At 44.0% G+C, this 71,815-nt stretch overlaps 3 protein-coding genes across 9 annotated transcripts in view; all 3 read right to left on the bottom strand.

The window, feature by feature from the left end:
- The window catches only part of DGUOK (deoxyguanosine kinase), a 43,280-nt gene extending 29,946 nt beyond the window's left edge, over nt 1–13,334 (bottom strand). For 2 of the 3 annotated variants that reach the window (XM_006760026.2, XM_015561517.1), the window contains exons 1-2: nt 13,099–13,334; nt 1,947–2,059 (exon numbers count right to left, since the gene is read on the bottom strand). In XM_006760026.2, coding sequence (XP_006760089.1) covers nt 1,947–2,059; nt 13,099–13,321 — 336 coding nt within the window. In that variant the 5' untranslated portion in view covers nt 13,322–13,334. The remainder of the gene's footprint in view (nt 1–1,946; nt 2,060–13,098) is intronic. The other variant, XM_015561518.1, reaches the window with a different exon arrangement.
- Nucleotides 13,335–19,718: 6,384 nt separating this feature from the next.
- On the bottom strand, nt 19,719–43,626 carry ACTG2 (actin, gamma 2, smooth muscle, enteric). Its single transcript, XM_006760027.1, has 9 exons — nt 43,547–43,626; nt 32,921–33,082; nt 31,390–31,518; nt 27,650–27,760; nt 27,299–27,383; nt 25,297–25,458; nt 24,287–24,478; nt 22,331–22,512; nt 19,719–19,921 (listed from the first exon to the last, which is right to left on the bottom strand). The coding sequence occupies exons 2-9, from the start codon at nt 33,044–33,046 to the stop codon at nt 19,778–19,780; spliced, it is 1,131 nt and encodes a 376-aa protein (XP_006760090.1). The 5' UTR covers nt 33,047–33,082; nt 43,547–43,626; the 3' UTR covers nt 19,719–19,777.
- Nucleotides 43,627–60,632: 17,006 nt separating this feature from the next.
- The window catches only part of STAMBP (STAM binding protein), a 28,325-nt gene continuing 17,142 nt past the window's right edge, over nt 60,633–71,815 (bottom strand). For 4 of the 5 annotated variants that reach the window (XM_006760030.2, XM_006760029.2, XM_006760031.2 and 1 more), the window contains 4 exons: nt 71,105–71,242; nt 64,177–64,289; nt 63,262–63,361; nt 60,633–61,289 (listed from right to left, as the gene is read on the bottom strand). In XM_006760030.2, coding sequence (XP_006760093.1) covers nt 61,233–61,289; nt 63,262–63,361; nt 64,177–64,289; nt 71,105–71,242 — 408 coding nt within the window. In that variant the 3' untranslated portion in view covers nt 60,633–61,232. The remainder of the gene's footprint in view (nt 61,290–63,261; nt 63,362–64,176; nt 64,290–71,104; nt 71,243–71,815) is intronic. The other variant, XR_001513235.1, reaches the window with a different exon arrangement.

The raw sequence follows: 71,815 nt of genomic DNA on the forward strand, positions 1-71,815 counted from the left end.
CATTAAAATGACATTACCATGAAAGGAAGACCTTGTATATAGTGATGTGCAGGTGACAATCACAATTTTTGTTTAAAAAGAATAAATGTGTATGTTTTACATATTTATGTAAGTATATGTAAATATATGCATTTTCTCTGAAGAAAAAAATCTAAAAGGACAAAATGTTAATTTTACCTCTGGATAATGGCATTATATGGGAGTATTAGTTATCTATTGCTGTAACAAATTATGCCAAAATTTAGTGGTTTAAACAAAAACATTCATTATCTCAGTTTCTGTGGGCAAGGAATTTGAGACCCAGCTCAGCTGGGTGGTTCTGCCTTAGGGTTTCTCATGAGGTGTAGAATGGATGCTGGCCGAGGCTATAGTTATCTAAGACCTGACTAGGGCTGAAGGATCTACTTCCAAGAAGGTTCACTCAATAAAGCTGTTGTCAGGATTCAATTCCTTGCTTTGTGGGCCTCTTCACAAGAGGGTGTGTGTCATGACATGGTAGCTGGCTGGATGCATCCCGAGAGCCAAAAGTGATTAAGAGAGAACAAGACTAAAGAGACAATGTCTCTTATGGCCTACTGCAGAAATCATACTCTGTTATTCATGCTACATTCTAGTCATTAGAAACAAGTTATTAAGTCTAGTTCACACTAAGGGAGGGAGGTAAGATTCATGTCTTGAAGGGAAGGGTATCAAACAATGTGTGGACATAGTTTTAAATCCCACAATACGTGACCTGTGGCATACTCAGAAAAAGACACATAATTTATTTTCTAAATGGAAGTTAATTTCACAAACACAAATACACAACACAAAAAGACAATTTAAAAAACAAATATTCTCATTAAGCACGATGTGCCTGCCAAAAAAAAGGTAACAATGCTTGAGTTGGAATAATGGCACCCAGAACAAGTTCTATGATATTGTAGACCATTTAGATTATATCCAGAATGTCCTGTTCAGCTCTGAGTACCACTCTTAGTAAATTCTCAGTGGAAAACTAACAAACTGGAGCTCATCACCTACACAAAGTTACTTCAGAATGAGGAATAGTCTGGAAGAAAATGGTGTTTGGCTTGAAAGAGACAAGAATTGAAGGGGAGAAAGAGCAGGCAAATCATTGCCTTCAACTATATGAAGGGCTGCCACGTAGAAAAGTTAAAAGGACTTAAGAGGCAGAACTTGAACCAATGACTCAGAGTCACAGGTATGCAAAGTGGTTCATACAAGAACTTTCTAACAGTTGTTAAAAACCAGAATGAGCCACTCAGTCGATGTCCCCATTGGCTGCAGGGGTCTGTGGCAACTGAGCATGGTGCTGCCACGCCCTCGCTACCTCTAAGGTTCACGTCCAAACTGCTATTTCCTTACTCACCCTGAGTGAGGTGTGAAACCAACGTCACAGCTTTTCCGAAAGCAGTAGACCTAATACAAAGGTCTAAGCCACGAGGCATCAATGAAATGTACAGTGCTTGGCATAACATAATGGAGCGCCTGGTACACAGTATGTGATTTATACATGTTAGTTATATCTGCATTCATTCAAAATGTGACAAGGTGCTCTCTAAGGTCCTTTCCAATTTTTAAGACTTCATAATTAAGTTAAAATCACTACAATTAGCTATTAATCCTGAAGGTCAGCTTCAGTAATATATTTAAGGGTAGGAATGACAAAATTAATCTTCAAAGCCAGAACAGTTGGACATGCTTTGGGAACCCACACAGAACAGAAGCAGTCACTTATGCAGACATGTAAAAACCACAAAAATCAAAGCTAAACATATTCAAACAAGTCATATCCTCTCTGGCATACGTGGTCTGCTTTCTGGAAGGAAGATATTTTAAATAGGAGACTCAAACTGGGCTACTTCACCTATGCAGAGCAAATTAAGATTATTACGATTAGTTACTCACCCATGCCTGTCACCTATGCACAACTGAAAACTTACTTTTTGCGGGCCAGCTGCCTGGACATTCTGCCATGATGCTACAGGTTCTGTAGCTACGTGCCACTCTGGGTACCTTTTCGTGAGTAACTTCACAAAGCTGGACTTTCCCACAGCTGCAATGCAAACAGCATGTATTGGGACACTTCCCAAACCAGGGCTGAAGGAAAAGGCGGCTATTAAATTCTGCCCAATTTAAGGGAACAATTGCCAGTTTTTCTAATTTCAAAATTCAACAGCAGCCTTACCACTGTCAGACTGACAATGGGTCAAGCCACCCTAACCACAGTCACCACAATGTTTTGTTTTTGTTAATCCCCACCTGAGGATATTTTTCCATTGATTTTTTGGGAAAGTGGAAGAGAGAGGGAAAGACAGAGAAACACATCAATTGGTTACCTCCTACACGAGCCCTAGGCCCAGGCCAGGGAGGAGCCTGCAACCAAGGTACGTGGTACGTGCCCTTGACCGGAATCAAACCTGGGAACCTTTGGTCCACAGGCCAAGGCTCTATCCACTGAGCCAAACCGGCTAGGGCCAGAGTCACATAATGAATGCAGGCAACAGGGAGGAAAAATACCCCTAACATTTTATTTGAAGTTTTACTGTCCCAACCTCCCAGAAGCAGAGTATTTAATAAGAGTTAAAAATGTAATAGACTGTCAAAAGCTGATGAAATCAGCTGTTGTAAAGCTTCAATCACAGTCCTATTTATTCTGTGAAAGTGTAAAAATTGCAAGTTTTCCAGAATAATCTATGAACCTTATTCATTCAACAAATGTGACGAATGCTCTGGACTGTCTGACACTGGGGGTATAATGATAAACACAGGATGGACTTTGCCCTCGCAGAGCTTGTATGGAGAGAGATACTAAACAAACACTCAAGGAACTAATAACAAAGTGTGTTAAGTGGTAGATAAGAAAAATGCAGGAAGTGCTAATATAGCTCAGGAGGTCAGGGAAGGCTCTGAAAAGCATCTGAGGTAAAACCTGAAAGACAAGGAGTTAGCCAGAACAAGGGTAGGGGACCGGTAACCTAAGCAGAGAGAGCAGCATGGTCGAAGAGAAAGAACTAGGCGTACAGTAAGACAGAGGAGAAGTCTATGTGTGATGAAGTGAGGGAGAAGTGTGACTCAAGATATGTGTGAGGAGAGGTGAAAGGCAGGCTGGGGCAAGGTCATGTAGGGCCTGGGGCCATCGTAAGAAATTTGAATCTATTCTAAAGACAATGGGAAGTCAATGATGATGGGTTTTAAGCAGGGAAATGTCAAATTTCCAACTAATTTTTAAAAGATTCCTCTGCCATCTGTGTAAGAATGGACTGATATGAAAGTAGGCAGACCAGTTAGAAGGCAACAGTAGCTGGAACCAAGGTGCTTTGAGAAATACTTCAGAGGTTAAATCAACCTAGTGCTACAACATTCAAATCTTTTCCCATTTACACCAAGGTCTGGCCTGCACCTTCCTGAGCTCCAGACTTCACTGTCTAGGAGCCCTCCAGACATCTTTATTGGATGGCCCACAAACACCTCACAGTCACATATTACCTAAATGACCTCATCATCTTCACCACCAAACTGACTTCTTTCCTATTCCACACCTCAAGTATGGCAGCACCAACCACTCACTGTCAGAACTTCTTCCTCTGCCCACCCTCAAGGGGCCACATTTTAATTTCCCCCATCTGTCCTTTTCTCTCTATTCCCATCTCCTGCTCAAGACCAGGCTCTCAACATGTCTTGCCTCTCCAACTCTGGCCTTGCCCTCTTCAGTCCATCATTCATACCGTAGCCACAGTGAACACAGAATAACATTGCTTAAAACTCTCTGACAGCTCCATAGTGCCTTCATGACAAAACCCAACCCACAGCATGGCCTGGGAGACACGTCATGAAATAGCCCCTGCAGACACCTCTCTGGCTTCAGCTTCCCGTTAGCCATCCTGAGCTCCCTCTAGACCAAACTCCTTACAACTCCAATCATGCCATGTTCTCTGCAGATGTAACCATACATATGCTTCCCCATTTCCTGGTACACTTCCTCCCCTCAGCTGCCTAACTCCAACTCAATCCGCAAGAATCTGCTTAGATTTAACTCCTGTGTGAAGCCTTTCTGGCCCTGACATCCCTAAACTGAATTAGCTAATCCTCCTTTGTGCTTGCCCTGGCATGCTGGGGAAGACTCCATTACTGACATTGTAATTGCATTTCTCCAGGTAGAAGATGGGGCTCCTCCAGGGCAGGAACCAAAGCCTGCCTAATGAGCTGATTGAATAAATAAAACACTTTAAACATTATTAATTTTAGCTCCCTCTAAAACCCACATTTGTTAAAAATAAAAAAACCTTAAGAGTGCTTTTGGAACTTAATCTCCTCTACTGAAGTTGATCTTTCTCAAGTGACTTCTACCCTTAGGAAAAGTCCAAATGGAACTCAGAGAAAAGAGGAAGACGCCCTTCTAGTCAATTTTATCAGCCACTCACGGCTACTGACAGGAGCGAAGAGATGTCTCAGCAGAAGCCCACACATCCAATGTGACATTTATTACACCCCACTCCACTCCTCTCTGAACACACAGGGCAGGAACAAACACTATGAATCTATGCATTTTGTACAGTCATGCTCCTCTCTCGGCCCCGTCACCACTTCTGCACATTTACTCAGCCTCTGCTCTTCCCACACGTCAGTGAATAACCTGTCTAAATCCTCTCCCTCACCAAGTCTAAGATCCCACCTCTTCCATAAGCTCAGGACTTCTCTAACTCACACCAAATTCCTACCACACTGGGGCAGTTGAGTCAAACAAGAAATACATAGATTCCGAAAGTACATACTAAACTACTAAACACAACTTTCTGTGCTTGCCATGGAGCACCTAAGAGTGGCAGGAATTACAAATTGGTTGAGTTTGATATTATCAGATACTTGCCTGCACCGAGTAGCCCCTATTTTAAAATATCTGGCAAAGATGATCAACATTTAGATTGCAAGTTGTTGATTAAATCTGAAACATGGTCTCTGCTATTCAGCTGAAAAGCTATTTTATTAATATGAAAGATGAAAATACTTGTTAGCTGGGTGACACTGAGTGATTGTTAGAATTACTTAAATTTTTTTAAAGTTAAAAACAATTACGTAAGAAACTGCTGCATATGGAAAGAAAGAGCCCTATGGGTCAGGGAGTGCCAACTTTACCTCCCAGATCAGACACTATTAGTTCATTTAAAAGCAGTCAGACACAAAGAACATAAATAAATAAATAAATAAAAGCAGTCAGGACTCTCAGAAACTGACTCATGCCATTTAAACACACAAAACCCGGAATGCCAACAAATTAGATGTAATGGGAAATACACAGTTCCAATTACTGGAACAATCACACCAGGGCAACACCTCCACCCTGCGCTCTACTCTCCACTCCAAAGCTTCTGGAAAGCCCATTTAGTAATCAGAAGCTGGTTTCAGCAAAGAAAGACAGGTCCTAAGAGTTGTGCCATCTATGTTGCTGTAGGGCTTGGAGAACCTGGGTCATTTACCACAGGGCACTAGTCCTTAACCTGCATTATAAAGGAACTCGCTGTGCTAGGCACCACCCATCGATATGGAAAAATTAATTTAAAAAATAATTAAAGGCTATATGTTTATATTAAAACCAGACACAGCATAATTATTTTTAGTGCTGTGATACCTGACACTAATAGTTTCTTCTTCCTGCTTGGGTTTTGATTTTTTTTTTTAAGATAAATGTTTTAAAGTGTTCCCAGGGGCTTCCCAGTGGTACTGGCTGGCTCTCCACGGCTATACTGCCCTGCTCCTAGTGACCAGAACACTCGTGTCTACGGAAAGCCACTCTTCTTCATGCAGCACTGGACCAACTGACAAATTCCTTTCTTTCTTTGGTCTCTATGCAGAGCATCAGCCTCTTATGATATCATTATCATAATTTAGTTATATCCCAGCTTAACTGTTACCATTCAAAATATTTTAATATGAAATTTGGGAGGTATCAGATCTCAGTATCAAACCTTTCCTGAGGGCCTTGGATATCCTTGTACCTTATTATATGTGCCATGACTTGAAAAGGGGTGGGAGCTATTTTCTTAGAACATATTACTTCAACATGTTGATTTTTATTGGCACCAGGATTGTCATTTCACAAGCCGGACCTGAGTTCTATTGTTAATGTTCATCTTATTCCTAAGTCATGGTTATTTTCCTCCCACAAATTTTTCTATAAACTACATTGCCTTCTATAACAACATTATGCTAAAATCTAGTAGTAAGATAGTATCTGATGTAATGCCCGAAATAATATATTTTTTTAAATTTCATACAGTTGTATTTCATGGGAGACTCTTAAGTATATCATCACCTCCAAGCATTTTCTTCTCCAAAACAAAACGAAAAACACGGTAAAAAAAATCCATTTTAAAACTTTCTACCAAAAAGCAAACAATGGCAGTAAATATAAAACCATCTATCTTTAAACAAAAGTTCTTCAAAGAAAATTAAAGCCTTTATTTCAGGAACTTCATTTGATGCTGCATTCATTTACTCAGTCATTCAATCAAGAGATGTAGCTACTAAGTGGTAGGTACTATAACTAAAATGATAACCTAGGCTGAGACCTGCTCTAAAGGAACTTTATCCACGATCACTATATAGGTTCTGAGCCTATAGGCATTCTGGGGAAACTTCCAAAAAACCACTCAGCAGGCTTAAAAGAAATTCAGTACATTTTTGCCCTGATTCCTTTTATTTTCATGGTAAACGATGTTTACCATAAAAATAAAGTTCCTCACAGCTTTCAAGTACAACCCAAAATCTTCCACTCTGCCTGAGAACCTCACTGATCTGAAATGTCCTTCCCTCCCCATTGCCCACTAGTTGATTCATCCTTTCACCCCCGCCTTCTCCTTGAACTTCTCCAGCTCCTTCACCTGGAGGCAGAGTTAATTACTGCCTGCTCTGGTTTACCAAGATATCACACTGTAATTATTTGTGACTCATCACTCTCTCCAACCAGCTCACTTTTTGAAGACACAGACTCACCTATTCCCTTTACATCCTGAGTATCTAGCCAGGTACAAAGAATGGAGATGAACAGATGGAATGAAGTGAATCATATAAAACAGACTCCAATTTACAATGTATGGAATAAAGAGGTCTTCTTTTCCCCCAGGATTTTTTGCCCAATTGTTTATACTCAATAAAAGTTAAAGATGTGCCCTGCCTGGTTGCTCAGTGGTTAGAGCACTGGCCCACACCGAAGGGTCTTGGGTTCAATTCCCAGTCAAGGGCATGGACCTGGGTTGCAGGTTCAATCCCTGCCAGGGCAGGGTACATATGGGAGGCAACCAATCAATGTCTCTCTCACATCAATGTTTTTCTCTCTCTTCCTTTTCCTTTTTCCTTTCCACTATCTCTAAAAATCAATGGAAAAAAAAATATCCTTGGGTGAGGATTAACAACAGCAAAAAAGTTAAAGATGCATATTGGTGATCTTAAATTACTAATCTTGAATGCCAGAGGAAACATGTTATTAGGAAAGCTTTATGTTCAAGTCTCTAGACTGCAAAAGTGTAAAACACTTCCCTCTTTTCTGGTAGGGTCTCTAAAATCAAAGTAAGAATAGTCTGAGATGACTCCAAATTTCAAATAGCACTCCTTTCTTCAATTTAGGTTTATAGTCATAAAATAACTGATATATTCAATATATCACTTTAGTGATGAATATATTTAAAAAGATAGGCTAGCCCTAGCCACTTTGGGTGGATAGAGCATCAGCCTGCAGACCAAAGGATCCCGAGTTTAACTCCAGTTAAGGGCACATACCTTGGTTGCAGGCTCTTCCCTGGCCAGGCCCCTGGTCAGGGCGCGTGAAGGAGGCAACCAATCAGTATATTTCTCTCAGATCAATATTTCTCTCTGTCTTTCCTTCTCTCTTCCACTCTCTCTAAAAATCAATGGAAAAATATCTTCAAGTGAGGATTAATAATAATAAAAAATTAATAAATAGGCTGGGTAGTTTATTTTTTAAGGGATTTTAAGTATCAAGCTTTTTCCCTTTTTTTTTTTTTTTAAATTCTCACCTGAGGATATGTTTTTATTGATTTTTTAGAGAGAGGAATGGAGGGAGATACAAACAGACAGATACCGGTTTGCTGTACACACCCTGAGTAGGAATCGAGCCTGCAACCTCTCAGTGTATGACACGATGCTCTACCCAATGATCCACCCAGACAGGGCCCAAGCTTTTCACTTTCAATCACACATGGCATTTGGCTTCACAACTCCAACTAGATGCCATTAATTGTTACTTTACTCATCTATTTCCCCTACACATGCTGCTGTCTACACCTGCAGGATGAGAATAACAAGACTTAGAGCAGCAGGCCTGTAAGAAAAGCCACTCGAAAGATATCTAACTTCATTTAAGACAGATGTTCACCTTGCCCTGTTCAGGTTTCCTGAATGGGTACTTTTTTTCTGATTTGTTTAAAGATGTCACCTGTGATAAAGAACCAAAAAATTATTTGATTTGATTATATGAGCAGTTTAAAATACTACCTTTGTGGGTACCAATGACTAACTTCCATGTGGATATCACAGCACAGGATTCAAGCATCTGGTAAACGCTGAATGAGTACAATGGATGAGGCAGGGGATTAGGTGCTCATGACACAAAGATGAATAAGACACTAAGTGCCAACCCAGGGAAGATGTTGAATGCGCAAACAATCTCAACAGAACTCAAGTGCTACAGGGTACAAAATGTTTTGAAAGCACACAGAGGAGGCAGTGACTAATTCTGTCTGGAGAGAGTCATCAGTGTGGGGTGATGGAGAATAATGGGAGATACAACTAGGGAGAGCCGGACTAAAGAACCCTAATCACCTTCTCATTATTCACTTCCCTTGGGCAACTGCATTCACTTCCAAGGCTTCAACAACTCCCCAGGTCAACAACCTCCATCTATGAAATCTCAGCTCCCATCTCTCTCTTGACTACAGGCACATATTCTCATCTACCTCAGAACACCTATCTCTGTATGTCTCAGAGATATCTCATATAAAAGACATCTCTCTCACCTCCCCAGACTTCTTCCTTTATTCCCATCCTCAGTTTTCAGTCAGAGGCCAAATTATAAAACCTCATTGTCATCTTCTATGCCTCCTTAGCTCTCACCTCCAAGCGGCCACCAAGTCCTATGAATCCTACTTCCAAAATCTCTCTGAAACCATCACTTCTTCTCTGTCCCTCCATTCCTTCTGTGCAGGCCTACAACTTTCCCCCCTCCAACTACTATGGTAACCACAAAATTTATCTTCTCCAAACTGTTTCCATTTATCCATTCAACTGGATGCAAGGCATTGTGGGCACTGCAGCAAACAAGACATGCAAAGAATGTGCCTGACTTCCTATTTGCTCGTTCCAGCCAAATTTCTTTTTTAAATTAATCTGGCCTTGACACATACTAGCTTCAAGTCTTCAGTAGCCTCTCACTACCTAAAGGAGAAACTCCTAGCATGGACCACAAGGCTGTTCAAAAATCTGACAAATCCTACCCCTCCAACCTCTTGTTCTACCATCCTCTCACAGGCCCCTTAAACTCCAGGCACATCCAGCTACTTCCCTGTTATTAAAACCTCATGTTTCTTCAGGCTTTGCTTTAGCAAATGTTACTTCCTATGGCTGGAACATTCTTTCCTCTTCTCCCCCTTGGGGATTCTTACCCCAGAGATTCCAAATTTCCCTGCCCAAACGGGGCACTCATCACATGGTATATAAATCATGTTTAAAAATCTGCTTCTTCCACTTGGCTGTGAGCTCCTTAGAGGACAGGAGCTGTATCACACATGAGTCCACCTTCACTGTAGACATTCAGTGACCTTTGGTTGCAAGAAAAAGCAAGGAGGAAGGATAGCAATCTGGAAAGGTTAAGAGGCAAAGGTCAGGAAAATTGGGAAAGACAGCTCACACCTACCCTGAAGGCCTGTGCAAAGTACTTGCTTTGTGAAGTACTTTGTCTCTCTCTGGGCTCTAAGGCTAGAGCTTCCTTTGGGGGCATGTTTCTCAAAGTGCAAGACAAAACAGCTTTGTACACCATCAGGCGGACAAGCAGGACCCTCCCTTCTCATTCCTCTCAGTGTTTCTGATTTGACCAGAGAAACACACACAGCCATGGTGACTGGCCTCACTTTAAATTCATGACAACTAAGTCCAAGTGGGTCCTTAACGCTTCCCCGAAATTCTACATTTCTCCCTTTTACTCACTCAAGTCAGGACTCATTTAGTTGCCATGCTCCTCATTATTAGAAATAAACTGTGCTCCTAGTTAAGACCAAACTTGCTCTTCTTGGTCTATAGATTCCACTCCTTCTTGCTTACTAACATCACTCCAGCAATTCTATCTTCTCTTCTGTTTCACCATTTTTGTCTCTCTCTCTGAGACTATTTCTAATTTCTCTTACAAAAACCAAAAAATAAAAACTGTCTCAAATCGTCTTTCCATTTCAGTTAGCACCCAATGTCTTCCCTTTCTAGGAAAACTTCCAGACCATTGCTTACCTTGCTGTCTCCAATTCCTTACCTCCTATGCTCCTTGAACCTATGCCAATCAGACTTTCACTCTTATTGCTCCCAACAGCTGTTCAAGGTCACCAAAGAGCTCCATTAAAGAGCATTACACAGTTGATTTTTCTCTCCCCCAAAGAGGTTCTTCAGCTGGATCCCAAGATATCATTCTCTTTTGGTTTTTCAGTGGTCAATCCTTCTCAGTCTATTTTGCTAGTTCCTCCCCCATCTCCTCAGTCTCAACATTTGCCCCAGGGGTTAGTCCTTTCCATCAACATACATAGACTCCTGGCTTTAAATACAATCTACATTTGTAACTCCAGTCCAGGGAGACTCTGCACTCTGGGCTCATACATTCAATTGCCTATTCAACATCTCCACATCTCCACATCTCCACATCTCCACATAGGTATCTAATAACCATATAAAAACTAACATGCCTAAAAACAAAATCTTGAAACCATCCCCTGCCCCAAATATGTTCTTCCCATTCTCCCCCATTTAAGAAAATTCAGAACTCCATCTTTCAAGTTACTCAGGTCAAAATGATTGGAGTCATTACTGACCCCTCTCTTAATCTCACTCCACATCTTTTAACAAATCTAGTTAGCTCTACCTTAAAATGTAACTAAAATCCAGTCACTTTTCACCCTGGTCCAACTCATCACTGCAATAACTTCCTGACACATTCTACCTTCAACATACCTGTCAAAGTGATCATTTTATAATTTAAGTCAGATCATATCACTTGACTGATCATGAAACCTTCCAATAGTTTCCCATCATGGACTGCAAGGCCTATATACAATCTGGCCATCCCTTACCTAACCTTATCGCCTCCATCTCCCTCTTGCTCCCTCCATTCCTGCCACAATGGTCACCACATCTCCACATCTCCACATAGGTATCTAATAACCATATAAAAACTAACATGCCTAAAAACAAAATCTTGAAACCATCCCCTGCCCCAAATATGTTCTTCCCATTCTCCCCCATTTAAGAAAATTCAGAACTCCATCTTTCAAGTTACTCAGGTCAAAATGATTGGAGTCATTACTGACCCCTCTCTTAATCTCACTCCACATCTTTTAACAAATCTAGTTAGCTCTACCTTAAAATGTAACTAAAATCCAGTCACTTTTCACCCTGGTCCAACTCATCACTGCAATAACTTCCTGACACATTCTACCTTCAACATACCTGTCAAAGTGATCATTTTATAATTTAAGTCAGATCATATCACTTGACTGATCATGAAACCTTCCAATAGTTTCCCATCATGGACTGCAAGGCCTATATACAATCTGGCCATCCCTTACCTAACCTTATCGCCTCCATCTCCCTCTTGCTCACTCCATTCCTGCCACAATGGCTTCCCTCCTGTTCCTTGAATACATTTTCCATCTCAGGGCCTTTGCACTTGGTCTTCTCTCTGCCTGAAAAGTTCTTCTCCCATTTATCCACATGGATCACTCCCTCGCCTTCAGGTTTTTGCTCAAATGTCACCTTTCCAATATTGACTGTCTTGATTACCCTATTTAATATTGCAACTTCCCTCAATCCCTCATCCCTGAATTTTCTTCATCACACTCATTACTACTTAACATATGGTTTACTTTGCTTAATTTATTTTATTGTCTTTCTCTCCTGACTTGAGAGCAGAGATATTTGTTCTGCTCACTGCTGTAGCCTCAGGGCCAAGAACCGTGCTGACCTGTGGATCTGGCTCAAAAGGTTATTTGTTGAATGAATAAAATGAGAAATTCTCAGTTTACTGCTAGCATGTCTTTTGACCCTCAACATTGCTAATCCTCTTTGAGAGTTCATCACCTTATCAGGCAAAAGTATAAAGTCATAATTTAGTAACATTAAATTAAAATGTTTTGCTTGCATTCTCTTTTCAATTGCTTTTTATTTAAGACACGGGGTTTCTATTTGTTCTTGTAACAGTTTTTAATAGATGTTTTTAAGTTTAAAAAGCGAGTCTCTTCTAAGAAAAACATTAATAAATTATAGTGGGACTAGCAAAGAAACATGACAAAAATAGTGCAAGTGGTATCTGAATGCCTGAAGTTTAAGAACTCTCAGGGTAGAGTAGCCAGGTCAAGTACAGTTATAGATAGATAATAAATGGTATTTTTAGTGTATGCCCCAAATATTGCATGGCACCCAACGGCACTAAGAAATTACTCATCTGAAATCCTGTTTTAAATGAGCATCCTTTTTCCTCCCCCTAAATTTAGCAACTCTCTTAGGGCAAAGAAACCACACCAAGCGCCTTGTCGCTTCCATTTAGATTTATCCATAACAAGCTGGTTGAACTCTTGTCCTACCAACAGACTGCGTGGCTTTTATGTCCCTGTGGGCGAGTACCGAGGAATGACATCCTAAAAACCAGAGAGGGATGGATTCACAGTGCATTTTGGGAGGGGAATGGTCCTCAGAACTAGCAGCCTCGCTGCACTGACCGGGAGAGAAGCGGGTAGGGAAGGGGTTCCGGGCCCAGCTCCCTATCACAGCCTCTCAGACACCTGCTTAGTGGAGGCCAAGGCTTGGCAGCCCCTTTCCGGCCCTTACCAATGTTGCCTTCGATGGAGAGCCTTCGGGGCCCGTGCCCCGCGTGCAGGCCCTTGGAGGGGGGCACGCCCAGGAGGGGGCTCTGGACCATGGAACTGCAGGGGGCTCGCACCAGCCTTAGAAAGCGCCTGCCTGCGGCCATCCTACCCAGGATTCGCGCAACCAGCACTTCCGCCAAGAGCACTTCCGCTCCCGGTTCTGTTGTCCGCGCACAACAGCGCATCTCTGACGTCAGAGATCGCCCGGCAGGAAGTGGGCGGGGTTGAGCTGACTGAGAGGGTGGGGCCAAAGGGACCGCTCTCTTCTCGCGATGTTTGTCGAGAAGCGTTGTGAGAAAGTCAAGTTCGGTTTTGGGATGCGGGAAAGTTTGCTGATACCAAGGGCGTGATTAACCCCTTTGCATTCGCTTATTGGAAAACACTTTAAAAGAGACATAACAATTCCAACGCCTTTGCATTTTTGTATAACTTAAAAATAATTTTCATAACAAAAGACAAATCAGAGTAATTGTAATTTTAAACGAGGTTTCTTTTTTTCCAGGTGTTTGTGGTCTGGCTTTTATTCTAAAATGGGATGGAACTGGACGGTTTTAAGTAGGAAAATGATGCAATCTAATAATTTACACAAATTAACTTTTTCCCTATTCCCTGTAACGCGGCAGCACAATGCTGGCACTTTATGGGATAAATCAACAAATGAGTTCAACTACATCGCACCTCTTTGTCTCTTGAATAAATAAACGTTTGCTCAACCGATTGGCGTAGAAGCCAAATATCCCATTAGGATAAAGTGGGTGGAGGCTTGGAAGTGACTGGAACTGGTTTAAACTTGGTAGATTGGGTTCTGTTGGGGAGAATAATTGCGGGGTGGGGGTGGGGGGTGAGAGTGATGGGGATTCCGAATGGGATTTGTGAAAGGAAGAGCCGGGGACCGAGGGACTCACGCTGGTGTATAAAACGAGTCCTGCTGTCGACGGAGAACTGCTTTGCAGGGGAGCGGGGACAGTTCTGAGCTGCTGCTCTCAGTGCGGCCCTGACTGGCTTCGCCCTGCCACCCCCTAACGTCCCAACGACCTCAGATTTATGGCTCGTCAGGGGGTGCTTCCACCTTCTGCGCTTTAACCTCGAGAGTCAACAGGCAACACCGCATTCCGGCAGCGCTGTTGGAGGTGGAAGCTTTTAGGAAGCAGAGACCTGCTTGCTAGGGGGTGGGGAGGGTGGATGCCTGGACACCTGTCTTGAGGCTGTTTGCATAGCAAGCACAAGCCCTCTTTCCTCTATTGATGTGTATATAATGGTCCAAGTGACGTCTGTATATTAAACATTATTTTTAAAAAATAGATTGTACATTTATTTAGGATAACCTGGGTGGAGTACTAATGAATATTGGAACAGCTAAAGTCTGCTTCATCCCCACTCCCACAGCCACCTCTATGTCAAAATATTACTTGCCCTGGCCAGTTTTGCTCAGTGGATAGAGTGTTGGCCTGTGGATTGAAGGACCCCAGGTTCGATTTCAGTCAAGGGTTATGTACCTTGGTTGCAGGCTCAATGCAGGCTGGATCCCCTGGCCCTGGTCGGGGCATGTTCAGGAGACAACCAACCCATGTGTCTCTCACATCGATGTTTTTCTGTCTCTTCCCTTCCCTTCCACTCTCTAAAAATCAATAAAAAATATCCCCAGGTGAGGATTATAAAAAAAAAATAATAAATTACATTTCTTGTCTATGTAAACTCAGATTGGGAAAATATTCATCCAAAAAAATGTTTGAGAGGTTCTCTGGGCCCTTGAGGTCTCCTGCTTCATTGCCCTCAGGGTCTCTGTGAAGGCTGAAGGAGGAAGTTGTCCGCAGGTTTATCTGCAGACAGGCAACTAACCTGCCCCTAAAAGTTGAAGCTCCTGAAAGTTACTATTTTTACAAAACATTAGTGAAGTATAGTATGTAGTGAAGAAAAGAGCATGTATTCATTGTAAGTTTACAGTTTAATGAAAACTTTCACAAAACTGAATATATCCTTGTCACTAGATTCAGATAAAGAAAGAGCGCATTACCAGCATCCCGAGAATCCATTTCTCATGTCAATTACTACTCCCCCAAAGGAAAACAATAGCCTGAGTTCGAACAGCAGACTTTAGTTTTGCCTGTTCTATATATAAATGAAATTATATAGTAAGTACTAATTTCATTCAACATAGTATCTGTGAGATTGTAGCTGTAGTTCATTCATTCTCAGTGCTGTGCAGTATTTCACTGTGTCACTCTACCACAATGTATTTTATCCATTTTATTACTGATGGACATTTGAGAATTTCTAGATTTGGGCTATTATGAATAGCATTACTATGAATATTCTTGAATATGTGTTTTAGTAAAGTTAATTATGCAGTTCTCTTGGGTAAATACTTATGATACCAACAGCTATGTGATCGGCTATTTGCATATTCCGTTTTAGTAAATATTCCTAAATAATAAATAGGTCCACAGTGTTTGATTGTACCTGTTGACACTGCCACCAGCAATAAGTGAGCACAAGCTCTGGTTGTTCCACATTCTTACCAACAGTTGGTATTTTCGTGTGTGTTTTTTTTTCATTCTGCTGTATGTAATGGTGTCTTATTATAGTTTTAGTTTGCATTTTCCTGATGACTAATGAAGTAAAACACCTTTTCATATGTTTATTTTAGAAACCTCTGTTGAGAAGGACCTGTTTAAGTCCTATGCCCATTTTTCTACTGGCTGTCTTTTACTTATTGATATTGTTCATTATATATGTTGCATATGAGTCCTTAGTGAATATTTTCTCTGTTTCTTGCTCCTAAAAGCCCTCAGGTTTTTTTTATGTATAGTGTAACGTAAGAAACAAAAATGTCTTTTGCCTAAATTGCCTGTCAGTTATCTCAATACTAATGATGACTCTTCTATCCCTTTTATTTCTTTATGCTTGCTTTATTCTGTTATCCCATGCATAAAAATTCAACATCTTTCTAGTCTTAGTTCCAAATTCCCAGAAGAAAGGATCTGATAGGCCCAGCTGTGCCCAAAAGATAGGGCCTCAGAGAACAAACATGAGTGTTAGGTCCCCACCCTGTGCGCCAGGAATGAGGGCTATAAAGGGATCGCTGTGAGCAAGGTCGACATCCAAAAAAGGTGGTGATCAAGTTCCTCCTAGAAGTAGTTAATAGGGTGTATTCATCCCACCTTAGGTGTTGGCCAGAGACAGAAAGTGAGCAGAATTATGTCCCAGTTGCCTGGAGAGGTGAGGCCACTTTTTGCTCCTGGGTGATTGTCAGGTATCTGCTGGAGTGTATGAGTAAGAGCTCACTGCCCTACTTAAACTGTAGCCACTCAGTATCCATTCCGTCATTCAATATTTACTGAGCATCTACTATGCACCATTCACTCTGCTTAGTCCTTGGGGTGCAGCTCTGAAGGCATTACCATTTTCAAATGCTTTTTAAGTGCTATTGTGACAAATAAAATACTGACTCATATTACAAAAATGCTTATGCAGCCATTAAAAATGGGGAGATAAGTACCCACAAATGTGACCCTGACTTTCTTCTTCTGCTTGGACATCCTGTCAGTTACATTCTTTCTACATCAAGGACATCTTGGTGTGCTGGACTATGCTGACTCAAGTTGGTGAAGCTGGGAAGTACACTCCTGGAATCCCCTCCTGACGGGGCTGTGAGTTAGAGTTGGCCCAAAGAGGACCTAGTGTGAAATTTGCAAAGCAGATGGAAGCATCAGCAACTCCATAGTCAGATACTGTGACAGACAGATGTGCCCACAAATAGATACTAGCTAGTCCTCAAGGCCACAGGGATTCCTCTGCGATCATCTCACAATTCCTTCTAGACCAGCGGTTCTCAACCTGTGGGTCGCAACCCCTTTGGGGGTCGAACGACCCTTTCACAGGGGTTGCCTAAGACAGTGGTCAGCAAACTGCAGCTGGCGAGCCACATGCGGCTCTTTGGCCCCTTGAGTGTGGCTCTTCTACAAAATACCATGTGCGAGTGCGCATGTACAGTGCAATTGAAACTTCATGGCCTGTGCACAGAAGTCAGAATTTTGTGGAAGAGCCACACTCAAGGGGCCAAAGAGCCACATGTGGCTCACGAGCCGCAGTTTGCCGACCACTGGCCTAAGACCATTGGAAAACACATATATAATTACATATCGTTTTTGTGATTAATCACTATGTTTAATTATGTTCAATTTGTAACAATGAAATTGGGGGTCACCACAACATGAGGAACTATATTAAAGGGTCGCGGCATTAGGAAGGTTGAGAACCACTGTTGGACCTTCTCTTCCCCAGCTCCTCCCACCTTTGGGTTGTCTCATTCCTAATAACTTTCTTCTTTCTGCAATGTGAATGGTGGCTCTGCTCCTCTGAGTGAACTCTGACTGATATACCTCATTACAGAGGGAGGCATACAGGGGGGTCTGGATTCAGACGGCCAGGGGAGAGGATTAAGAAAGCTAATCCAGCCCTAACTGGTTTGGTACAATGGGTAGAGCGTTGGCCTGCAGACTGAAGGGTCCGGGGTTCGATTCCGGTCAAGGGCATGTACCTTGGTTGTGGGCACATCCCCAGTTGAGGGGGTGCAGGAGGCAGCTGATTGATGTTTCTCTCTCATGGATGTTTCTAACTCTCTATTCCTCTCTGTAAAAAATCAATAAAATATATTTCTTTAAAAAAAGAAAGCTAATCCATAGGTAGCTTTTAACACAAGGCATGTCACACAGCCACCACCCAATAGACATTATACAATAGCCAATGGCTCCTTCAGCGTGGCCCTCAGTGCCTGGGACATAGCTTCTATTTATCCTTGGTTGACTTCCTGTTGGATTTCCACTCTCCTCAAGCCACTGTAACCAACCCACGGAAGGATTCTAGGACAGCACTTCTTGAAGTGGAGCAAGACTGGAAGGGGAGGGAAGGGAATGACCAGTTGGCCTTCCCTTCTTCCCCCATAGGGAGACTCCGGCGTGCCCGTCTCTAGCAGGGGGTGTCAGTACCCCTTATCTCCATGGGTCCCTGGCTGTGTGCATGTGCCCACCAACCTCCTCCCTGAGCTTTCTCTCCCAACAACCAGTGCCTGTGGCTTTTCTTTGCAGGACTGCCCTCCGCCTACTGGAGCCCTTTCCCTTCACAAGAGGAAAGCCCGGGACTTTATGCCCAGGGTGCACCTACCCTGACAGGTGACTGTGAAAGCCCAGCTCATTGCCTGCAGTCAGCCTTAGACTCCAGAGCTGTCTGGGGACCAGGCTGAAGCTATGCCTCAGAGGTCCCCAGCTGGGCTGCCTCCCCTTTCCTGTCCTGCCTCTTCCATCTGCTCAAGGGTTTCCCCTGCAAGCACTTCCTTAATAAATTATTTGCATGCGAGTCCTTATTTTAGGTTCTGCTTCTGGGAAACCCGAAGACATAAATCCTCTAGGGGGATTTTGAAAACATGGTTCTCCACCTCACCTCCGGAGGGCAAATGCAGAGATGGTGGAGGAGGCATGTCTGACATTGAGGTCCCTGCACTTCTAATGGGGTCCACTGTCTCCAAACAGGTATTTCTGAGAAGCTCGCGGGCCAGGTGAGATCTGCTCAGGAGCATCAGGCGTGGGACTGGGATAGGTGGAGAGAGGGAAGGGTACACCTGGCAGAACTGAGGCTCTCGTTCTGCCATTAACTAGCTGGGTGATAGAGTTAACTAGTAAACTAGTTGTAAAATGGGAATGATACTAGTACCTGCCTCATAGGGCTGTGGTGAGGGTTAAGTGAGGAAATCCATGTAAAGCCAGCTCTTAAACTAGTGCCTAGCATATTGTAAACACTCAGTCTGTGTTAGCCATTATCCTTATCCCTTATTTTCTCATAGTACTTTGTGGGTGCTTCTGTTTCACCTCAAATCATTATCTTATATGTTTGTGCCTGTCTCCCACTTTCTGCAATGAAACCCTGATGGGTAGGAATCATCTTTGTGGGGTATATAAACTTCATGTGGATTTATTTACCAAAAATTCCATAAATACTTGTGAAATTAAATAGAATTGACCAAGGGAGTGGGGAGCAAATGAGAGAGTGAGAACACTAGAGAAAGAAAGAGAGGGGGGGCACTACTTTCTTGATTAGTAGTTTGGGGCAAAATACAACCTAACCCTCAATGACAAAAGATCTCACAGAGATTTTAAGCCCACTATAAACTTTCTTCACTTCAATTCAAATAACACTGTGTTTTTGGTCACATTATGTCACATCCGATAAGCCTGTATTTCTCTGCTCTTGTTCTCTGTGCATCATTCTTGGGTACAAGGACCCACATTTCTGAAAGCCCTTGTTTCTTACCCGCCCCCAACAAGTCATCCAGCCCTCATTCTTACTCATGGTCAAGGAAAAGGAATCTAAGTGGTGTAGTAGGAGTACTAACGCTAGAGTCAGCTACATTTGGATTTTAATCTTGGTTCTGATGATCTTCAACAAGTCCTGAACTTCTCTGAACCTCAGTTTCTTCATCCGTAATATGGAGGCAGTAGTAGTACCTACCTCACGGGGTTATGTGTGAATTAGAATAAAATGTGAAAAACACTCGCACTGTGTGCGGGGTTGGAGGGGGCAGGGAAAAATGGTTCATGATTTGTAACAGCAGTCTCAAGGAGATCCCCAGAGAATCTGCTCTGACTTTAGAAGCATTTCCTGTGGACAATGGAGGGCCCCGCCTCATCATACTCTGGCTTGCTGATCCACATCTGCTGGAAGGTGGAGAGAGAAGCCAGGATGGAGCCTCCTATCCAGACGGAGTACTTCCGCTCCGGGGGAGCAATAATCTGCAAAGAGCAAACGTGATGAATCACGATCAGTCCCCGAGGGAATAGGAAGGTGGTCCCAGAACCATCTCATCAAACTGCCAGGCCGCCCCAGAAAAGGACTGCCTCCATGGTCAAAAAAGAAACAGGGTAAGCCTTGTGGTTGATTGGATTATTGCTCAAATCTTCACTCCCACCCCTCCGTAGGAAGATTGTACTCTTCCACCGTGTGACTTCGTGCTCGGCTCTGTATTTGCTTTGGTCAGTGAAATGTTAGCAGACATGGGTCTTGAAATGTTCTTCAGGCATGCACAGGCATACTCTCTTGTGCCTCTGCCATCTTCACGGAAAAAAACGTCCCCAAGGAGTTGCTGGCCCTTCAGCCCAAGTCCCATTGTGAGTGAGAGATATGGAACTGACCTGAGCTGGCTGGACCTACAGAGCTGCCTAGCCAAGCCTGACCTAGATCTGCTGGCTCCAAACTGACCTGCAGATGCATGAGCAGTAAATGCTAATGGTTATGTGCCCTGTGATTTCATAGTTGCTTGTTACTCAGCAATAGCTGACCAATACCAACATCTACAGGGGCAGTGCTGTTCTGTTCTTTCCTGGAATTGAATGCATGAGCAGCTTCCTCCATTTCTGAGTATGAGCCTGTCTACTCAGACCCTTAAACTTCATCTGTCAACAGCCACTTGTACGTGGGAAGTTCTTAAATTCATACATTGTTCATTCTTGTCACTGAGCTAAGCCTTTAGAAATTGGTTGTCCTGGCAAACAACTTTGAACTCCGCCTCAAAGTAGATTTAGAAGGACTGCAATTCTTCAACTAGTTTCTCAGAATCTGAAGGGTCTAAGAATTCAGTGCTAGAACAAACTAAAAACTAAATTGATTTTTTTTTGTCTCCTTAAAACCTCTCTACAGATGTCTTACATTACAGAGATCATAGAATTGTGGAATAAGAATGGTCTTTAGAAGTTACCTTATTTAGGCAGACAAAAGTCACCCCATCACTCCTTGAGTAGATACCTCAAGTACTGGCAGAACCACTAAGAAGGTAGCAAATTTTATTGCTGAGCAGTTCTGGTTGTGAGAAAACTCTGGGCTGTGTTGGGTTTGAAGTCCTCAATCTCAGCCTCACCCCCACCCATATCTCTCTTCCATATCCTTGAGGCTGGCTCATCTCCCCCAATTCCTCTATACAAATCCTGCTGTCCAACTTGTCTGGGATGTTCACACATGCGCACACACCCCTGAGCACCTTTGCTCATCCTATTTCCCCTCCCTGGAGTGCCCTTTCCCCTCCTCTTGCCTTATTTAAGTTTCCTTTCATTGATTATGTCCACTAATTAGATCCTAGGCCCCTTGAAGCCTGGCACATATTGTTAAACTCAGGGCAGGGGCTCACAAATGGGGACATGCCTCAAATCACTGGTGCTCATTTATCACTGTAGGTGGTGGGACTACCTCAGCCCTGATGAACTAGAATCTGGGGGTGAGGCTGGGTGTGGTATCCTGACACAGGGTCCTGGTAAAAAGCCCCATGTGGCAGGCCTCAGTACTGTGGCTGTTCCAGTGGCTCCCGCTGAGAAGGGACCACAGGTCCTCACCTGTTTTCTGGTGTCCTACTTTGCTTCCCTGTGCTGAACACCATGTGCTAGGCAGAAGGAAGGTCTGGGCAGCCTTCCTTTGTGAAGAAGGTTCTTAGAATACTGACATAGAGAATATACTTCCTCAGATCAGGCCTACTCCCCAGAGACCAACTTTATTGTGAGACTTGGTAACTTTCAACCTATTTCACACATGCATTCTATTCCCAACTCCTTCTAAACCCATTGGCATCAAAGTACCTAGAAGCCCTCAAAAAAGGCCTGTATTATTGACTGCTTGGGACCAGAGTGGGGAAAAGACAAGTGGGCTCCCATCCTGCAGAGGCCAAAGAAGTGCTAAGTCCTGGTAAGAAGCAGTGGGAGGAGGGTTATGGCCAAGTTGGGACAAACGGACTATCCAGGAATCAAGGAATGTCCCCATGAGTTCGAACCAGCAGCCTGCCCCATGGCCAAACTTTCTTTTTAAAACTTTCACCCTCCTTTGGGGTAACACCTAACTTCTTTTTAAAGTTTCTTCCCTTCTATTTCCCTCCTCTTTTATTTTTTTATACCCCTCCCCTTGATTTCTTCCTTAACCAGCTCAATATTCTCTTAATACGACATCATGTGATTATGTCTGAGAGCTCATGCAAAAAGTGTCTCCAACTCATCAGTGCCCAAGGAACATAATCCCCCGAGATGAAATTTGTCCCAGACCAGGATGATGCTGAACCCAGGAGGCCACTGAGCCACAGGCCTGGCAACTGGACTCTGAGCATCTCCCACGTAGACAGGTCATTGTACAAAGAACTGGATGGAAGGAATTGGGTGAAGACCCACCTTGATCTTCATGGTACTGGGAGCCAGGGCTGTAATCTCCTTCTGCATCCTGTCAGCAATGCCGGGGTACATGGTGGTACCCCCAGAGAGGACATTGTTGGCATATAAGTCCTTGCGGATGTCGATGTCACACTTCATGATGGAATTGTAGGTTGTTTCATGAATTCCGGCAGACTCCATGCCTAGTAGAGATCACGGTCTCTAGTCAACATCCATCACTCATAAACACCCTCACTTTCAGCTCCTCAAGTGACCCCCTTCTGTGGTTGCAATTAATGGTAGTTCAGGTCCTTATTTACCTCCCAAATGTATTAAGATCAGACCCTCTAACTAGTCATCACCCTGCCTTTAGTTTCCCTCTGTTTGATGGATCTTCCACATTGTTGCCTGAGATATATTCCTAAAGGAACGCTTTCATTGCATCATCTTTTTTCACAGCTTTATTGAGATATAATTCACTTGCCATTATATTTACCCTTTTTAAAGTGTACAGTTTAGTAGTTTCTAGTATAATCACAGAGTTGTGCAACTATTGCCACAATGTAATTTTAGAACATTTTTAACACCGTCCCCGTCCCCCCGCCCCCCGCCAAAAGAAACCCCATACCCATTAGCAGACAGATACTCCCCATTTTCCCTTTTACCCTTCCCCAGTTCTAGGCAGCCACTAATTTATCCCCTGTCTCTATAGATTTCCCATATCATATAAATGGACTCATACACTATATGACCTTTTGTGTCTGGCTTGTTTCACTTACCATGTTTTCAAGTGCATCCATGTTACAGCTTGTGTCAGTAGTTTATTCTCTTTCATATTCCATTGTGTACATATACCTATCATATCAGCTTTGATAGCCCTCCATTGCCCACAGGTTGACATTTAGCTAACTTAGCCTGGCACAGGGATCTTCCTACGTGCCAAACCAGCTCACGCCTACCGACCTGGCCTCCCACCTCTAGTCTTTTGTCCTTATGATATAATTTCACATAGTAGATAGAAGAATCTTGCTAAAATACAAACCTGACCTTGCTACACTACTGCCTAAAAACTTTCAGGAGATCGCCATTGCTGATATGATTAACCCCCACATTCTTAGTGTGGTCCAGCCATTCTCTCCATTCTCCCCTGTGTGAAAACACACAACAGGCATGCATACACACATGCGCACACGCACACACACACACACATGCACACACACACAGAATTCTTCCATCATGTCCCAAATAGAACATGACTTTTCACACCTCCATGCCTTTGCACATACCACAATCAGTATTGTATGTCATTCCCTATTCTGCACTCCTTCCACCCCTGGATACTATGAAATGATACTCTTTCTTCAAGGTTCTGTCCAAATATTCACCTCCTCTAAGAAGTCTTCCCTGGTTTCTTAGGCCTATAGCACTCTGTCCAGTTTGCTATCTACCTACCACTACACTGTATGTCAACATTTGCTTACAGGCCCACCTCTTCTTATACACTCCTCAGCAAAGAGTTGTCCTTGGGTTATTCTGTTATTTAATCCTTGTTACAACCCTACTTAGTAGGCACTATCATTATTTCCACTTTACAGATAAGGTTACTGAAGTTTGAAGATGGTAACATGTCCAAGGTTAAAACCAGGTCTGCCCTAAGCCCATCCTGTTTACTACTACAAATTTCAACCTCATGACCTAAATGCTGAGCGGTCCAAGAAGCGTTTTGTTTATTAACCTCATTCTTAGTTTCATATTATATTCCCTCTCCTACTTTGCCTTTATCTTGATTTCCTTTTATTTAAAATTAGATTTTACCCAGCTGTATTGTTTATGTATTTTGAGCACTTCCTGGAAAAATGTGGGCTATGTATAAACAATAAACAAAGAGTGCGTGACTCCTGGTGTTTCTCTTTCCATCCCGCGCCCACCCCTCCACCCTGCCCTCCTGATTGGCAGGGACTGTGGGCAGCACCTCACCAATGAAGGAAGGCTGGAAGAGGGTCTCAGGGCAGCGGAAGCGCTCATTGCCAATGGTGATGACCTGCCCATCAGGCAGCTCGTAGCTCTTCTCCAGGGAGGAGGAGGAGGCGGCTGTGGCCATCTCGTTCTCAAAATCTAGGGCCACATAGCACAGCTTCTCCTTGATGTCTCTCACGATTTCTCGCTCAGCTGGAAGCAGAAATGACAGAAAGTAGGTACTCAGCTCTGTTAGTTGGGTTGTCCCATTTTGATCTCTATGAACACCTTCGTACTTCTGCTTTCGATTCAGTCTTAGGATGAAAGTTAATTTTTTTTTATTCCTCTTCCTAAAGTGGGAGTTCAAAGTCTTGATTCCCAAGCAAAATGTTGCGTGGGCTTTTCACCTTGCTGTCTTTGCTCTGCCCTGACAGCGCTGCAGGCCTTCCTGAGGGTCTTGCAGGACACACTTCTGGGCTAGATGTAGGCTTATACGTTGTGATCTTACAGAATCTAGGAAGGCCCCTACCTAAATACTCTCTTTCCCAGGGTGGCCCCTGAAGCATGGTATCTTCCCCTGAGATATTCAGACCTTATTTGTTCCAGATGAACTATAAATGCCCCTAGTTAATGACATGCATCCCCAGATCTTACTACCATTCAGCATTACTGAAAATGGGCTCTGATCCTGGTGTGGACATGGACAGAGGTAGCAGGTCCCTGGGAAGAAGGGGTGCTGTGAAAGGGCACTTAAGGGGGCTCAGGGAGTGCTGCTTAGGATAAGTAGGTCTAAGCGTTGTTCCCCTCCCCAGGGTGTACTGGTTGGGAACCATTCTCTTAAATAAGGTTGCCTTAACTATCTATCCGGTCTTGTCCAGAGGCCCAGCCTCTGGCTACATAGAGCCTTCCTATCCACCCCAAGATAGTCTGAGGACACATAGCCACAGACTTCTCACCAGGCCTGGGAACTTCTGGTCCTAGATCAGATTTGGGTTTGAGCTGAGCTCAGAATCAGGAACGGGGCTGGATACCTGTGGTCACAAAGGAATAGCCTCTCTCTGTGAGGATCTTCATGAGGTAGTCCGTGAGGTCGCGGCCCGCCAGGTCAAGGCGCATGATGGCGTGAGGCAGTGCATAGCCCTCATAGATGGGGACATTGTGGGTGACGCCATCCCCTGAATCCAGGACGATGCCTATAGACAGAGGGGAAAGGACCTGTTAAAACTTCTCTTGTCTTTCATCTGTCTCTTTCTGAGGCCATTTACCCATGATTTTCAACAACCATGTTTTTTTTAAGTAGTTGAGAAAATTCACCCACCATAAGAACAATCTATCATATTTTTGTGTGCACGTCAATTTATTCTCCCAAATGAGACTATAGCCTATGGAAAGCAAGTAGAATGTCTCCTTGTATTCCTTGAAACACTTTTATGACACTGCACACTTGTCAATTTGCATCTAGACTGCACACTCTTTAATTGAGACTGCGTAATTTGTACATCTTTCAGGCATCCAACTAACACATATGCACAAGCAATTAGCATATTAGATCTCATAGGAACTATAAAAACCATTTGAAAAAAATAAAATTCTCTACTAATAAAATTTTTAGCAAACCATGAAGGGTAATAAGCTTTCTCAGCATAAGTAATCTCACTTGATCCTACAGCCACATCATAATTGATGGGGCAACCTTATAATAGCATTATTTTATTATTATTTACTATTGTCCTGGGTGCTTTAGCCAATGCAATAAGACACAAAATGGAAATAAGAGGTATTATTATGAAAAAGAAACAAAATTGTCATTATTTGAAGATGATGTGGTTGTATACTTAGATGAGAATCAACTGAAAAATGATTAGAGCAAATAAGATGGTTTAGTAAGGGCCAGAAGTAAAATAAATATCCAGGGACCAGTAGCTTACTCTTATACAAGATGTTCATCACAGCATAACTTATATTAAATAAGAAAAATTAGAGGCAATGTAAAGGCCCAGCAATAGACAAATGGTAAAATAAGTAAATAAATAATGGAGTCATCATACAATGGCTCCCAGGTCACCATTAGACATGATGCCTACAACAAAATCAAGTGCAAAGCACGGGGTACAAAACTGTATATACCCGTATTTCCCTATTACTGTCCTTATCACCTGTAGTGAAATTATGGCTTACTCCATCTCTTCCCCACTAGACTGTTAGCTCCACAGCAGCAGGATCTGCCTTGTTTGTCAGTGGTGCAATGTTTGCACATGGTAGGCAGGATTGGAAAATATCTGATGATGCATGCATGAATGAATGAATGAACATATCCATGAATACATGAATGAATATTAGTAAGGAAAAAAACCCAACCCAACCAAACAAAAGACCACAGAAAAGAATACATGAGTGAACGTGTGAATGATATTCAAGCTGTCAAGTCCCTATTAAAAACTTTTATTTTTAAGCCCCCTCTGTTTCCCTGAGCACCTTTCTACACCAAGGATACTTGCATATCCGCCATCTCAGTTTTTACTATTCCTGCTTCATGAGCAGAAACATCCCAGTATTGTTGGAAAGTGTGTATACGCTCCCAGACTGACTGCTGTGAGGGAACGGCCCTTGCTGGGTGTACCGGTCACGGTTGTTCACTGAACCCTTTCCATCTATACTGGGCACACTCCCCTCCACATGGGCTTCCCGTCTGTTAGCCCAGGGCAAGGTTTCCCCTGGGTTTTGGCTGTGGCTTTGATTCTTCTGAGCAGAAACCGCTATCCCTTCCTCTCTCTAAAACAGTGGTTCTCAGCCTTCTGGCCCTTTAAATACAGTTCCTCATGTTGTGACCCAACCATAAAATTATTTTCGTTGCTACTTCATCACTGTCATGTCGCTACTGTTATGAATCGTCATGTAAATATCTGATATGCAGGATGGTCTTAGGTGACCCCTGTGAAAGGGTCGTTCGACTGCCAAAGGGGTCGCAACCCACAGGTTGAGAACCGCTGCTCTAGAGTCAGAAAGGGCGCCATTACAATCAGGGCGACTCACCTGTTGTGCGGCCAGAGGCATAGAGGGAGAGCACAGCTTGAATGGCGACGTACATGGCAGGGACGTTGAAGGTTTCAAACATGATCTGAAAGGACAATGCAGAATTAAAGACGGTCTGGCAGAAATCACAGCACCTCTGGGCCCAAAGAATGGTTTGGACTCATTTTTAAGGGCAGGAAATATGCCTATTTACCCTACTCCCACCTCCTCTAGGGCCTGGCACAGACTATGCACAAGACAGGCTCTCAAAGAGTGCATTCTGTTGCTCTGATGTGTGATTGGGAGAAAGGATCAGGTGTAGCATCCACGTTCCATTCTTGTGCCAGTGCTCAGGCCTGGCTGGCCTCTTACCTGGGTCATCTTCTCCCTGTTGGCCTTGGGATTTAGGGGTGCCTCCGTGAGCAGGGTGGGGTGCTCTTCAGGTGCTACCCGCAGCTCATTGTAGAAGGAGTGGTGCCAGATCTGTTTGGGACAAAAGTCAGATGAGTCCAGCAGACTCCCAGTGGGCTGGGAAACTCCAACTGACACGCTGTGCTGAGGGAGTATGGCTCAGTGTTCTTGGATCTGGAGAGAACGGTCAGCCCTGGGAAGTTTTGATTGAAATTTAGAGGTTATATTGCTTCTCAACAGGGCCCCAGACAGGACTCGGATCTGGGGTCAATATACGTAGCATGTCAATTATGTCCGTCTGAACGCCTTTCTCTCCCCTGCTTTGTGCCTTGGGGGGCCAGGCCCACTGCATCTCTGTGTTCCTTGCTTTCTGGCTTCTGCCTATGTTTGGCTTATAGAAGATACCAGCAAGAGGTTGGAGAGGGAAGGAGTGTGTTTCTCCCGGGTACAGTGTGGCCTTTCATGAGCACAGCTCCTGTTGAGTGGCCCCTCTTTCAGGGCTCCAGCTCTCACGAAGTTTTACTGGCATTGCCCTCCCTACGCACCTCCTACCCGCCTCACACCCAGCAATAGGGGAGGAAGAGCTGCCCTCTGTTGCTAGTACTTGGGGGCCTCAACATCCCTTGCTGGTTCCCTTTCTGTGCACATCTCTGTAAGCAGCGCTTCCTTAAATTAACTCTCAAGCCCCAACTGGGAGTGTGCTGTCTCCTGCTGGGAAGCTGACAGACACGCTTGAACCTTCCTTGTATATTATGACCCGGCCAGGCGCGTTCGAGCAGGGTTTCCCCACCTCGGCACTTTACTTTATGTTGGACACTCCTTGTTGCAGGGGCTGACCTGTGCGTTACAGGATGTTTAGCAGCATCCCTGGCATCCACCCACCAGGTGCCAGGAGCATCTCTTTATCTTGAAAGAGGCAAACATGTCTCCCGACATAGCCAAAGGCCCCTGGGAGGCAAGTCGCTCAGTGGAAAACCCCGGTTCCAAAGGAAGTTCTTTCTCTCTGTGTCTAGGTCCCTCTTCCGTGATCCAGGCCCACAAAACAGGAGTTTTTTATTTCTTCATTTCCGAGAGATTTCATGTTTAATTTCAGAGGCACTTGGCAAAGAGAGCCAGGGGCCTAAGGCGTGGATTTTCTCAGAGATGGGCACAGGGTCATTGGATTCCACTGTGCCCACATATTGATGAGCCACTGGCTTTGTGCCAGGACGATGCTCAAGGTAAGGAGTGCAGATATGAACCAGACATGGCCCCTAGATCTTAGTTTCAAGAGAGGAGAAAGACAGGCAAAAATGACAAAAGACAAAGACACCCACATTTTAAGTGGAGAATGAGGCAGAGGCAGTTCAGTCGGAGGGTTTAGGTGGGCCCTGAGGGCAAAGGAAGTCTGCAGGGGCGGAGAAGGGAACCCAAGGCAGAGGGAATGGCACAAGCAGAGGTCCAAGTCTCACAGAGACACAGAGCAGGTGGCGATCAGTCTGAATGAGCTGATGTCAGCATTTCTTCTAATGTGGTCCCCAGATCCCTTCTATCAGCATCGTCTGGGATAGCTGTGACAGGTGCAGGTTCCTAGGCATATCTCAGACCCACAACGCACAGTCTTTAAAGTACATTATTAAAAAAAATTGACTTTGCAAAACATCCTGTAATGCAAACATCTGCACTTCATTTTATTTCTTTTTGGGGGGGAGTTTTTATAATGTACTTTAAAAACAAAAGATACCAATAATGTTAAAATTAGAAAAAAATTTAAGAGGAATAAAAATCTCCCATATTTTAACAAAAAATTGACTTTTTTCTTCTTCCTAACCTTTCACTCATCAATTTTCAAATTTATCACTATCACCATTTACTTATTTCATATACTTTGTTTTATTTACTATTATATTATTAGTATAATACTTTCATATTCAGTTTTGTTTCTTGCCACTTTTCAGTTCATACACTATAAATTATTTGGAATGGCAATGAGCCCATAAATTAATTTTAGAAGATTTGACAGCTTTACCTTATTCTGTTTTTAAAAATATGTTTTTATTGATTTTAGAGAGAGAGAAACATCCATTGGCTGCCTCCTGCACACCCCCTACTGGGGACTGAGCCTGCAACCCGGGCATGTGCTCTGGCCAGGAATCAAACCAGCAACCTTTTGGTGCACAGGACGATGCCCAAGCAACTGAGCCACACAGGCTAGGCCCGTTTTTCTCCTAAGACACATACTTTATTTTTAGTAGTTTATTTAAAGAGTTCATATTGTTGCCCTGGACAGTGTGGCTGAGTGATTAGAGCATTGTCTCTGCTCCCACGCCCCGTCCCGCACCAAAGGGTAGTGGGTTTGATTCCTGATCAAGGGCATGTACCTGGCTTGTGGGTTCACTCCCTGCTTGCCAGTCAGGGCTTGTGTGGGAATCAGCCAATCGATGTGTCTCTCTCACATTGATGATTTTTTTTCTCTCTCTCACTCCTCCTCCCTCCCACTCTCTCTGAGAAAGCAATGGGGAAAAAACATCCTCTGGTGAGGATTAACAACAACAATAAAGAGTTCATATTGTTACTACTATGAGTAAAATGTTTTTGTCTGTTACGTTTTTGATTTATATATTGTTAGGTATATACAAACAGTATGTGCCATTTATTGAGCATTAAGTATGTTTCCTACCTTGGGATTATACTAAGTATTCCCCTAATTCAATCTCCCAAGCAGCCTAAGGAAGAAAGTATTTTTATCTCCACAAATTAGGAAACTGAGCCTTAAGGGACGGATTTGCTCCCGGATCTCCCTGTCCCTGGCTGTGTTCTTAATGGTTCCGCTGTGTGAAGCAAAAGCTATTGTATTTTATCTATTTATCTCACATCCGGAGTGACTGAATCTAGGATCTGGAGAAATGTACAGTGAATTACAGATTTCAAATCAACATTCTTTATTCCCAGTGGCTGCCTGCTCAATAAGCCCTCTATTACATCTCAAAAGGCAGTCAGTGCAAAACAAGAACTCTGAGACAACTGTCAGCAGAATTTATCAAAGGAATATTAAAAAGGTTCTATTAGCATTTTGCACACATGATTTTGTGATCACAGACTATATTTTAAAAAGTGCTCCTTCCACACACCTTCTTACACACAAAAAGGGCTTCTAAAGCCCCCGAGAGAATCTTACCTAAGATTTTCATTAGAGAACCATCACCATAACATAGCAGCAGTGCACCTATCTGAGGTGATGGCAGGGAATGTTAGAAGGAGGCAGCATCAGCATTGGAAGGAAGGAGGAAGCGCTGGTGCAGAGTGAAGGCTGTGTGAGGGATGGAGCTGGGAATTCGGCAGGACCAGGCAGGTCCTCAGATGGCAGACAGGAAGTTGGGGACCTTCTCTTGGTGAGTGAGGAGCTCCTGGAGATTCCTGAGGAGGCGAATGACAGGATCTGACCTGCTTTTAGAAAGAGAAGCTGTGCAGCCGTGTAGAGAATTAATTGGGTGAGTGAGACACCCGTCAAAGGAACCAGTCAGGAAGCCATGGCAATAATTCTGTGGGAGATGTCAGCATCCCTGGTTGGGTATGGCCATGGGGAAGGACAGGAAGGACAGGTGGCTGTGAGAAGCGTTTTAGAGGGAGAGTTGACAGGGCACAGAGGACTGTGAGATCCGAGGGTCACGGTGATGTCTTATCATTAAGATGAGCACCCTAAAGGGGGAGTTCACCAGTACCTTCTCCATGTCGTCCCAGTTGGTGATGATGCCGTGCTCGATGGGGTACTTGAGAGTCAGGATCCCTCGCTTGCTCTGAGCCTCATCCCCCACGTAGCTGTCTTTCTGGCCCATTCCCACCATTACACCCTGCAAAAAAAGGATGTGAGCTGCCTGAGGGCTCCCCTCGGAGGGACTCAGTCATCAGAGGGTTTCTGAAGAAAGATGAAGGTAAGAAAATGTCCTTCTTCCCCAGGAAACAGAACAGCGGGCGATAAGGGTGAGGCAGACACCAGTGAATGAGGGAGACAAGGAGAGAAGGTGGAGGGTTTCTTGTGAGCTTGTCTCTCTTTTTCTCCTAAGACAATGTCATTTTCTGAGAGAGAGCAGAGTTCCTCCACACACTTCCTCTCCTTACCTTACTTCACACACACACACACACACACACACACACACGTACTTGTCCTCCTCAAATACCCTACGCTTACACTTTAAACCTCCAAATTTTTGCTTCTGGTGTGTGTTCTCTCCATATACTGAAATCCTCCTTAGCCTGTTATCCCTTTTTCTTTTATTTATTTTTTAAAATATATTTTTATTGATTTTAGAGAGGAAGGGAGAGAAAGAGAGAGAGATAAACATCAATGATGAGAGAAAGCATTGATTAGCTGCCTCCTGCACTCCCCGAACTGGGGATCGAGCCTGCAACATGGGCCTGTGCCTCAACCAGGAAAATGATACTCAACCACTGAGCCACGCTGGCCAGGCAGTTGTCCCTTTTTGTAGAAAGTCTTCTCCTTCCCTTGTTCCTCCATTCATATTTTTAAAAATTATTAAATTAGAGAGAAAGAGGACGAGAGAGAGAGAGAGAGAGAGAGAGAGAGAAAGAGACATCAGTTTGTTGTTCCACTTATTTATGCATTTGTTGGTTGATTCTTGTATGTGCCCTGCCGGGGATCGAACCTGCAACCTTGTCATGCTCAATGGGGTATTTGAGAGTCAGGATCGGACGACACTCCAACCAACAGAGCTACAGGCCAGGCCTCTATTTAGATTTAATTTCTCCCTCTCCTGAGGAAATATTTTGCCCCTATTTCCGCCTGTGATCTCAAATTAGTTGTGGGTATATCTTCATGGAATACACATTTCTTTTTTTTTTTCAGTTTTTTTTTAATTTCAAGAAAAATTATTTTAAATGAGTATACATTTCTTAAAGGCAAGGGGTTTAATTGCATTTTTTAAAAGGTTTCTTCCAAACTTAGCAACCTCAAAGACTTAAGCCAGACATAATGTCATCAGTGCATGCCTGACAGATGTTTTTGGTTCTGCATATATCTATTTTCGGGGTCCTGTTCTATTAGTTAATCAGAAGAGAGAACCCCACCCTCAATACACATACACATACCCTCTCACACACACACACTCATCCTCGCTCAGTCACACACACACACACACACACACACACACACACACACACACACCTCAGCATAGTCCCCACAATGCAGTGCTTCCTCCTAATGCCTCAAAGCCTTGTGTCCGGACGAGCACACACCTGGTGGCGAGGGCGGCCCACGATGGAAGGGAAAACGGCTCGGGGGGCGTCATCTCCTGCGAAGCCAGCCTTGCACAGGCCGGAGCCATTGTCACACACGAGGGCAGTGGTCTCCTCTTCACACATGGTGAGTGTGGCCAAGTGAACCGGGGGCTGGAGCACCTTTGGGGTTGAGGGAGAAGAGAACTAGTCAACTGAGGGTCAAAAACATGTTGGAGACGGTCTTCTTGACTTTGGTGCCTGAGCCCACCGGCAGCCAGGACCCAGTTCCAGGAGGCACCGTGTGGACCTGCCCTCCCAGTCCCTGGCCATCGGGCCCCTTCCCTCCCCCCTGCTGACATGGGCTGAGTTGTGTATCCCAAGTTCATGTGTTGAAGTCCTAACCTCCAGGAAGAGTGTGAGTGTGTTTGGGGATAGGGCCTTTAGAGAGGTACGTAAGGTAAAAGGAGGTCATGAATCCAATATGATGGTGTCCAGTATAACTGACCCAATAGGATGGGTGTGTTTATAGGAAGAGGACATTGGAACAGAGACATGCAGAGGGGAGACTGTGAAGAGGCCCGAGAGGGCAGCCATCTCCAAGCCAAGGAGAGAGGCCTCCAAAGAAACCAATCCCGCCAACACCTCGATCTCGGACTTCAAACCTAAAGAACTGTGAAAAAATAAATTTCTGTGGTGTAAGCCACCCAGTCAGTGATAGTTTGTTACGGCAATGCTAGCAAACTCATCTACCTGCCTCTTAAAAACCCCAAATGGCTACAAAGCTATAATCCATTGGAGAGAATCTTAAAAGACTTCAAGGTTAGGAAAGGAGTTGAAAAAATGTGCAGCACACATAACAACAGATTATTATTTAATATATATATTACAAATCAGTAAGAAAGGTGTAAACAGCTCAAAAGAAAAACAAAGATGATGAAAGGATAATTGACAGAAAAGGTGATGCAAACACCCAACAACTGCATGAAAAGACGCACAGCCTTACTCGTTACCAGGGAAGCGCAAATGCATAAGAGGCAGCAGAGTGTGAAGATTCAAAGTTTTATAATAGATGTTGGCAAAGGTGTGGAAAAACTGACGTCATTAACTGGAGAGGCACACGACTTGGAACTACCCCAAAGTCCAGGGTACGGGATCCTATCCTGAGATTAAAAGAAGATCCGGCCGGTCTCCATGGGCCCACCTGGCTGGGTTTCTAAACCATTCCACTGAGTGAACAAAGCAAGTTGCAGAATAGACTGAATAGCATGAAACCATTGGTGCGAGTTATTTTTTAAAACAAACCATAAAAACAATATGGTGCATTTTCCATAATTTTCTAGTTGTGGATATAAACACAGCAAAAAGTTCGGGGGGGAGGGGGGGGAGGGATCTAAGACTGATCATAGTGATTGCCTCTGGAGGTGGGAAGGGGCTGGAGAGGTGCCAGCTGTAATGTTTTACATTTTTACAAGGAGACTGTACTCATGAATAGCTTATAATTAAAATCAACATAACATATCGTTAAGGGAGACAGATGCAGGAGGTACAGGGGAAACGCACAATCCTCAGGGTAGAAGCACCTGACGGGGAGGGACAGCCTGAGAGGAGAGGAAAGCAAGAGGTTCCTGATGAGGCTCACTGCCCCCTGCTGTTTCGGACAGAGAAAACAGAGAAGCCCTCCTCCCATGCAGATACCTAGAATGGGACGGCTGCAAATTGGGGAGGGGATTCATTTTTCCAACATCTGTGGCCGGTTTTCTTTTATCGGGGAGGTTGAAAGACAACATCTGGCACTCCGTGATGAAAGAGAAGCAGCAGACACTCAAGAGGCAGTGAACCATGGCCCTCGAGCCTAGGAAGCCCTGGGTGGGACAGCGTAGCTGGAGTGGGAAGGCCCTCGCTGCAGGGTTAGGAGGCCAGCTTTCAGGAGTCCAGAGAAAAGAGGCTCGAGGCGTGGAAAGAGGAGGTGGCGGTGGAAGAAGCCCCAACTGCGCTGCATTCAGGATGTGGGACCAGGGGGAAGGAGATGGGTGCTACGGGAGCCCTGGTCCTGGCCCGTCGATGGCCTTATGCTGAAGAGGGACAGAGTCATCGATGACCAAAGCAAAGAGGAGACAGAGCCACAGGCCTGTGAACACGAGGTCAGGAAGGCCGAGTGGAGAATGAGCAGAAGCTTGTTAACAGAACGTTAAGGCTGAAAGGAAGCCCCTTCCCGTTATGTTGGAAGCGCAGAGCGCACTAGGAGAGCGGCCCCTGTGACTTGCTGAGTCCAGCTCTGCTTCTGTCGCGTTGATCCTCGTGACCTCCCCTGGCCATGGAGATCAAGTCCCAGCTCCCCAACTTGTCCCACAGGGCCCATCGGGGTCTGGCCCCTGCCTGCATCTCCAGGCTCATCGTCCCTCCTGCCCCCTCTCAGCCTCCTCCTCACTTGGGCCATGTGGAGTTTGTTTCCATTCTCCGAGCTGTGTCACTTCCTCGCTCTTCTGAACCTTTAGGGTCTGGAAGGGCCTTCTCCCCACCCCTGTCACCTGTCAGGCCTCTGGTTGACACTGCGTTTTCAGGAGGCCTCTCTGGCCACTGGTCTTGGTTAGTGGCCCCTCTTTGCCCCACAGCACCTAGAACCCGCCCGAGCAATGATCAACTCTGCATATCCTGGCTCGCGTGAGCTCCGTGAAGGCGGCAGCCAGGTCTGCCTTATTCCCCGTGATTCTTCAGTGTGTCCGACGTAAGTATGCCACAGAGTGGGCTCCTAAATGTTTGTTATCCAAATGAATGAGCGAATGAGCCAACGGCTGTCAAGAAGAAAGGTTTTCAGAACCACAAAGTAGGACAAACACGGGTAAGAGGAACTTGAGGTCTGAGGTGAAGTGGAGGTTAGCACCTTACTGCTCAGAGCAGTGCTGTCTCTGGAGCCGAGTCGTTCTGGGCTGCAGAGAAGACCTGCCAGCCTCCTGCCATGTTGGAAGAACGGAGAAGTGAAGGGATATGAGACCGGAGATGGGCAAATCAATGCCCATCATCATGATCAAAAGGAAAAGAAGGCAGAGCTCTCAAACCTCAGATACCCTTGATATGTGGGTCAGGTTTCCAGAGGCGCTGTCCCAGAAAGCATTATTGTTGTTGTTGTTAATCCTCACCCAAGGAAATTTTCCCATTGATTTTTAGAGAGAGTGGGAGGGAGGAAGGGAGGGAGAGAGGGAAGGAGCGGGGAGAGAGAGAAACATTGATGTGAGAGAGACACATCGATTGGTTGCCTCCCACACGTGCCCAGACAAGAGCCAGGGATCGACCCTGCAACCCAGGTACATGCCCTTGACCAGGAATTGAACCGGAAATGCTTTCATGCACTGGCCGACGCTCTAACCACTGAGGACACTGGCCAGGGCAAGAGAGCATTTTTAAGGAAGCTGTGATTTCTGATATTTGTCATCATTTACCAAGAGCAAATGTCAGTGTGACAGCCCTCCCTTTCCCCCCAGGACTGCGGTGCAGGAGAAGGTGGGAGACATTGAGCTTAATTAACTTGATCTTGGCACCTGACAAGGTCTCCTGTGACTTCCCTGTTCTTAAAGCCAAGTGGGCTGGACAGTAAATCCAGGGGCATATGTGTAGTTGCCTGTAGCTACTGAAAAGTGTTCACTGATGGATCAGCTCAACTTGGAGACAGTGACTGGCCTCAGGCTCTATGCTTTTCTTTTTTTCTTTAATCCTCACCTGAAGGGGAAAGGAGAGAGAGAGAGAGAGAGAAAGAGAGAGAGAGAGAAAGAGAGAACCGGAACATCGAAGTGTGAAAGAGAACATTAATCGGTTGCCTCCTGAATGGGCCCCAACCAGAATTGAACCCACAACCTAGGTATGTGCCCTGACCGGAAATCGAACCCGCAACCTTTCCGTATACAGGATGATGCTCCACCCACCTGAGCCTCAGGCTCCACTCTTGTCCTTTTCCTCACGTGCCGTTTTAATAAATGAGTTGGATAAACATATAGAGCACATGCTGATGGAACTTCCAGACAAAACAGGCTGGGGGTGGTTTTAAATATGCTGGACGGAAGAACCCACCCCAAAGCAGGTCTCAGAAGGCAGAGAAGACACGCTGACCCCAATCAGAGCCAAGTAATAGGATAAACATGGGGTTCTGCCTGTGGTCTGAGTAACCAACCTGTGGAAGCTCTCGCTCAGCATCTGTGAGCGGGGCCCGGCCCTCGCGACAGCCAGCAGTGCGCTGTGGCCGGGGTAGAAGCTGACCCACCTCTGGCCGGGGTGCTGTGGCCGGCGCCGGGGTCACCCTTATTGGACAAAGTGTGGGGAGGTGCGCTTGCATTCACTGCGGACATGTCAAACTGCACTACTTTTTGGAAGGTGAATTTGAAAACTACTATTTAAAAGCCTTAAAATGAATATATAGCTTTTGTGTATAATGTCCAGGGTGGACAAAAGTAGGTTTACAGTTGTGAGTATGTGAGACAGTGTATTCTTGCATTATTTTTTTAAAAATATATTTTATTGGTTTTTTTACAGAGAGGAAGGGAGAGAGAGAGATAGAGGGATAGAGAGAGAGAAACATTGATGAGAAAGAAGCATCGATCAGCTGCCTCCTGCACACCTCCCACTGGGGATGTGCCCACAACCAAGGTACGTGCCCTTGATTGGAATCGAACCTGGGACCCTTGGGTCCGCAGGCTGACTCTCTATCCACTGAGCCAAACCAGTCAGGGCTATTCTTGCATTATTATTCATTAATTATTGTAATACTTTCCATGTGAACTACTGTATATATCTCTTGATAGAAAAATGCATGTGTCTTTGATGCCACAAAGGCACTTCTAAGGATTTACCCCTGGGACACACTCATAGTTCAGTGGAAAGATTTGGCCAAGAGCCAGCTCATCACAGCTTTGGTTAAAATAACCAAAATGAGAAATTGAATAATAAATAAATTGGTTTGCAAACTAATTGCCAGAAACCCCCTGCAATGGAGGGAGCAGGATATTCGACGCAATGGAAAAGGCCCAGCGGCTTTGTCAGGTGAAACATGGCAGTATCTTCCCTGTTTCCAATTTTGGTAAATGCATTTTTTAAAAAATAATATTTTTAATGGGGCCCTTCAAATCTATTATCTATTGAATCCTCACAGAAGCCCTGAGGGAAGGTATTTTTATGTCGATTTTGCAGATTTGGAACCGAAGTCTCTGAGAAGGAAAAGAAAGTCGCCTGATGCCTCCCAGCCGGGGAGAGGCATGGCTAGCATCCACCCCAGGCAGTTTCCAAAGCCTGGGCTTGCCCCTTCCTCACCACCTTAATGAAACGCTCATAACTTCTCCATGTTTGGTGCTTTCGCTTCTGCCTCTCATCTCTCCAGCACTGTCGGCAACAAAAGCCCTAAAACAAAAGGGTCTGTGTTCTTGTCGCTGAGTCTCTGGGCCCCTCCTAGGCCAGGATTATGTCTGCATTTATGGTTAGAGACCCTGCACGTGCCTTGTTTTCAGCACATAGTAGGTGCTCAATTAATGTTTGATGACAAATGTTGTATTACAGCCCACACCTGAGAGGCCCCCTCCCAGACCTGGTCTGCGCTGCCCCTGGTGTCCTCAGGTCCCCACGGTCCAGTGTCATGACATTTTGGTCACGGGGACCTGATTTAGGACCAGGCGGGGACGGCTTTCTCCGCTGTCCAGCAAACAGCTGTGTCTCTGTGTTCCAGCAAAGCCACACCTCCCTGACTGTCCTGGAGAGTCCCCTCAGCCTCTCTCTCTCTCTCTCTCTCTCTCTGAATTTGGAGCCTCTGAAAGACAGGGCAGGCTCTGAGGGGCTGGATAGGGCAGGGGCTGGCGTGTGAGGCTCAAGCCTGTCTGGCTTTTCAGGGAACCTTTTTGTCTCCCCCTGAGTTGCCCACACACAGAAAGAGAGCATTGAGCTTTGTTTCCCAGCAGCGGAGACAAGCCACAGAGCAACGTCCAGCTGTCAGCAACGCCGGCCTTCTGCAGCCTTTGGGTGGGTTTAAATCTGCTTTCTTGAAGGCGGGCCCAAAAGAAAAGCAGGGGAGGGGAGGGCGGGTTCAGGGCTGCTGGCCTGGAGTGGCGCCTGGGGGGGGTGGTGCAGGGGGGCACGCTACCCTGGGGAGAAGGGTTTTCCACGGAGCCTGACTCTCCTGGAAAGTCTCTGCCGGGAGAGAAATTCTGCACGCTCCCAGCTGCCTGCTGGTAACTGGCGGCTAGACTGGAGCATGTCAGAGGGGCCGGAGCCAAAGGCGCTGTGGTTTCCTGGGGTCATAGCTGCTCTGCGCCCGCAGAAAGCTGAGGGAAGTGTTCTGGCTCCGTCAGCATGTCCTACATCTGGGCTTCATTGAGGACTTCGCGAACCTAGAAACACAGCGCTCCCCTCCTTTCCAAAAGCCAAACACTTGAATGTAAAGAATTTGCTCACTCACTCATCTCCTTGCGCCCCCACCCCAGCCCAAGCAAATATGAAGACAGAGGCGTAATCCCCCTCCTGGCCGCTCGAAAGGTTTGGCCTGAGTTCCCTCCACCGCTCCTTTCGTTGCCCTTCTCCTTCCTCCTGCACCCCCGCCCCAGGGCCCAGGCCCATGTCTCCTCTGGCCTTCAGTTTCCTCAGCTATGAACTGGCAACCTTAACATCTATCTCTCAAGGTGATGGATCAACGAAAATAACAGGAATGAAAGTGATTTCTAAATTGTAAACCAGGACCAGCCAATTAAGGCCTGTTTGTATGTGGCCCACAGGCTTTCACATTTTATTTCATTTTTTAAAAATATAATTTTATTGATTTCAGAAAGGAAGGGAGAGGAAGAGAGATGGAAACATCTATGATGAGAGAAAATCATTGATTGGCTGCCTCCTGCACGCCCCCTACTGGGGATCAAGCAATGCCCTGACCAGGAATCGAACCAGGACCTCCTGGTTCATAGGTCGATGCTCAAGCACTGAGCCGCCAGTAAGGCAGTTTTGACATTTTAAAATGGTTGCCAAAAAGCCAAAGAGAATTGTTATAGGAAATTCAGATTTCAGTGTCTGTAAATAAGGTGTTACTGGAACAGAGCCATACCCGTGTTTGCTCACTTACTGTCTATGGCTGCTATTGCTACCATAGGGGCAGAGTTGAGTAGTTGCTACAAAAGACTTTTAGGCTCACAAAGCCTAAAATATTTACTACCTCACCCTCTGCAGGAAAAGTTTGCTCATCCCTGTTTAAAGGGCTGCTAACATCATTCTTCTCTCTCCTGCCCTTCTCCAGCCGCACTGGCTCCCTGGATGAAGTCTGTGGAATATTGGAAGGAGCTGAGTGATCCCCTTCACAAATCAATGCTTATCAAAAGTTGAATTCACACTAGTTTCCAAAGGCATTTTAGAAATTAGCGGCAAGTTTAAATCCTTAAAGGAAGGTCTCCGAGAAGGTGAGACTTCAAAGAATAGTTGGGGAAATATTTGGGGGTAGGAGCTTTAAAGGACATGTAAGCAGCTGCCTGTTATAATTTGCCCGCACATGCACATTCCTATGATCAAAGGGCCTGGCAGAGAGAAATCACTCCAGGAAAAACATTCCTTCCATGAAAAATCCTAGCAGCACCTCTAATTAAGTGCAGGGTATCTGGACGTGGTTGATATATGTTCATTCAGTTTAAAACAGCTCCTGGTTAGTGGTATTTCGGATCCTCAGATTCTGTGGTTTGGGCCTGCTCTGCAGGCTTTTACCTGGGCCTCTCATTCACTCTCCCAACTCAGTCCGGACCCCTCTCCAGGGCTCCAGATGCACAGAGCCAGCTGCCTGTGGGCATCGACACCCCATGCCCTCCCCCAGGCACCTCAATTCTTCCTCCAGGACTGCTCTCTAAACTGCAGTTGTCCCTCAGTGAATTGCACCGCCCACCCTGGAGTCTATGCCCTACACCCCAGCTCCTCCCTCCTCCCTCCCAACCAATCCCCAGAATGTCTTGATTCTATCTCCATGCCGCCCTGCACCAGCAACCCCGGACACTTTACAAGGCGGGAGCACTCTTGCCCTGTTCCAGTCCACTCTCCTCACAGCGGCCAGAGCAGCCCTTTCAGAGAGCAGATCTCTCGCTGTCGCCCTTCTCTTGTCCCCCTTTGCTCAATCCTTTAGAGCAGTGGTTCTCAACCTTCTCAACTTTATTTTTTTTCCTTGTTTGAAACTAGCCCACAGACTGTAAGCACTGTGAGGCCAGCTTCACTATTACTTTTCCTCCTCCTTCTGGCCCTTTAAATACAGTTCCTCATGTTGTGACCCAACCATAAAATTATTTTCGTTGCTACTTCATCACTGTAATGTTGCTACAGTTATGAATCGTCATGTAAATATCTGATATGCGGGATGGCCTTAGGTAACTCCTGTGAAAGGGTCATTCGACTGCCAAAGGGGTCGCAACCCACAGGTTGAGAACCGCTGCTTTAGTGTGATATAGAAAGCCCTGATCATCCAGCCCTGCCCACCCCTCTGACCTTAGCTGTCCCTGCTTTCTGCCTTGAAGTCTAAATTCAGTAGAGCTGAGCCACTTAAAGATCCCAAAGAACATGCTTCCTCTCTACTGGGACTACCCCAACTGCAGGAACTAGCTCAGGTATCCCTCCTCCAGGAAGTCTTCCCTGATAACTCCTGGGCCGAAATGAGGGGCTCCTTCTGGAGCCCTTTTATATATTTATTTACTCCAACATTCTCATCTGTTTTTTTGCCTCTCCCAGTGATTGCAGAAGTCCCTATGCTGACTCTAAGGATCCAGAAGAGTGTCTGGCACTTAATGAGCGCTCCATAAATATTGATGGAGTCGACAAAGGGCAGGAGGAAAGAAATCGTGCCTCGAGGTTAGGATGTCAGGCTGCCCACCTTGATTTCCCAGGCCTGGCATGTAGACTCTCCCTGCTCATTAGTTTCTCCAGTGCCCATTCATCTCTGCTATGAGGTGGGGAGCTCTCTTTTCAGCCCAGGGGATACGATAACCGGTTCAAATCATAAACGCAAACCCTGAGAGCCTCCCTATGCAAAGTGCAGCCCACACCTACAGCTCAACACCACCTGGGAGCTTATTAGGAATGCAAATTAGCAGGCCCTGCCCGAGCCTCCTGAATCAGAAACTGGGGTGAAGTGCAGTCTGTAGTGTAATAAGCCCTCCAGGCGATGTTTAAAGTTTGAGCAATCAGGGTCAGGCCCTGATAGCACTGAGCTGAGCACTTTATACATGTATTATCTCATTTAATCCTCACAACAGCACTGCCAAGTAGGTAGTATTGCTACTGCTCCCATTTTACAGGACAGCACGTTGCGGTCATTCAGTAACTTTGGTAGCCCGCCGTCCGCATCCACGGCCTGCACCACTACACCTTCTGCCTCAGCCATAAAGAGATGTTAGCAGACTCTGAACGCAAAGTGGAAAATTACCAGAGTAAAATGAACGATTGCCCGTTGGACCTCCCCACACAGAGGACGCTCCAAAACTGAACCCTGCCCTACCTTCAGTCCCGGTGTGCCTCCTGGGTTCCTCATCCCAGAGCCCTACCCCTCGGCCCCTCAGCCCCCCGGTCTCATTTTCCTCTTAATTACTTGCACACGTGTATCTTCGTGTGCGTGTGGTGGTGGGTAACGGCATTGGCAGGTGGTTTCACAGCTGGGTGTGTCTTTGGGGCAAGTTGCTCAATTTCTCAGCGCCCTTAACAGAGAATGAATTAGAGGGCCCTTATGTTCCTCCCACCCCCTAAAATAGTGGTTCTCAGCCTTCCTAATGCCGCGACCCTTTAATACAGTTCCTCGTGTTGTGGTGACCCTCAACCATAAAATTATTTTCGTTGCTACTTCATAACTGTAATGTTGCTACTGTTATGAATCGTCATGGAAATATCTGATATGCAGGATGTATTTTTATTGTTATAAATTGAACATAATTAAAGCATAGTGATTAGTCACAAAAACAGTATGTAATTATATATGTGTGTTCCGATGGTCTTAGGCGACCCCTGTGAAAGGGTCGTTCGACCCCCAGGTTGGCGACCCACAGGTTGAGAACTGCTGCCCTAAAACTACTCGATGCCATGGAACACTGGTTCCTACCCACCCCTGACTTTCCACCGCTCCAGTGACCCGACAGCCTTCAGGGATGGATGAAATGTTCTGTTCACCTCAGCCCAGCTCAAGTCAGAGGGTAGTGAGACCCACAGAGGACTGAAGTAAATACATTCTTATTCCCCACACAGACATCTCACAGACACAGGAGCCATCATTAGCTCTGATTTAAACACCCTGAGAAGAAGCAGGTTTTCTGAACAGCATCTGCTCGCCTAAGACAGTCACCTAGCCATTCGGAGCTGTGACAAAGAACAGGAGAGTGTAGGCCTGCGCTGCCCTGGCCAGCAGGGTGAGCAGAGACTGCAGATGTTCTATCCCACCCATCACCCGGTTACGAGGACAGGGAGCACCCATCCAGACTGGAACAGCCCTGCCCCGGGACGTCCCATGGCCAGAAGCAGGCAGCAGGGCGCTCGCAGGCCCACCGAGGGCCTTGACGTGTGCAACCGGGGCCAGCGTCATGGACGCCGGGCCAATCTGGAGGCGCCGCCTGCACCCAGGGGGCCAGGCAGCTGCAGGAGGCTGAGCCTGCGACGCTGTACAGTACTCACCGAAAGTAGGAGAGGTCCGTCTCCCAATGGCTGAGGGCTGGTGTGTCTTTGGCATAAACACCAGAGCAATATAAAACCCCAGAGGCGGATCTTCTTTACACAGAGTCCCTAAAAAGGCCAGCTGACGGTGTGTTAGCAATATTACCATATAAGGCGCTTTTTTCAATAAATCGGCCTTGGGGAGGTGGGGACGGAGGGTTGGGTAAGAGTGAATTATCATTTGAAAAATGTATGCAAAAGGACTTGAGTGGCAACATCCCTGGTGCTGGTGGATTTGTTCCTTTTATGCTGTACTCACATAAACAGAACTCACACCAGGCCTTATAAGCTGCCCCGAGTGAGGCCAGATGCAGCTCCGCTCCTGGAGGGAGAACCATACCAAGAATGGCAGTGGGCCTCCTCCCTCCAGGCCTCCTCCTCGGGCCCTGCTGCCTGCCATTCTGGGTCGGGCCGGGACACCCATGCAGTGTCTTCAAAGTGGGTGCAATGGTGCCTGGCCTGGTGCAAGCCCGGGACAGCTCAAAGCTGAAGGGAAATGCCGTCCATGCCTGGAGGAGAAATCCCCTGGGTCCTGCTCACCCACTGCCCTTCACACAAGCTCCCAGCCCAGGGCTAAGGCACCTGGGCCCCGGACACCTTCAGCTGCCCCCAGAGCTTCACTGCCCCCTGCCTTCCACCTGTCCTCACTGGACCCCCTACCAGTCCCTGAATATTGGGAGTTACAGACCAAGGGAGCTCTCTTAGGGCTAAGGCACAACTAACAAGACTCACAGCTTGTAGAATTTTCCCCTGTCCTGTGGTTCTTGCTTCTGTTTGTTTGCTTGTTTGTCTGTAATTCATATACTCTCCCCAGGTAGCTGTTGCATTTTGCACTCCACCAGCTGCCAGCTCTGTGACAATCACCTTCACCTCCACATTCCCACAATCCCAGTACCTCAGGCCCCACCCAGACCTAAATGACCAATTGCCCACTGGACATCCCCACGCAGAGGATGCTCCAAAATGGAGCCCTGCCCTCCCAGCAGTGCTGGTGTGCCTCCTGGGTGCCCCACCCCCAAGTCCTTCCCCTCGGCCTTTAAGCTAGAAACCCCGAGTCAGTCTGACCCCTCGCTCCCCGTCATGCTCCACAACCACCTGGGCACCCTCCTGGTGGCCCTCCTCCGAAATGCCTCTCAGTCTGCATCCTCCCCTGGCCCCTCCGGTCCCTCCTGCCGGCCTTGTCCTGCTTTAAGCTCTGGTCCTGTCTGGCCTGGAGCCGCCATAGCTCCCTGACCGGCCTTCCTGCCCCCGCCCCATCTTCAGACCCAGTGGTTCCCAAAGTCTGGTCACCAGGCACACTGGACGGCAGCATCAGCATGACTTGGACCCTGTTAGAAATACAGATCCTCAGGCCCTGGCTGGTTTGGCTCAGTGGATGGAGTGTCGGCCTGGGGACTGAAGGGTCCTGAGTTCGATTCCAGTCAGGGGCACATGCCTGGGTTTCGGGCTTGATCCCCAGCAGGGGCCATGTAGGAGGCAGCCAATCAATGATTCTCTCTCATCATTGATGTTTCTATCTCTCTCCCTCTCTGAAATCAATAAAAACATATTACTAATAATAAAAAAAATACAGATTCTCTGAAATCCTGGGAGTACAGCTCAGTTATCTGTGTTTTACAAACCTCCCCCACCCAGGGCTCAGGACGTCTACCCTTCCTGGAAGCAGCATGCATTGGGCACCTGCTGAAGGTGCCTGCGACCCCAAGGGCTTCCGTCAGGGCTTAGGAGCTTGTGTGAGGGCAGCAGGTGGGTAGGACACGGGATTTCTTCTCCGGGCATGGACGGCATTTCCCTCCGGCTTTTAGCTGTCCTGGGCTTGCACCAGACCAGGCACAGTTGCACCCACTTTGGGGACACTGCGTGGGAGTTCTGGCTGGTTGGGAGTCCTGGAGCTTTGGCTTGGTGCGGGTCTGTCTTCCCCATAACTGAGGACTGAGCAGGGTGGAGGTGTGGATAAGGTGTGCTCGCTGCTGAGAGAACCCAGGGCGGGGATTAGGGAAGGCTTTACCTGAGGGCTTGCGCTGGTCCCCTTAGAAAAGGGACACTGTAGCTATCATGATGTGTTCTTCCTTATCCTTTCGTTTTGTGAATCCTCACCCGAGGATATTTCTTCCATTGAAGAAATATTTTAGAGTGGAAGGTAGGGAGGGAGAGAAAAACATCAATTTGTTGCCTCCCACACACAGGGAATCAAACCTGCAACCCAGTTCCGTGCCCTTGACCTGAATCAAACCTGAGACCCGTTAGTGTGCGGCCGACGACACTCTAACCACTGATCTCATCTTTCAGCCACTGCCCTGCGTGCTGAGCTCAATCTAAACTCCAGGCCTCCAGGGAAGCTTCCCTGAGCCTTGCAGGTGTTTGGGAAAGTCCTCCCGTGGTTGAGGGGGGCACCCAAGCAGTGGCTGAGGTGGGAGCTGTCCAGCCGGGACAGGCAGAGGCTAACACCCTCCCCCGGGTCTCCCTCCTTGGGCGGGACAGGGGGCCTGTCTGCCTTGGCCTGACCTGGGATCTCGGTGGGTACGTTTCCCTTCGTGTCAGGTGGCTCCACTCCCTTCTAATCATTCAGCTCTGTGGTCAGGAGGACGCGCGCCTTGCTCGGTACAATCAGCTGATAAACAATAAAGAGCCTGTAATCAAAGGGAGGTCGCTGTGATTCAGGGTCCACGGAGCCCAGAGGTCAGAAACTGAAACGCTGTAGGAATCCTTAGGGATTGAATCAGAAATCCTGGGGGTACAGTTCAGCAGTCGGCGTTTCACAAACCTTAGGGAGGGGAGGCCCCCTTGGCTTTGGTTAGAGAGGAGGAGGGGGAGGTGTCAGGCTAAACCAGGTGCCAGAGTACTCCCCCCACCCTTCCTATGAGCCAACCCACTCTTAACATTTCTTTCTTTTTCCTGATTTCAAAAATCAATGCAAAAAAATCAAAGAGCACAAAAATATTTATTTTAGAAAGCAAACATCCCTGGCAACCTCACACAGACCTGAGTCAGAGATGGCCAACGTTAACAGTATGATGCGTATTCTATCATTTTTATATTACTTTCTATGTAATCTATGTATATTACTTTATAAAAATGGAATTATGCTGTAACATACGTTTTTTACAACTGTTCTGAAACTTGCTGTGTTTTTTTAATAATACTCTTGGATGTCTTTCCAAGTCAGTTCCTATAATTTTTAAAACCTCACCATAGTTTTCCATAATGGGGATATACCATGAATTATGTAACCAATATCCTATTGATGGGCTCTTGGGTTACTTCTAAGTTTTTACTTATGCAAACATTGCGGCAATTAATAAAACATCCCATGTGCCTTTGTGCATGTGTGAGTGTATCTCTATGGTAAATTAAAGTGAAATTAAAGCAGGCGCATTTGAAATATCGATAGAAACCGCCAAATTGTCCTCCAAGAAGGTTGAGTTTACACTCCTGCCAGCAGCGTCTGAGACCATCTTCTTCACACGCTTCAGACACTGAGCATCAATGTACATCTGTTGATTACACTGGGAAACATTAATTTTCATGGCTCCTCACCTAAGAATTGTTTAGCTTTCCCCCCTGATTATAAAAGTAATACACGCAATAGATTTTTTTTAATAAAAATATGAAAATAGGTGACAACTGAGCCACTGCGCTCAGTTGGCTGTCCTTGTGCCCAAAAGAACCCTGTGGAACATTGGCAATTATCCATCTTTCTAATCTTTCCTAATCCAAAAGGGGATGCTTAGCATCCTCTTATTTTAAAATTAAAAATTTAAATTATTTGGTAACTAATTAGGATGAATACAGTTGGATCACATGGTGAGAGTATGTTTAGTTTTGTAAGAAATTTCCAGACTGTTTTCCAAAGTACCATTTGTGTTCCCCCAGCAATGAATGAAGAGTTTCTGTTATTCCACATTGTGGTTTTGAGTTGCACTTGGGCACTTCTTTTTAATATCAATAAATTTCTCCCACTTGACAGTTGTTGATCTTTTAATTTCTTTGAGGGAAGGAAATAGCAAATGTCAATTATTTCGAAACTTTTAAAAATGATTTTTTTGTCATTTTATTTTTGTCAAAATATAAATTCATTTATTTCCTTCTCATTTAAAAGGAATACTTATTCAAAATACTTCGGGGGGTGGGGGTATGAAGTAGAAAATAAATATCCCCATCATCCAGATAATCACCATGAACTAAAATCTGTCCAGACATTTTTCAATACATATACTCATTTAGAAAATGGTGTCTTAGTGTACACACTACTTTACATACTACATAATTTATTTCACTTTTCATTATCTTTCCTTTATCACTGGAATGTCAGCTCCAGAAAAGCAGTGATTTCTTTTCTTTTTGCTCACTGTTGTATCTCCCATGCCTAGAGGAGGGCCTGGCACATATGGGCACTCAATAAATATCTGCTAAAGAAGAAAGAAATTCCACTTTTGCCCTGGTTGGTGTGGCTCAGTGGGTTGAGCATTGTCCCGTGCACCAAAAGATCACCAGGTTGATTTCCAGTCAGGGTACGTGCCCAAGTTGCAGGTTTGGTCCCTGGTTGTGTGCATGCGGGAAGCAACAGGTCGATCAATAAAAATATTTTTAAATAAATAAATTTCACTTTTATCACTTAAAATGTCTTAGAATTTCTTTTTTCTGTGTCCATTAATACAGATTTTCAACATCATTTATTTTATTGGCTGCATATATTTCAATGTATTTATTGAACAAGATCTTTACTGCTTGGCTGTATAAGTAGTTCCCCGTTTGTCACTATTCTAAACAATATGGTCAATTTGTATTTTGACTTAGGTCTGTGTACCTGAAATTATCTTCTTAGATCATTTCAAAAGAGAAATTTCTTAGTCAAGTAGAATTCACATTTTAATTACAAATTATTTTGTTAAGTCAAATGTCCAGAAAGTAATTGCAACTTCTTCTCCCTCTCAGGTATGAGTGTTCAGTTCCTTACAACACAGCTAGAGAACCTCAGACCTTCTGCTGTTGTTAATACTCACTGAAGGCTACTTTTCCTATTGATTTTTAGAGAGTGGGAACTGCCTGTTTGTACTTTTTACAATTTTATTAGAGTGCTTGAAATTTTTTTTACTGATTTACAATAGTTCTTTATATATTAAGATACGAATTAACCTTTTGTATGTCATAAATTCTACAAATATTTATTTCTAGTTTGTCTTCTTAAATTTTATTTTGGCATTTGGTATTTTTTAAACTAATTAATTTATTTTTACTGTGTCCCTGATTTTACCCCCCTTTGCCTACCTCCACCCAGCCCCATCACTTCTCTCCCCTTCCCCCACCTAGTTTATTTTTTAATTATTGTCATGTTATCTTTTTCCAAACAGAAGTTTTAGTTATTTGTTAATTGAAGAATAATGTATATACAGAAAAGTACACAAATTTTAAGTGTATAATGTAACTTCTCTCAGTTAGTAATTCTCCCAAGGTAAACACTACTCTGACAAAGTTTTAAATTTTATCATAATAATATCTGTCTTATTTTGGGAAAGATATACCTGTCTTATATTTTCTAAAGATAGATACTGATATCTATCTTTGGAAAAGCATTCCTCAACTAATAATTATGTAAATATTCACCTACATTCTATTCTGGCATGTTGATTATTTATTATATTTGACATCTCTAATCCAGCGGAAATGTATTTTAAACGTATCCTAAACAATGAGATAGGGATCAAACTCTCCTGCCTTCTCTCTTCCCTCAAGGGCTACTTCCCGACACCATTTATTAATTAGCTGGCGTCATTTCTAAATTAGTCAACACCATGTCCTTGATTTGAAATGTTCCCTTTGTCCATACTCTCTGCTCTCTTCTTTTGTCTGTTTATTTCTGCACCAGTATCTCACCATTTTAAATATAACTCTAGGTGTTAATATCTGCTGAAATAATATTGCATCATCACTCTTTCAAGCATTTCTTGGTTATTATTGCTCATTTATCCTCCCAGGAAAACTTTAAAATCATTTTGTGAAATTCTGTCACCACATCCCCTGAAAAGGGTGAGATCCTAATCGGATTTACACTGAACTTATATACTAATCTAGAAAATGTTCATGTCTTTACAATGTTTGACTCTCCATTTGTGTCTTTCCTTTTATTTAAAACTTTATGTCCCTCAGTAACGTCTGTTTTCATCATATAGATCCTGCACAGTTCTGTTTTTAACTAGGTTTTTATGTTTTTTGTTGCTATTATGTTAACATTTTTGTTATATTTTCTAACTGATTACTGACCTGTGGGAAATATATATATTATACACACATATAATACATTATTATACACACATATCTAGTCATATTGCTAAACTCATTCATTTGACAGTTTTCTTTTTCAGGTAGGTAACATATCATCTGAAAAAAAATATTTATTTTAACCAACATTTCTACCTTTCATTTATTTTCTAATTTTTATGTCACTATTTTTTTTAAATATGTTTTTATTGATTTCAGAGAGGAAGGGAGAGACAGAATCGAACCCGGGACCCTTCAGTCTGCAGGCCAATGCTCTATCCACTGAGCCGAACTGGCTAGGGCTTTATGTTACTATTTAGAACTTTTAGAACAATGTTTGATGTTTTGCCCTTACAGCTGGCATCCTTTCTTTAATGAGAATGTTTCTAGTTCGTTCTTCTTAACCCATCCCCTACAGCCCCTGCAGGTTCTAATTCATTAAATCTGAGATGGGACCCACGCAACTCTGCTCTGTTAGTTACACGGATAATACTGACGCATGTTCTCCCCCACTACACCACTCAGGACCCTACTGTTCTGTGTCCCCATTAAACATTATTCAATATGATGTGCACTGCCTTTACATTAATAAAGTATTATCTTATTTTAGGTTTATTAAGAATTATTAATTGGGAATTAAACTTAATAAAATATCTTTTCAGCATCTCAATGACCTCCTCTCTAGGATAAAATATGAATAAACACCTGTTTGAAAGCACCAGGGAACTGCCAGTGCAGACAGGATGTGAGAGGACAGGTTTCTAGGGAGAGAAAAGTCGTTGGGGTGAACCTGACATTCTAAGCCATGTTCCTCTTGAAACATCTTTCGGTATTAAAGCAGCACAGGGCAGAGGCCAAGAGGTTGAGCCAGAAGCAGTAACTAAGAGGCTGAGAAGGTCACCAGCACTTTTGGCAGACGTATGGGGCTGGGGAGGAAAAGACTGGCGTTCAGGGCCCACTTTGCAGGAGGAGCACTGGAGAGCGTTCCGGGCTTCCCACCAGGACCCAGGTGGTTAATTTTATTGTCCATTTAGCTGGGCCACAGTACCCACATACTTGGTCCAATAATAATGTCCCTGGGAAGGTATGTTTAGACGAGATTAACATTTAAGTCAGTAGACCGAGTAACACAGATTATTCTCTATGGCGGAGGTGGGTCTCTTCGAACCTGTAGGGCAAGCAGAAATAGAGCAGGCCCGGGAAGGCTGAACCCGGCTTTGAACAAGTTCAGTTCCAGATTGGAATACGGTGATCGATCACTACCTGCCAAAATCCAGAGTAAATTCTCTTTTGAGGAAGATAATATTAGTAAGAGCCTTTCCACAATTTTGGCCACACTATCTGGCATTCAATTTAAAAATTATCAGGAATACCAGGAAATAGGAAGGAAAGAGAAAAAAAGGAAACAATAGAAACAGATTTCTATATTTTGAAAAAAACATAAAAAACACAAAAAAGATAAATTTGGAATATGGTTAAAAGGTCTAAATTATGTGTAATTGCAATCCCAGATGGAGAAGAGAGAAAGAATGGGGCAGAAAGAATATTTGAAAAATAATGGCCAAGAAATTTCCCAAACTGGCAAAACACATTAAGCTACAAATTCAGAAGTATTTTGTATCCCAATTAGGATAAATACAAAGAAAACCATTCCTAGACATATAATCCTGGACGATGGTGAGAGGTGGGGGCAAGAACAAAAAAAAAAAAATTAAAGCAATAGGGGAAAATATGTTACCTTCAAAAGAATAGCAATACGACTTATAGCCAATGGTTTTACAATGGAATAATGTCTTTAAAATGCTAAATGAAAACAGATGCAATTTATAATTATAAACCCTGTGAAAATATCCTGAAAAATTAAATAAAGACATTTCCAGAGAACCTAACACTGATAATTTATCACTAGTTGACTTGCCTTAAGGAGAATTCTTCAGGAAGAAGAAAAATTATCCCAGTAGGAAGCACAGAAATTCAGAAGGAGTAAAGAACAATGGAAAGGATTAATATGTGCATAAATCTGCATGAATATTAACTATACAAAACAAAAGAAATAGTGTCTTTTGGAGGTGAAAATATATGTAGAATTATAATGCACAATAAACAGTAACACTAAAGTCAGGAGGGGGGATAAATGGAGTTAAAGTATTCTAAGATCCTTGCATTGTCTTGTAAGGAGAAAAGTTACTATTTTACATGAAATGTTAATAAGTCAAGGATGAATGTTATAATATCCATAGCCATCTTTTAAAGAAAACGAATATATAACTAATAAGTGAATAGAGGAAAACCAATTAGAATAATAAAAAACACTTGATTAATCCAAAAAAAATCAAGAAAGGAGAGAAAAAGAAAGATAAAACAGGTGGGAACAACAGAAAGCAATTTGCGAGGTGGTAAACTTATGCCCAAACATATCAGCAATTACATTAAGTTTAAATTGACTAAATGTTTCTATCCTATATAAAAGCCTAATATGCTAAGTGTCCGGTCATCTGGTCATCTGTTCAACCAATCAAAGCATAATATGCTAGTGATATGCTAAGGCTGCTCAACTGCTCACTATGACGTGGACTGACCGCCAGGGGGCAGATGCTCTGACTGATAGGTTAGCTTGCTGCTGGGGTCTGGCATATTGGGACTGAGCGAGATGGGCCGGACATGCCCTGGAGAACTTCCTGCAATCCCTCCCCGCTGGCCAACCTCCCGTGTCCCTCCAGCCCCAATCGTGCACCGGTGGGGTACCTCAGCCTGGCCTGTGCCCTCTCGAAATCCAGGCTGAGGGATCTCCCCTCCCCAGTGCACGAATTTTGTGCACTAGGCCTCTAGTTTAAAGATAAATGCTGTTACACTGGCTATTTGATGATACTGAATCGACAAAGAGATGCACTTAAATTGCAAGATTGAAAGTGAAGCACTAATCAAAAGGAAGTTATAGAAACATCAGACAGAGTAGCTTTTAAGGCAAGGAGCAGTCCTAAAGATAGAGACATTTCATACTATAAAGAGGAGAGAGAGGGAATAAATTTTTCTAAACAAAACAGAGAAACAGACTAGGGCCAGGATCAAACCGGCAACCCAAGTATGTGCTCTTGACCGGGAATCAAACCCGAGACCCTTCGGTGTGCAGGCAGACACTCTAACCACTGAGTCACCAAGCAGGGTCATATTGGGAGATTTAACACAATTTTCTCAGTAACCAATTGAACAAGGAGACACAAAAAAATCAGGAAGGAAATAGAGGGTTTGAAAACCTGGGTTAACTTTTACCTGTGTACAGAATGTTGAATGAACATTCTGTTCCCCTGAAATTGTCTCTATGGCCCCAACTGCAAACACCAGGCTCCAGGAGATGGCCACAAATGGAGCCCAACACCTCCCCCAGGGTTACTGACAGGCCCCGAGGTGTCTATGCAAGAAGCTGGAGAAAGGAGGCTGTCTTCCCCTCAGTCCTCAGCCTGTGGGGAGAGCAGTGTGGTGGGCAGAGGGGATTCTTTCCTTTCCCTGTGGGGAGGGCTGCGCCTCCCGCCAGGTAAGGGAGATTCCCAGAGGACAATTTGAAAGATCCAGGTGCCCACAATGGTTCTGCGTCTCCTTCAGCAGCTGAACTGATCTCCCCTGAGCCCGCCTGAGAGGACTGGGGGAAGGTGATGAGAGACGGGCAGGCAGTGGGGATGGGGCTGCCTCACAGTCCAATGGGCCAATATGCCACCCACAAGAGGGGCTGTGGTATCCCCCTGGAGGGGGTGGGGATAGGGAGAGTGAAAGTGTTTGAACTACACCAGCTTTCTCACATGAAGAAAGTGTGCAGCTTGGGGGCTGGGAGCATGGTTTGCACTACAAGAGAGGCAGCATTCAGCAGTCAATGCTGAATGAAGAAGTGATAGCCAAAGGGGAAAACTTTAAATCTACCAGCCACTAAGTAAAAAGACACCTGCCCTTTCCCACCTGCCCTCTGGGATGACCCCAGCTCTGGGGGAGCTGGAAACAGATCACGCTCCTCTTCACTTTCCAAGTGTCTCAAGCCTGGGGCTGGCTTGGGAGGTGCCCTGGGATCCCAGCTCCCTCCCTTACTTATTATGAGGCACTTCTCTCCCCAAACGCCCACACTCCTCCTTCCTGGCAAGCCCTTAAGGGGTGATGCCCCAGGCCCCTGTCCTCTTCCCTGCAAAGAGGAGTGGCTTAGGGGAGCAGAGTGATGCAGGAAGAGGGACTGGAGGGCTTTAAAATGTAGGGTTGGAGCCGCCTTGCTGGCTGGTCTTTTAAAAGTCAAGCTCTACTTGACACTCAGGCCTGCACACCCAGCAGGGTGGCTTTTAAGTGATTAGGGACTGTGGTTTCCCTGGGAAAGACCTCAGCATAGCGGGACTTGGGACTGAGCCTGGCTTGTTAGGATCCTCTGCCCATCTCTCTAGGCAAAAATGGGTCCCAAAAGGTGATTTGCAGCAGACTACTGGCTTCAGGCCTCATTATTTCTTTTTGTTGTTGTTGTTTATTCTTTTTTTTTCTTTTTTTGTGTGTTCAGGCCTCATTATTACTATTATTATTATCGACAGCTGCCATGTATTGAGTGGGGTCTACATGCTACACGTTGTACTAAGCCCTGTGTATGCATTTTCTTCTTATTCGCGTTTTTTAGAGCTGAGGGCTTTTGCCAGGGCGGCTGAGACACTTACTGAAGTGACACAGCCACTTCAATAAGTGGAGCAGCCAGGACCTCATCCCAGGTCATTCCAGCTGAAGAGCCTTCATTACAGCCTCAGCACCACACCCTCTCTGAGTGCTGAGGGGGGAAATACGCTTGCAATGTGCCATGAGCTGAGGACTACTGGGAGCATCATTTGCGTTCTGAAGGGAAGGTTCTCTCATAACAACATAATGCAAATAATTTAAAATGAGTCTGAATTTCAAAACGTTGCCACAAATGCAGGTCCTGCTTTTCCTACACTTGGCGTAAGAATTCTTGGGTAGCCAAAATAACCTCGAACAAGCCCAGTGAAGACGATGTGAGAAACCAGAAATAGGAAGAGGCCACTCGGGACCTCATGAAAGTTCAAGTGCAGACACCATTTTTCACTGTCTTAAGAATACGTTACTTTGCTAACACCTTCTGCTGAGAATGGAGTCCAGCGACCAGGGCGGACTCCTGGAAAGTGAGTTTGTGTGCGGCCAACAGCTGAATAACACCTGGGAAGTTCGCTTCCTCCAGCTCCTGACACGAGTGACAGCCCCAATTTTTATGTGAGGCCAGTCTGGAGACCACTTATGGTCCTTCAATGCCCAGACAATTCTTCAAACTTGAGCTAAATAAAGCACTCATGGAGACTTTTTGTCTCTAATGCTGTCTATTGAGTGAGAGAAATTCTAGACGCAGATGCTTAAGTAAGATGGGCCAGTGTGTTAAGAGCTGTTCCATGTGGTAAAGGGACCATATTTTGATGGAACTGTTGGCTTTTTTTTCTTTAATATATTTTTATTAATTTCAGAGAGGAAGGAAGAGGGAGAGATAGAAACACCCATGATGAGAGAGAATCATGGATCTGCTGCCTCTTGCAAGTCCCCTACTGGGGATCGAGCCCACAACCCGGGAATGTGCCCTTGACAGGAATCGAACCTGGGACCTTCCAGTTCGCAGGCTGACGCACTATCCACTGAGCAAAACTGGCTAGCTAGGGCAATCCTGTTGGCTTTTTAAAAGATGGAGTGAGGCCCTACCTGGTTTGGCTCAGTGGATAGAGCATCGGCTCACAGATTGAAGGGTCCTGGGTTCAGTTCCGAGGAAGTGCATGTACCTCAGTTACAGGTTTGATCCCGGCCCTGGTGGGGCGCGTGTGGGAAGCAACCAATCTCTCTTTCTCTCTCTTTCTCTCAAAATCAATGCAAAAATATCCTTGGGTGGGTGAGGTTAAAGAAAAAAACAACAACAAAAAAACAAGGTTGCCAGGGGTGGGGAAGCTAATTAAAAAGAATGACGGGAATAGCTAAGAATGGTCTCTTCTTTTTTCAGTCCAGGAGATGTCTCTACTTCTTTCATCACCAATAACCCATTACCATGTGTCCAACAGCAGTAACATCTTATGTTCTCACTCAGGCCCAGGATAAAGAAATATCCCTCGGCCATGTGGGAGCTCTTTATCTGGAGGAGGTTGAGGCAGTGAAAAGTAATCCTTCCCCAGAAACTGGTCACAGAGACTGGCTACACCCGGTGGGTACACTGGACTTCTTCAGGTCGTAAGGCCACAGCTCTCTCATTAGGTCAGTTCTTTCTCGGCGCTTCACCCTCCAGGTTTTTGTGCGCGATCTCTACTGGCTCTCACGGGCAGGGTTTATGTTGCATAAATTCCAGTGGTGAGGTCATCCCCATGGAAGGTTTCCATATATGACAGGCCTCGCCGCTGGGCCCAGGAGCATTCCCAAGGCCCTTTCACTGATGCTGTCCATGAGCAAGGTCTTGGCTGGACTCCCACACTGAAGGGGCGGTGGAGCTTTGGTTCCTGAAAATAGGAGAATTGTCCTTTCTGTCCAATTACAAAAGTGTTCTCTATGGAATACTGGGAAAGTTCAAAGTATAGAGGGTGGGGAAAGGATCATGCCATAATTCCATCACCTACAGATAACTAATATTAACATTTTGGTGTACTCATTTCTCAGTTTTTACTAATGCAGGTATCTCTGTATGTTTTAGGAGGGCAGTATTGCATGTGGTTAAGAATGTGGTTTGGAGGTCTGAGACCACTCATTTAGAGTCTGTGGGCTTCCACCACTTAATCTCTTTAAGTTTTATCTCCTTCAGCAAAGAAGTTTGCACATACTTAGTTTAGCCCTCCACCAATATGATAGTATTTTAACTTATAGGTTTATAATAAGTGTTATCTGGTAATAAAATTTCCCCCAATTAAAAATATATATTTCTAACTTTGCTGTATTCAGGGAAATGCTTATTTTTTAAAATACATTTTTAGCTGAAACCGGTTTGGCTCAGTGGATAGAGCGTCGGCCTGCGGACTGAAGGGTCCCCAGTTCGATTCCGGTCAAGGGCATGTACCTCGGTTGCGGGCACGTCCCAGTAGGAGATGTGCAGAAGGCAGCTGATTGATGTTTCTCTCTCATCAATGTTTCTAACTCTCTCTCTCCCTTCCTCTCTGTAAAAAAATCAATAAAATATATTTTAAAAAAATACATTTTTATTGATTTCAGAAAGAGAGAAGGATAGAAACATCAATGATGAGAGAGAATCATTCATCAGCTGCCCTGCACTGGGAATCAAGCCAGCAACTGGGAATGAGCCCTGACCAGGAATCAAGCCATGACCTCCTGGTTCATGGGTCGACACTCAACCATGAGGCACACCGGCCAGGGCAGTAAGGTCTGTTTTTCATGATTATCTTCAGATTTCTAGGTGGATACTTAGTTTGCCTCCAAAAGCTATGTCTCCTTTCCAGTAGTAAATTCTCTATCCTGCTTCCTCAGAGTGGCTAGATGATCCTTTCAGGACACTGCTGAATTAACAGTAGTTAGGATGGGTCTGTTCCTGACAATATTACTTCTTTATTAAAAATGATGCTGGGGTGCTGGCTTCGGCAGGACATATACTAAAATTGGAACGATATAGAGAAGATTAGCATGGCCCCTGTGCAAGAAAAAAAATTATGCTGGGTGTCGTTTCAGAAAATATATTTTATGTTAATGAAGCTTCTTTCTTTCTTAACTTATTAGGGGAGTTTTAAAAGTAAAGAATAAGCCCTAACTGGTTTGGCTCAGTGGATACACTGTCCACCTGTGGACTGAAAGGTCCCAGGTTCAATCCTGGTCAGGGGCATATGCCCGGGTTGTGGGCTCAAGCCCCAGTGGGGGGCGATGTGCAGGAGGCAGCCAGTCAATGATTCTCTCTCATCATTGATGTTTCTCTCCGCCCCCCCTTCCTCTCTTGAAAAAAAAGAATAAATGTCAATTTTCATCTTCAAATACTTTACTATCTACGAGAGACTCTCAGGTCTGTTATTTTCCTTTGATCTAGTTCTGTGATGTACTATATCAGTGGACACATTTTATGGGGCCATCAATACCTTCTCAACAAACCATGTGCATCCGGGGCTCTGGCGTCAGGCAGATCTGGGCTGCCTTCCTAGTCTGCCACTTACTAGCTGGGGGTTAGGGGCAAGTTCTAAATGCGGATGCACAATAAATGCTGGCAGTTTTGACACATTATTCCTTTACACTATTAATAAATTTGTTAGTGCTTCATTTAGGAGTTTTGCATCTATGTTATTGAAAATGGTGTGAAGCATGTGTATGTGTGTGTGCACGATTTATTAGGTATGCTCACAAAAATGAATTAGGTTGCTTTTCTTGTTTCCTATGATCTACAGTAGTTAAAACAGCAAGAGATATTTATACATTCATGTCCACAGCAGCACTATTCACAATAACCAGAGTGGACACAATCCAGTTGTTGACTGTGGGATGAATGGATAAACAAAATGTGTTGTACAGATACAATGGAATATTATTCAGCCTTAAGAAGGAAATTTTTACATGCCACAACACAGATCAATCCTGGGACATTATCTAAGTAAAATAAGCAAGTCACAAATAGATAAATACTGTGTGATTCCACTTATATGAAATATCTAAAGAAGTCAAATTCTATGAGACAAGAAAAGAGAAGAGTAGTTGCCAGAGGCTAGGCAAGGAGGAAAAGGGAGATGTTGTTCAATGGGGAATGAGTTTCAGCATTGCGAAATGAAAAAGTTTTGGAGATTGGTTTCACATAATGTGAGTAAACTTAACACTACTGAACATTACACTTAAAAAGATTAATATGGCAAATTTTAAATTATGTTATTTCTTTTTACAATAAAAAATGGCATAAGGATGATCTGTTTCTTGAAAGTTGGAAAGAACTCACTCATAAAAGCATCAGGAGATAATACCTGCACACTTTTTTCCACTTCATTAATATTGATTTTTTAGTCTTTTATTTAAGATAATTGTGGTTTCATTCACACGTATAATTATGTTTTTACTAGAAAGCCATCTATTTCATTGTGTAGCAAATTAAGTAGCCTAATTATACGCAGAACTTTCTCGTAACATGCATTTGTTGTATCTCCTTGTTCATTTCTAGTCTTTTTTCTGTCTTTGGCAATTTTATTGTTTTTTTTGTTTTGTTTTTTTTTAAAGAATGACATTATGAACTCGAGTACCAATTCTCCTTTTTTAAAAAATATATTTTACTGATTTTTTACAGAGAGGAAGGGAGAGATAGAAACATCAATGATGAGAGAGAAACATCGATCGGCTGCCTCCTTCACACCTCCCTATGGGGCTCAAGCCTGCAACACAGGCATGTGCCTTGACCGGGAATTGAACCACAACCACCTGGTTCATAGGTCGATGCTCAACCACCACATCTATGAAAGAGAACCATCGATCAACTGCCTCCGGCACCCCCCCCCACGGGGGGATGTGCGCCGGCAACAGGTATATGCCCTTGACCGGAATTGACCCTGGGACCCTTCAGTCCACAGGCCGAGACTCTATCCACTGAGCCAAACCGGTTAGGGCCAATTCTCCTATTTTTAAAATCAGTAATATATGCTTTAATATTTCTCTCTTCTTGGCTTTCCTCATATATTTCAATATTCTTTTTTGTAATTCGAAGCAAATGCTTCATTCATTTCTTTCGATTCTTTCTTATTAATTAATTAAAGCATCTAAATTTCCTTCTCTACAATATGTAGAAATTCCAGAAGTTTTAATTTGTGATATCGCAACATCATTCATTTCTAAATAAAGACAAATGATTATATATGTATTTGTTTTCTCATGCTTCCCTTCTTTTACCTTCTAAAGGGTAACCTTCTATGATTAACTTATTAATTTTTAAATTGTATAAACTTTAACATCATTATTCAAAATGTGTGCATATTTACTGTACAGGACCAGGCAACAGCAGGACTGTTAGGGCAAGGCGAAGCAGTCCAGGCTGCCTCAGGGCCACACAGGGAAAGGGGGATAGTGACAGGCGAGGCACTCACACTTCCTCACTTGGCCCCACATTCCTACCCACGCTAGAACTGCAAGAGAAATAATTTCCAATATCCTGCAGGTTAAGAACCCAATAGAAGAACAAGAATAGAGAGAGTTGGCTTTTAGGAGAAAAGTTCCGCGACCACTAACCTAAATGATAAGCACTGAACATATTCAGGACATAAAATTTTCAAATGAAGCAAAACTTCATACATTTGCAGACTTTCCACTACAGAATTTTGATATTAAAAAAACCCACTCCTCTCCTATCCAAACTATTTACTCTTCTGCCCCCACCTGAGGGCCACAAACAATACCATTATCTCCAGGCCACCTTAGAACACAAGCTCATAGAAGAAAAGCACAGGATCAATTGCAGCTTTAAACACCTTCCTAAATGTTACCCAACTCAGAAAAGAATAGTCAACACAAAAAACTGGTAGGGGGGGGGGGGCATGGGAATGCAATAATTTATGTGGAGTGTAACCTGGAACTCCAAATAAAGGCTATTATCTTCATCTGAAAGCTTTTAGGACCTAGGGAGGAAGTTGAGACAGCACCAAAATGCACAGATGACTTCACAGCCCTGGGTGATGGCAACAGGTAGACAAGAAACACAGAACAATTAAAGGTGAACTGGGACACACCTGCACAGCAGTACATCTCAAATTTCATATTCCCTAAAACTAGACCTTTTAGTCAGCCTGTTCAGACGAAGCTTGATCAAACAGATTGCTCTAGAGCACACATGAACAAATAAGTTAATTGCTTTTTATTGTAGAGGAAAAAATATCCTGAAATATTTGTTAAATAACATATTAGTAATCCCCAACAAAATCATCCTTCAGGGTTGTCAAGTTCACCATCTGGTCAGACACAGAGAGCTGTCCCTAGCTCTCATAATAAACTTTATTAACATTGCCATAAACCACACAAAAACCCAGAGATTTTCTGAATGGCTTCCAAATTTCTGCAAAGATGCCCTTAATTAGTCCAAAGGTAAACAATAAACAAGTTGGCAGAGAAATTAGGAGAGCTGAAAGAAAAAAATGTTAATTGGGTAATCTAGAACAAAGAGTATATTAGTGTTCATTATACCCTTCTTTCAAGTTAATTTCTTAGTTACAGGCAGACTGAAAAGTTGCTTTAGCATGATTGTGCTATTTTCCAGACTTGCCTAAAAATATATATTCAAATATTTCTTTTCAAATCAGAAATAGATAGAGTTCTCTCCGAGGTGATACTCACTTTCTATTCTGCCTAAAAAAGTCTCCAGAACTTTATGGAAAGTTTAAATTAAGGGGCTACAGTACACTGATGTGGTTTTATAGTTCCTGACAGGTGTGTGGGTCAAATCTCATCGCAGGTCTGTGATGGTCACTGCTCTGTCCACAACAGTCACATGGCTGCAGCTCTGTAACAGAGAAAAAGAGAGAAAGGGGAAGTCCTGGAACATTCTGAAGTCATTTTTTAAAGTTTCTTACTTCACCATGCTCATTCTGGCTAGTGGTTCCCAGTTTGGAAGCCAGATTGCTACTTAACTGGCAGTTACAGTAAAGGGTCTAGGAATCATTACTTCCAACATGGGCCTATCTATCCTTGTTTATTTTTCAAATGTATCTATACTCTAGAGCAGGGGTGGGCAAACTTTTTGACTCGAGGGCCACAATGGGTTCTTAAACTGGACCGGAGGGCCGGAACAAAAGCATGGATGGAGTGTTTGTGTGAACTAATATAAATTCAAAGTAAACATCATTACATAAAAGGGTATGGTCTTTTTTTTTTTTTTAGTTTTATTCATTTCAAACGGGCCGGATCCGGCCCACCGGCCATAGTTTGCCCACGGCTGCTCTAGAGTCATTCAAAAGGTATATGTTTACCTAAAAGAATTGCTGACTTCATTGCCGTTTTTTGGGTCACTATGTCAATCAGAAAATAAAGCACTCCTCCTTGCACATGGGGAATGCTCCCTTTTGGCATGCAAAAGGGGTCTTTATAACTGAAAACCTGGACGTTTTGGGGGATTGCACAGCCTCTGTTTTAACATCCTGGCCCCTAGACATTTATTACTTTCCAAGGTGGACTAACCTGTTTTTCTAACCTATACTTTAAGGATTTTTAACCTAATATTTTTTTCCTTTTTACTGAATTTATTGGGGTGATACTAGTTAACAAAATCATACAGGTTTCAGGTGCACAATTCCACAGACTAAGCTATTTTTTTCTTATAGATCTGTCAGAAAGTTGTTCTCATTCTCAGCTGAAAACTGTCATTCCATGAGGTCTAAGTTTTAGTTCTGAGTCATAAGAAATACACCCAATATCTTTTTATACAACAGTTCTTCTAACAGTAAAGCCAGTTCTCAGATTCTCCCTGGAGTTTCTCTTCTAAACACCCCGGTTCCCTTTATATGACAATAACCTGAGTCTCTTTTCCAGATTGGTCACTTTCAATGAAAGTGTTACCTAAAGAAATAACACTCCATGCCCCGCATGGAGTGGAGTGACACTATCACAGTAGAGGGGCATACTGCAACACATTGAACTTATCAGCAACTGAAACTTTTTATTCACAGAATTCAACTTGGGAAAAACTTCCTAAAAAGGTCATAAAGTCCCTATTATCTAAGTAAAATTCCAGAATCAAATATACTTTATTTATTGTGGCTTTTTTCCTATGATTTCAAATCTTTTATTGAAGTACTAGAAGCATGGTGCACAGATTCGTGCACAGGTGAGGTCCCTTGGCCTGGCCTGCAGGGATCGGGCCAAAATCGGCTCTCCGACATCCCCCGAGGGGTCCCAGATTGCGAGACCTCACCCCGGAATCGGACTCCCTCCTCTCTGGTTCTGGGTGCATTGAGCACCTGCCCCCTGGTGGTCAGTATGCATCGTAGCTACCAGTCAGAGCGTCTGCCCCCTGGTGGTCATTGTGCATCATAGCTACCAGTCAGATGGTCGAACGGTTGACGGTTGTTTAGGCTTTTATATATATAGATAGGCCTAGTAACTGATATTGATAAAGAAAAAAAACTAACAGTTAATAAGCCAGCTTACTGCACTAGGTATTTTCTGCATATTATCTCATTTAACCCTCTCAATAACTCTATAAAGCAGGGATTATTATTATCATCCCCATTTACAGGTAGAAAGGTGAGGCGCAAGAAGGTTACGTAGCCTGATCAAAGACACATGGTTCTTAAGTAGCAGAGCTAAGACTCCAATCTGTTTCCATCCCACACTGCCTCCTACGTATTAGGAAGATTTGGGAAGATAGGTGATAAGGCTAATCTTCTATGTGGGTCAGAAAGGCAATGCACCGCATCAGCTCTGACTGTCTTCTCTGCTTGAGGCACAGCCCCGAATCCTTCTACACAGATACATACACAGAAGAGAGGTGGATCCTTGCTGTGTGGATGAAATCCTTTCTGGCGGCAGGAAGAAATCTCCTCTAGTCCATGGTCAGTTAGTTTAAAGAATCCAGTTCTGGAAAAAGAAAAAGCAGACCCAGAATCAAGCAAATGTGGCCCCTCAATCCCTAACACACGCACACACACACAGCAGGGCAGAGCTCATTCTGAAACCACCTCAGAAGTATACTGGCTGGTAAGTCTCTTCTCCGGTGAATGAATCAGACTTAGAGAATGAGTCATCACTGCCACCACACTGGTTTGCTAGGGGAATTCACAGTAAATAACAGGATTTAGAATGAAAAAGAAGTTAACGTTGAGATAATGTTTGATTTTGAAATTCTCTAATCTGACAGAAAATCTCTTAAAATTCCTATTCCTTCAAGTCAAACACTTCAAATTTCTTATGTCCTTTTCTTAGAAAAGCACCTAGCCCTAGCTGACCTAGCCCTAGCTGGTTTGGCTCAGTGGATAGAGCGTCAGTCTGTGGACTGAAGGGTCCCAGGTTTGATTTTGGTCAAGGGCACATACCTGGGTTGCGGACTCAATCCTCACTAGGGGGCATGCAGGAGGCAGCTGATCAATGATTCTCTCTCATCATTGATATTTCTCCCCCCCGCCACTTCTACTCTGAAATCAATAAAAATATATTAAAAAGAAAACAAAAGCACCTAAGCTGTTGCTTGGATATCTTTTCAAACAAGTGTACCAGGTTTATCAGGATATGGAGCCTAAAAGGAAGCCTCTTAAAACAGCCAATTAATACCACAATTTATATATTTTATAGAGAACAAGGTCTTAGGGATAGAGACCCTTTCCTCTGAGGCTTCCCCCGACTGCCTCCTTGTAATGCCCCACCACCACCACCACCACCATGTCCTATGTACTTACTCCTGGAACTTAGGGGAGCAAACAATGGCTATTGACTCCGGCAACATCAACTGATAGGAGCAGTGAGTGTGCAGGTCAACACTGGAGAGGAAGGCAGTCTGTGTGGGATGAGTCTGAGAAGAGAAAAAATGTCAGAGACGCCCTCAATGAGAATTCACGGCTAACCCTGGCCCATGCAGGAAGGTAGAGTCAAATAGTTCTCAGCAGCTAGTGGCCACAGTCTCCTTCTCAAGTTCAAAGCCATTGCAGCCATGAGGGGGACACCTGAAGTTCATGATAAGTAATGAATTTGTTTTCCAGCAGTGTAAACAACTGTTGTTTAACATGAGTATGTGAAGAGACTCATAATTTCTAATTGACCATCCAGACTTATTTAACTCCTCACAGGCTCTCTCTGCACAGTGAGAGTCATCCTTCCTGGAATAGATGGAACAGCTGCCCAACAATACTTCCACATGGTAGAAGTCAAGGACTTAACCAGTTAGGTGAGTGATTCTTCTTCCTGACAGAGGTGTTAAAAGGTCAAACATGAGTCTGGGGCTCTAAAGGCAAAAGGGGCAAAGGCTGTCCAGTGATAAAGCATATCCTCCAAGGATACAGAGGCAGGGGTGACTGGGATTTCAGTGGGCAGGTAAGTCACACAAAGGAACCTGTCTTGTTTCGGAAAAGGACCACGATATTGAAATGTGAGGTTAGAACACCACCTAAATGTACATTCCGTTTATCTCATTTGTTCTCAATTATTTGTTTAATTAAGCACATTCTTCGTACACAAATGAACAACCATGTAATGATATATTTTCACCTTTGAGGGGGTGTAATTTTAGATAACAAGAATAGAAAAAGAAAGACCCAGTATGACTCAAAAAGTCCACCAATCTTCACTAACAGAAAAGCACAGAAAATCAGTAAGTATATTTGACCAGTGTTTTCAAACCCACTGTGCAAAAAAATGAAGCTCCTGAGGAGCTTGTCGAAAGCACAGGCCCCTGTGCTCCACCTCTAGAAACATCCATCCTGAGAAAAACTTGTGTGTTTTTTTAAAAAGCTCATTAGCCCTGGCTGGTTTGCTCAGTGGTTAGAGTGCTAGCCTATGGACCAAAGGATTGCTGGTTCAATCCCTAGCCCTAGTTGGGTGCGAGCGGGAGGCAACCAATCGATGTGTCTCATATTGGTATTTCTCTCTCCCCCACTCCTCCTACCTCCCACTCTCTCCAAAAAAAAAAAAAAAATCAATGGAAAAAATATTCTCAGGTGAGGATTAAAAATAAATAAATAAATAAATAAATAGCTCATTAAATGATTCTCTGTGCCACCTTGTCTGAGAAGCACCACTCCACAGAACACTATGGAAGAGGTCTGCAGGACAGGAATGTGTTAGCTGGATGCTGACAGGAAACCACACACAGATCTTCACAGGGCGGGTATGGATTTTGGTGATGACAAGGGAAAAACAGTTTCTACCTGATAATAATATGATCATATAGACTGCTAAGGACAAATGCCCTGTACCAACACATTTTATCCCATGGTTAGAGCCAGAAATTCTTTTTTTTTTAATTAAATTTATTGAGGTAACATTGGTCAATATGAACACGTAGGTTTCAGGTATGAGTTTACATGTTACAAGATCTATACATTGCATCATGTGCCCACCATCAAAAGTCAAATCTTCTCAGAGCCAGGAATTCTAACTGGGAATGAATGAGGCCTACACAGGCCGATCCAGACCTCCATTCTAAAGCTGGATTAACTAGAGAGACAATATAGAGACACATATCAGGGGCTCAATAAGTAATTGTTAAACTAAATTAAAAAACCTTGCCTTGCCCTAGCTGGTGTTCTCAGTGGTTAGAGCAGGGGTCCTCAAACTTTTTAAACAGGGGGCCAGTTCACTGTCCCTCATACCGTTGGAGGGCTGGACTACAGTTTAAAAAAAAACTATGAACAAATTCTTATGCACACAGCACATATCTTATTTTGAAGTAAAAAAACAAAACGGGAACAAATACAATATTTGTATTTGCATGTGGCCCACGAGCCGTAGTTTGAGGACCCCTGGGTTAGAGCATTCCATTCCTGGTCAAGGGCAGGTATGTACCTGGGTTGCAGGTTGGATCCCCACCCCCAGTTGGGGCTCATGTGGGAAACAACCAATTGATGTGTGTCTTTCTCACAATGATGTTTCTCCCTCTCTCTCCCTCCCTTCCTCTCCCTTCCAATGGAAAGCAATGGAAAAAATATCCATGAGTGAAGATTAAAACAAAACAAAAAAACCTTGCCTTGAGCCACTGTTTCCCTCTAACTACTATGCCTTCTCTCTCTCTCCTTCCCTTCACAGTTGAGTTTCAATATAGCAAAGGAACAGAAATGAGCAAGGGGAGTGGATACTGAGGGCAGCCTGGGCGCCTGGATGGGAGCAGAGCAGCCACAGGAGAGCACTGCTAGCAAAGTCAGTCTGAGACCAGGTGAAGGAGAGCCTTGAATATTAGGCTTGGGGTTCCACAATAGCTGGTGATCAATACATGACCATACAGAGAACTGGTTTGTTGCTGGCATTTTCTTTTGTTAAACTAAATAAAAACCTGTGTTGCCCTGGCTGGTGTGCTCAGTGGTTAGAGCATTCCATTGCTGGTCAAGGGCACGTTCGTACCTGAGTTGCAGGTTGGATCTTTTGCATTTTCCTCTTGCCAACTGTAAGATCTGAGCACACTTATGGTCTGCTTTTGTTTACTTTTAATCCCAAGTTAGGAAGGGATGGGACAGAAATATCATGGGGAAATGCTATCAACTTAGGATCTAAATTTGTTCCTACCTGGGGCCTCACTGATATTAGAAATCCTTTTGTTCATTTGCTGTTAAGTTCTTTCTGAAGTCCTAAACAGTAATTATTTCAGACTTTCTCCCATCTCCCCCACTTCTTAAACCCCTGTCTCTTCTCACTGGGTGGTGACTCTAGACTCCAACCTTTTTGAAATTAAGATCACCTAAACCGACTTTCCTCAACCCCTGCAACTATAACCTCAAAATTTTCTCCGCCCTGGCCAGGTGGCTCAGTTGGTTGGAGCACTGCCCAATATGCCAAAAGGCTGCAGGATTGATTCCTAATCAGGGCACATACTTAGGTTTCGGGTTAAATCTCTGGTCAGGCAACTGACTGATGTTTCTCTCTCACATCGATGTTTCCCTTTCTAAAAATCAATTTATTAAAAAAAACATATCTTTGGCCTAGAATTTGTTTAAAATCTGTTTCTTTCTCTCTGCCTTCAATTCTGTCTCAGAGGAATGAGTGTTTTCTCCCCCATATGAAGATGAATGTCCTTTGTTTAGTTTTGATTTGGTACTTTCCTATCTCCATAGTTTTAATTTGCTCCTTTCCTGTCTTTCCTGCCCTCTAAAATCTCCTCCACTGGCTCACTGGTGTTAAAAACACAATCATGCCGAAACCGGTTTGGCTCAGTGGATAGAGCGTAGGCCTGCGGACTGAAAGGTCCCGGGTTCGATTCCAGTCAAGGGCATGTACCTGGGTTGCGGGCACATCCCCAGTGGGAGGTGTGCAGGAGGCAGCTGGTCGATATTTCTCCCTCATCGATGTTTCCAACTCTCTATCTCTCTCCCTTCCTCTCTGTAAAAAATCAATAAAATATATTTTAAAAAAAACACACAATCAGATAACTAACAGACAAGAATGGAAACAAACTTTAAAAATGTTGAGCAAAAGAAGCCAGACACAAAAGAATACATATTATGCTAGTATAATTCTATTTATATAAAGTTCAAAACCAGTCTGTGTTGTTGTTTTTTTATTCATTATGAATACACATTTAGGTGGTAAAACTATAAAGAAAGAAGGATTTCCAAAAAAGTCAGGAGAGTGAGGAAGTGTGACTGGGCAGGAGACAGGGTGTGGGGGGTGGGAGCATGCTTCTGGCAATGTTCAATTTCTTTAAAAAAAAAATTATTGATTTCAGAGAGAGGGAGAGTGAGAAACATCAATGATGAGAATCATCAATTGGCTGCCTCTTGCACGCCCGTTTTGGGGATCTAGCCCGAAAACCCAGGCATGTGTCCTGACCAGGATTTGAACCCTGACCTTCTGGCTCATGGGTCAATGCTTAACTGCTGAGCTACGCCGGCCAGGCTCTATTTCTTGAACAATGTTCTATTTCTTGTAGTTTGTGTACATAGATGTTTGTTAAATGGTTCATAATTTAGTTTATGTACTTTCTTATATATATTATATTTCAAATGTAAAGGTTTAAAAAAAACAAAATCAAACCAAAACTCATATTCAAGTCCTTCATACTGAACTATAAATCAAGCAAATCTTCTCTTGACCTGGCCACTCCTGAAGCCACTAGGAATCCCCTCTCTTTCCTTTCCTTTAGGACTAGGCTCTTCAAAAATGTGGTGTGCATTTCACTATCAGCATAACCTCCATTCCCATTACTCCTTCAGCCTTTACAATCTACTCACACTGCTGCCTAAAACCAATTAAATTGAAGTCACCAGGGACTTCCCCAAATCCAACAGGCTCATCCAGGTATTCATCATTCTAGAGCTCTCTGCAGCATGTGACATAGTTAACATCCTGAAATTTCTTCTTTTTCTCTGTTGTTGTTGTTTTAATATATTTTTATTGATTTCAGAGAGGAAGAGAATGGGAGAGAGAAACATCAGTGATGAGAGTCTTTGATTGGTTGCTTCCTGCACGCCCCACACTGGGGATCCAGCCCAAAACCCGGGCCTGTGCCCTGACCGGGAATCTAACTGTGACCTCCTGGTTCATAGGTCAATGCTCAACCACTGAGCCATGCAGGCTGGGCCTGAAGTTTCTTCTTAAAACGTCCCTCCTCCTTTGATTTCTGTGCCTTGGCACTACACTCATCTTTCTCTGACATCTCTTTGCTTCATTACTGCCTACTTCCTATGTCCCTCTAGGTAGCCTGTCCCCAAGGCTTCCAGCGAATCTTTTCTTGCTCCCCACTCTCCTCCAGTTCCTAGACTTCCAAGATCAGCTCTATGCAGAGGTTCCCAGATCTTTCTGCCTTGGCCTTGCTCCCAAGCCCCAGCCACATTTCCAACAGCCTGATAACTATCTCCACCGATTTAATATCTCACTAGTACCTTCCATTCAACATGCTCAGACTGAACACCATTCATCCCACTTCCAAAATAAGTTCTCCTCCTGGAGCCCGGTTTCTGTTTATGAGATGATCACTGCCACTCCCACGAGTCAGGCCCCAAATCTCTAAGTCATCACTGACCTTTACTCATCATCCTCTTACTCATTCCCCATATCCTCTGAAATCCTACATTCATCTCCTCCTACCCAAGCACAATGCTATCATCCTAGCTCTCATAATTAGATTTCATCACCACACGAATCTCTTAAATAATCTCTCTGCCTCAACTTATCTTAAAACTGCATTTATTTTAATTTTTTGAAAGTATGGTTTGCTCTACTCAGATGTAAATTCATACTGTACACTTGAAATGAATATAATATGTCAACTATGTTAAAAAAAGAATCACAAATACAGAAAAAAAACCTTTAAGAATCTCTTCTTACTAAAAAGGAGAACTATTCTGCTTGTCTACCCAATGTATCACGTTAAAGCTTATCTACCACCATTTTCTGGTATGAACCATAAACTCCAGCAAACTGGACACTCAAAGTTCCAGGCACTGCCTGCCTAGAATGAATATGTCAACTATGTTAATAAAAGAATCACAAATACAGAAAAAAAACCTTTAAGAATCTCTTCTTACTAAAAAGGAGAACTATTCTGCTTGTCTACCCAATGTATCACGTTAAAGCTTATCTACCACCATTTTCTGGTATGAACCATAAACTCCAGCAAACTGGACACTCAAAGTTCCAGGCACTGCCTGCCTATTCCAATGCCTTCCCTTCCATACAGAACTCTCCCTTGGCCCATCTTGTCAAAATTCTAGTAAATCATACCAAGCGATCCCTCCCTCCTCTGAATTCCACAGGGCTCTCTTTGCTCAAGGCACTTGGCCCATTCTGCCTCATGTGAAGAGTTATAACTTGTCTATGTGTCTAATTTCCTTCATGAAACCAGAATCATATCTTACTTAAATCTATAACCCCTGGCAGATAAGAAACAAGTTTTCTATCCAATGGGGATACACAATGGAAGGCAAATATTTATGTACTTAAACTGAATACAGGACAAAGGCACATAGGACTGCCTCCCAGGTGAGTATTTCCCAAATTCTATCATACAAATATGAGTCATCTTTCCAAATCCTGAAGTGAGCTGACTTGTTCGTATATAACCCTGGCACACAGCATGAAAAGGAGCCTGGTCTGAGAGTGAGGAATTGAAAAGGAAAAGAAAGAAAAATTAAGAAATAATTTTATTTTACCTGAATATTACCAAAAGATTATATAAGATATGCAGACACTTGAAAATCACCTATATTGGTGGCCCTTCTGGTTTACAAAAAGGTATAGGCTGCTTTAAGAAAAACCAAATGCAAACATCTGAATTAACTTCCTTGGCTCATTTAACATATTCTGAGCTCTATACTTTTAGGAACATATGGACTATGTATGAAGTAGGCATAGCCCATGTTCACTTATATTCTAGGCCAGCATCCCATCACCATTCACACTCACAAGGAATCTGGGACATTAAGAAAACAAGTTCATTTTTATTTTTAAAAAATAATAATAATAATTAATTAAAAAATTTTAAAGCCCTAAGTAGTTCCCAGAAATCAATGCTGGAGCACAAGCAGTCAAGTATGCTAGGGAAGTCGAGTGTGCATCCAAGGGAGGGAGACACAATCATCTAAATAATCTGAATGTGATTCACTTTGCTCTAAGAAGAAAACTGGCAGTGTGTTTACAACATCGTGAGAAAAGAGACTGACCCGAGAGCGCGGCATTGCTTACATGAATCCAGCCCAGTGTGATGAGGCCTTGCTGATCCTGTATGAGGAAAAGCTCTTCTTCGTTCTCCGTGTTGCAATAATCGGACCCAGCACTTTGCTTGGGGATGAGAACGTGGGTGATGGTAAATTCATTCCTCATCTGTCAATGAAGAAAACAGCCCATCACGATTCCCAGGCATTTATGCAACCCCACTCTGTCACAGCAGTGGAAAGTTCAACATCTATATAAGTGAAGGCCCATCCCACCCCAGTCTACACCTTGCTCCCTGAGTCCCCCACCTTGTGGTTCACAACCTTGGCTGCTCATGTGCATTCCCTTGGGGGCACTCTGCCAAGTCACAGATGCCCACAGCCCCATGGGGATTTCCTCTGAAGTGAAATGGGTCTACTGGTGGTTCTCAGGATGCTCTGCATGTAGTACCATTTCTCTTCCTTTGCTCATGTCTTAAGGAAGTTTCCCTATCACTGTTTCTCTAAGTCCTTCTCATCCTTTAAGGCTCAGTCCAAATCTATTCCACTTCATTCATTTATCCATATTTATTCATTCAGCAGCGAGTAATGGGTTAAGTGCCTCCATTCAGTGTTCTTTCCTTCTTCAAAGTTCTTAGTGCTTGTATTGTACACACTATTCAGCATGCTACTTACCTCTGGTGTGTATCTCCCACCTTGCCAAAGTGCTTGGGTTCTTTCTGTGGACACGTTACGTGTCGTA

This window comes from Myotis davidii, unplaced genomic scaffold (genome assembly GCF_000327345.1).
Source record: "Myotis davidii unplaced genomic scaffold, ASM32734v1 scaffold1477, whole genome shotgun sequence".
NCBI lineage: Eukaryota > Metazoa > Chordata > Mammalia > Chiroptera > Vespertilionidae > Myotis > Myotis davidii.

Excerpts from the sequence above, each read along its gene's own strand:
- ACTG2 (XM_006760027.1), bottom strand. The coding sequence starts at position 33,046 with ATGTGTGAAGAGGAGACCACTGCCCTCGTGTGTGACAATGGCTCCGGC. Across the intron at positions 25,459-27,298 it reads TGCCTCTGGCCGCACAACAG|GCATCGTCCTGGATTCAGGG; the intron begins GTGAGTCGCCCT and ends CTCTGTCTATAG. Across the intron at positions 19,922-22,330 it reads CCAGTACCATGAAGATCAAG|ATTATTGCTCCCCCGGAGCG; the intron begins GTGGGTCTTCAC and ends TGCTCTTTGCAG.